The sequence below is a fragment of the Phyllobates terribilis genome, unplaced genomic scaffold, assembly GCF_046119375.1.
Source record: "Phyllobates terribilis strain yellow unplaced genomic scaffold, ASM4611937v1 Scaffold_2__4_contigs__length_985480577, whole genome shotgun sequence".
NCBI classification, from domain to species: domain Eukaryota; kingdom Metazoa; phylum Chordata; class Amphibia; order Anura; family Dendrobatidae; genus Phyllobates; species Phyllobates terribilis.
In genome coordinates this window covers 3,074,140-3,146,228 of record NW_027362762.1, presented here as the reverse complement: position 1 = coordinate 3,146,228, position 72,089 = coordinate 3,074,140, and the positions used below count along the sequence as shown (strand labels likewise).

At 47.4% G+C, this 72,089-nt stretch overlaps 1 protein-coding gene across 1 annotated transcript; it reads left to right on the top strand.

The window, feature by feature from the left end:
* The first annotated feature begins 39,097 nt into the window (after positions 1–39,097).
* LOC141242645 (olfactory receptor 4K2-like) lies at positions 39,098–40,051 on the top strand. The gene has a single exon (XM_073668854.1). It carries the CDS (start codon positions 39,098–39,100, stop codon positions 40,049–40,051), a length of 954 nt encoding a protein of 317 aa, XP_073524955.1.
* Positions 40,052–72,089: the final 32,038 nt, after the last annotated feature.

Genomic DNA, 72,089 nt, shown 5'->3' with positions numbered 1-72,089 from the left:
TCCGCGGCCGGATTATCCACCGAGGCAGAGACGGGAAACGGGATCCGAGGATGTTGACCGTAGACAATAAAAAACGGGGATTTGGAGGAAGACTCGCTCTCGTGATTATTATAGGAAAATTCGGCCCATGGTAAAAGATCCACCCAGTCGGAATGGTGGGCATTAACAAAGTGCCGGAGGTAACTGTTTAAAATTTGGTTGATCCGCTCTACTTGACCATTGGACAGTGGGTGATAAGCAGAGGAGAAGTCCAAGGTGACCCCCAGCAGTTTACATATGGCTCTCCAGAAGCGAGAGGTGAACTGAACTCCTCGGTCGGATATGATGTGGAGAGGGAGACCATGAAGACGGAAAATATGATGGATAAAGTCTTTAGCCAATTCAGATGCAGACGGAAGACCCGGCAGGGGAATGAAGTGAGCCATCTTAGAGAAGCGGTCAGCGACCACCCAAATGACCGTACAACCAGCAGAGACAGGGAGATCCGTTATAAAGTCCATGGCTATATGCTGCCACGGGGAAGCAGGTATGGGAAGAGGCAGAAGGCGGCCGGCTGGCAGATGTCTAGGAACCTTGTTGCGGGCGCAGGACTCACAGGCTGAGACAAAGTCTATTACGTCCTTGTGCAAGGTAGGCCACCAGTAATGCCGGGTAATAAGCAGGAGGGTCTTTTTCTGGTCAGCATGGCCAGCTAGCTTAGACGAATGTCCCCAGTGTAGGACTTTCTCACGATCAGGTACTGTTACGAACGTCTTACCGGATGGAAGACGATTTAGATCCACGGGAGCCACCAGCATTACCTTGGCGGGGTCGATGATGTGCTTTGGCTCCTCCTCTAGATCGGAGAATAAAAAGGATCGGGACAAGGCATCAGCTTTGATATTTTTGTCTGCCGGGCGAAAATGAAGGATGAAATCAAAGCGGGCGAAGAACAAGGACCACCGGGCTTGGCGTAGGTTAAGTCATTGGGCACTCTGGAGATAAGCCAAGTTTTTGTGATCCGTGTAGATTATTACCGGGTGAAGAGCCCCCTCGAGCAGGTAACGCCACTCCTCCAGTGCCAACTTAATGGCTAACAATTCTCGGTCTCCTATAGAATAATTGCGCTCAGATGAGGAGAAGAGTTTGGAGAAGAAGCCGCAGGTTACCATTCTTCCGGATGACAACTTTTGGGTGAGCACTGCTCTGGCTCCGGTGGAGGAAGCGTCTACTTCTAAGAAGAATTGTTTGTTGCTGTCAGGACGGTGCAGCGTAGGAGCGGAGGAGAAAGCTTGTTCCAAAGACAGGAAGGCCTCCTCTGCCTCGGCCGGCCATTCTTTGGAATTAGTGCCCTTACGGGTGAGCGCAGAGATAGGGGCAGTCCGGGAAGAGAAGTGCGGAATGAAGAGGCGGTAGTAGTTGGTGAAGCCCAGGAACCGCTGGATAGCCTTCAACCCCTCCTGTCGGGGCCACTTCTGGATGGCAGAAAGTTTCTCAGGATCCATTCGTAGACCGGTCTGAGAGATGATGTAGCCCAGAAATGGAAGCGAGGTCTGCTCAAAGAGGCACTTCTCAAATTTTGCGTAGAGGTGGTTTTGCCTGAGCCTGAGCAGGACCTGACGAACGTCCCTCCTGTGTGTGGGGAGATCCGGAGAGAAGACCAAGATGTCGTCCAGGTATACCACCACGCAGGAGTAGAGAAGGTCACGGAAGATATCATTGACCAACTCTTGAAAGACGGCGGGAGCATTACAGAGACCGAAGGGCATTACGAGGTATTCATAGTGGCCGTCCCGGGTGTTGAATGCTGTCTTCCATTCATCCCCCTGACGGATACGAACCAGGTTATAGGCCCCACGGAGATCCAGCTTGGTGAAGATTCTAGCACCCCTCAGACGGTCAAATAATTCAGGAATGAGCGGAAGGGGGTATTTATTCTTCACTGTGATCTGGTTAAGGCCTCTATAGTCTATGCAGGGATGGAGTGAGCCGTCCTTCTTTTTAACGAAGAAGAAGCCTGCTCCCGCCGGGGAGGTAGATTTCTGGATAAATCCCCGGGCCAGGTTCTCCTCAATATATTCAGACATGGACCGGGTCTCAGCAGCGGACAAAGGGTAGATACGCCATCGGGGCGGAGTAGCGCCAGGTACCAAGTCGATAGGGCAATCGTATGGTCTATGAGGAGGTAGTGTCTCTGCTTCATTTTTATTAAAGACATCAGCATAAGACCAATAGGGTACCGGCAGGCCGGGTAGATTGGCTGGGGGAGGAGAAGGACGGGCAGGACGAACGGGAACTAAACAAGTCTTATGGCAGTCCTGTCCCCAGCGAAGGACTTCTCCGGTCTGCCAATCATGCACGGGTGCATGTCTCTGGAGCCAAGGTAGGCCAAGCAAAAGGGCATGAGAGAGTCCAGGTAGAACATGAAAGAAGATGCTCTCAGAGTGCAGCATTCCCACCTGCAAAGTTATGGGTTCGGTGATAAGTTGGATGGGATGCGGTAAGAGACCCCCGTCCACGGAGGCGACAGATAAGGGTTCGACCAGAGGTTTGGTGGGAATGCGGTATTTCTCTACCAGGGACTGAGAAATAAGATTTCTGGCAGCTCCAGAATCAAGTTGAGCTAGTTCAAAGTAACGGTTCTCCCCGCAGATGATAGAGACCGACAGCATCAGAGATGGAGAGGGTTTATTCTTGTCTAGGACGACCTCTCTGAGCGATCCTAGACACAGGCGTTTCCCGACCTCTCCAGGCAGGAACGGATCCGGTGCTCTTTATTGCCACAGTAGAAGCAGCTCCCCTCGACACGGCGTGACTCTTGACGGGTTTTGACCATCTTGGTCTGGTCGACCTGCATAGGCTCGGGTGAGTGCGCCTGGAGAGTAACAGAGGAAGTGACGGGATTCTGGAAGGTAGGAGCTAGGCGAGGAAACCTCCTCTCATGGGTGACCTCTTTGGTACGCTCCTGGAACCGGATGTCAATCCGGGTGGCAAGTGTTATTAAATCGTCGAGAGTGGTAGGAATGTCCCGACCGGCAAGTTCATCCTTAATCCGGCCGGATAGACCCTCCCAGAAGACGGACACCAGGGGGTCGTTATCCCAGGCAAGCTCAGAAGCAAGGGTACGGAACCGTATGGCATATTGACCCATGGTGAGACTCCCTTGACGGAGGCGTAGCAGAGATGAGGCGGATGAGGTCTTTCATCCTGGTTCGTCGAAGACTTTCCGGAAGGCCGTGAGAAAGGCTGGCAGGTTGGACACCAGGGGGTCTACTCTCTCCCATAGAGGATTTAGCCAAGCCAGCGCCTCCCCAGTGAGATGGGACATGATGAAGGCCACTTTGGCTCGGTCGGTGGAAAACTGGTCTGCCAAAAGTTCGAAGTGCAGGGTGCACTGGTTAATGAAGCCCCGTGCCTGACCGGGATCTCCACCAAAACGAGGCGGGGCGGAAAGGCGGGGACCGGGAAGGGATGCCATGGTATTGATGGGCAGCAGCGCTGCCGGGGTAGTAGTTGTGCGAGTGGAAGCAGCTCCCGACGAGGCAGTCAGTGTGTCCAGGCGGGAGTGAACACTACGCAGGTGGCCCAAGAAGGAGTCCTGTTGGGACCTCTGACGGGAAAGTTCATGACATAGGTCCGAGAGCGAGGGAGCTTGGGTGCCCCCGGGTTCCATGGCCCGAGCAAACTGTAACGGGTCTGGGAGGTGGAACCTCTGAGCTACTATACAAAGGGGCATTCCTTGTAAGGAAGCGGGTGGCTCCCAGGGAAGGCGGGCAGGTAGACATGGCAAGTGGCAGGAACAGTCTCTGGGTAGAAGGGCAGGAGGTCACGGCAAGTGACGGGGAAAGTCTCTTGACAGACGGGTGGTCACGGCAAGTGACAGCAGGGTAAGAGTCTCTAGACAGGCAGGTGGTCACGGCAAGCGACGGCAAAGCCTCCAGGTAGGCTAGCAGGCGGGTAGCAGGTGAGCGCTCCCAGGTGAGCGGGTAAGAGTCTCTCGGCTGGCTGGCAGGTGGTCACGGCAAGTGACAGCAGAGCCTCCAGGTAGGCTAGCTGGCGGGTAGCAGGTGAGCGCTCCCAGGTGAGCGGGAAAGAGTCTCTCGGCTGGCTGGCAGGTGGTCTCAGGCAGGTAACAGGCAGGTATCAGGCAGGTATCAGGCAGGTGCTTTCTAATCCGCAGGCGGACTGGTCCATAGACAGACTGGCGGATGCTGGTAGACAGACTGTCGGACCGCAGGGAATGCAAGGAGGTAAACAGAGCTGGAAAACAGACTGGCAACGGGACCTGAGGGCTGAAGCAGAGGTGAAAGGCTTTGCAACAACTTTGCTCGGGCACCTCCATTTTGGAGGAGGTGCCTTATATATGGGAGCTCCACCGGCAATTGGCCGGGGACTCCTTAGGACGGCGCGCGCGGCCCCTTTAAGAGAGAGGGAGCGCGCGTGCGCGCCCTAAGCACAGTGCCGGGGAAGCGGCGAGCGCTGCCAGCAGCGCGGGAAGAGGACGCCGAGGACGGAGCAGGGAGGTGAGAGGAACGGCGTCTCTGCCTAGCAGGAGGCAGGGACGCCGACGCTACACTGATCCTGAGTTACATCCTGTATTATACCCCAGAGCTGCACTCACTATTCTGCTGGTGCAGTCACTGTGTACATACATTACATTACTGATCCTGAGTTACATCCTGTATTATACTCCAGAGCTGCACTCACTATTCTGCTGGTGCAGTCATTGTGTACATACATTACATTACTCATCCTGAGTTACATCCTGTATTATGCTCCAGAGCTGCACTCATTATTCTGCTGGTGCAGTCACTGTGTACATACATTACATTACTGATCCTGTACTGATCCTGAGTTACATCCTGTATTATACTCCAGAGCTGCACTCACTATTCTGCTGGTGCAGTCACTGTGTACATACATTACATTACTGATCCTGAGTTACATCCTGTATTATACTCCAGAGCTGCACTCACTGTTCTGCTGGTGCAGTCACTGTGTAAATACATTACATTACTGATCCTGTACTGATCCTAAGTTACATCCTGTATTATACTCCAGAGCTGCACTCACTATTCTGCTGGTGCAGTCACTGTGTACATACATTACATTACTGATCCTGAGTTACATCCTGTATTATACTCCAGAGCTGCAATCACTATTCTGCTGGTGCAGTCACTGTGTACATACATTACATTACTGATCCTGAGTTACATCCTGTATTATACCCCAGAGCTGCACTCACTATTCTGCTGGTGCAGTCACAGTGTACATACATTACATTACTGATCCTGAGTTACATCCTGTATTATACTCCAGAGCTGCACTCACTATTCTGCTGGTGCAGTCACTGTGTACATACATTACATTACTGATCCTGAGTTACATCCTGTATTATACTCCAGAGCTGCACTCACTATTCTGCTGGTGCAGTCACTGTGTACATACATTACATTGCTGATCCTGAGTTACATCCTGTATTATACTCCAGTGCTGCACTCACTATTCTGCTGGTGCAGTCACTGTGTACATACATTACATTACTGATCCTGAGTTACATCCTGTATTATACTCCAGAGCTGCACTCTCTATTCTGCTGGTGCAGTCACTGTGTACATACATTACATTGCTGATCCTGAGTTACATCCTGTATTATACTCCAGAGCTGCACTCTCTATTCTGCTGGTGCAGTCACTGTGTACATACATTACATTGCTGATCCTGAGTTACATCCTGCATCAGTGATGGCGAGACCGAGTGCCTAAACTGCAATCCTAAAGACTCTTATTTATCGCCAAGTGCCAACACAGCAATTTAACCTAAATATTGAGGTTTTAGTTTAGAAAAAACAACTGATACAAAGAGCAGGCGAGCGCATTATAGAGCAGCCACAGAAAGGAGTAGGAGTATGAGACTGCATAAATAAAGAATGTGCTCACCCCCATCTTGGTATATGCCCCCATCCTTTTATATATGCTGGCCTCCCCTCATCCTTGTATATATGCTGCCCTCCCCTCATCCTTGTATATATGCTGCCCTCCCCTCATCCTTGTATATATGCTGTCCTCCCCTCATCCTTGTATATATGCTGCCCTCCCCCATCTTTGTATATATGCTGGCCTCACCCATCCTAGTATATATGCTGCCCTCCCCCATCCTTGTATATATGCTGCCCTCCCCCATCTTTGTATATATGCTGGCCTCACCCATCCTAGTATATATGCTGCCCTCCCCCATCCTTGTATATATGCTGCCCTCCCCCATCCTAGTATATATGCTGCCCTCCCCCATCCTTGTATATATGCTGCCCTCCCTCATCCTTGTATATATGCTGCCCTCCCCCCATTCTTGTATATATGCTGCTCTACCCCCATCCTTGTATATATGATGCCCTCCCTCATTCTTGTATATATGCTGCCCCCATCCTTGTATATATTCTGCCCTCCCCCATTCTTGTATATATGCTGCCCCATCCTTGTATATATGCTGCCCCCATCCTTGTATATATGCTTCCCCCATCCTTGTATATATGCTGCCCTCCCCTCATCCTTGTATATATGCTGCCCTCCCCTCATCCTTGTATATATGCTGCTCCCCCATCCTAGTACATATGCTGCCTTCCCCCATCCTTGTATATATGCTGCCCCATCCTTGTATATATGCTGCCCTCCCCCCATCCTTGTATATATGCTGCCCTCCCCCCATCCTTGTATATATGCTGCCTTCCCCCCATCCTTGTATATATGCTGCTCCCCCATCCTTGTATATATGCTGCCCCCATCCTTGTATATATGCTGCTCCCCCATCCTTGCATATATGCTGCTCCCCCATCCTTGTATTTATGCTGCTCCCCCATCCTTGTATATATGCTGCCCTCCCTTCATCCTTGTATATATGCTTCCCCCATCCTTGTATATATGCTTCCCCCATCCTTGTATATATGCTGCTCCCCCATCCTTGTATATATGCTGCCCTCCCCTCATCCTTGTATATATGCTGCCTTCCCCCCATCCTTGTATATATGCTGCCCCCATCCTTGTATATATGCTGCCCCCATCCTTGTATATATGCTGCTCCCCCATCCTTGTATATATGCTGCTCCCCCATCCTTGTATTTATGCTGCTCCCCCATCCTTGTATATATGCTGCCCTCCCTTCATCCTTGTATATATGCTTCCCCCATCCTTGTATATATGCTTCCCCCATCCTTGTATATATGCTGCTCCCCCATCCTTGTATATATGCTGCCCTCCCCTCATCCTTGTATATATGCTGCCCTCCCCCATCCTCGTATATATGCTGCCCCCATCCTTATATATATGCTGCCCTCCCCCATCCTTGTATATATGCTGCCCCCATCCTTGTATATATGCTGCCCCCATCCTCGTATGTATGCTGCCCCCATTCTTGTATATATGCTGCCCTACCTCATCCTTGTATATATGTGACTCGCCCAAGGGGATATATGGGGGAGACTTGGTACCCGGGCCTTTACCTTCTTTGCAGGATGTCAAGGCAGTCGGCTCCCGGGCCCGTCCTCTGGGTCACTCTTTAAAAGGGGTTTTAGTGTTTTTGTTAACAGTTTGTCTCGTGACGCCACCTGTGGTTTCTGGTAATGGTTACCAGCGCTGCTGCAGACCTCCGGGAGGGGTGATGGGATGGCAGCTGGGATGTTTCTGCTCCCCACAGGCGGAGCGGGCACCACAGGACAGGGTTGATGGAAGGAATGCAGGTGAGAGATGGCCCGGTCGGGTCAGGGGGAATGACGGACACGCACACAGAGGAATCGCTTCAGTACCTTTACTGGTGTAATGGCAGGTAGGGTCCAGGGTACTTAATAGGAAGGGTGCACTTCGGGACTCTCCCCAGTGAGCGGGTTGTAGGCCTCCTGGTCTGTGTCTTCCTCTGTCTAAGCTTCTGGCCAGCCTGGAACTTGGCCTAGCTTCTATGTTGTGTTGCTCTCTCACCTGACCGCTTGGTAGTAGGACTTTTCTTTGGCAACCACTATCCCTGGACGCCGGGGCCTTCGTGGTTCCTAGTCCTGTATTTGATGGTAGCTTCAGGATGACCAGGGGTCTGGAAGCCTCCTGGTATGCCGGTTGTCCTTACTGGGTGTAGAGAACCCTGTAGGCGCGGACCCGGTGTCCGGCTTGTGTCTTGGGGTGAGCCTGAGATGCTCCTCTGCCCCCTTAACTCCTCTCTCTTCTCTCCTTGCCTCGGCCACACTCGGGGCCCTCAGTACAGCAGCAGACGTGCTGCGTCTTCACTGCTCTCAGTCTCTCTCTGACTGAACTCACTCTCTGACTACTCACTGACTGACTAAACTGCCTGACTCCACCCTCCATATATATATCCCTAACAGGGCTCCCTCTGGTGGTCTGAGGTGGAAGGGTGGAGGTGTCTGTTTGTAGTGAGGGCCTCTTGTGGAGAAGGTCCATCCATGTACCCTTTTGGGTCCTGTGGTACCTGTAGTAGCAAGGTGCCACATATGCTGCCCCCATCCTCGTATATATGCTGCCCCCATCCTTGTATATATGCTGCCCTCCCCCTATTCTTGTATATATGCTGCCCTCCCTCATCCTTGTATATATGCTGCCCTCCCCCATCCTTGTATATATGCTGCCCTCCCCCATCCTTGTATATATGCTGCCCTCCCCTATCCTTGTATATATGCTGCCCTCCTCCATCCTTGAATATATGCTGCCCTCCCCTCATCCTTGTATATATGCTGCCCTCATCCTTGTATATATGCTGCCGTTCCTCATCCTTGTATGTATGCTGCCCCCATCCTTGTATATATGCTGCCCTCCCCCATCCTTGTATATATGCTGCCCTCCCCCATCCTCATAGATATGCTGCCCCCATCCTTGTATATATGCTGCCCTCCCCCATCCTCATATATATGCTGCCCCCATCCTTGTATATATGCTGGCCTCCCCCCATCCTTGTATATATGCTGCCCTCCCCCATCCTTGTATATATGCTGCCCTCCCTCATCCTTGAATATATGCTGCCCTCCCCCCATCCTCGTATATATGCTACCCCCATCCTTGTATATATGCTGCCCTACCCTCATCCTTGTATATATGCTGCCCTGCCCTCATCCTTGTATATATGCCCCCCCAATCTATGTATATATGCTGCCCCATTCCTTGTATATATATGCTGCCCCCATCCTTGTATATATGCTGCCCTCCCCTCATCCTTGTATATATGCTGCCCTCCCCTCATCCTTGTATATATGCTGCCCTCCCCTCCTCTTTGTATATATGCTGTACTCCCCCATCCCTATATATGCTGCCCTCCCCTCATCCTTGCATATATGCCCCCCAATCCATGTATATATGTTGCCCTCCCCCAATCCTTATATATATGCCCCTGCAATCTATGTATATATGCTGCCTTCCCCCAATCCTTGTATATATGCTGCCCTCCCCCAATCCTTGTATATATGCCCCCCAATTCATGAATATATGCTGCCCTCCCCCAATCCATGTATATATGGTCCCCCCCAGTCTATGTATATACGCTCCCCCCCAGTCCATGTATATATGCTTCCCCCCTTAGTCCATGAATATATACTCCCCCCAGTCCATGTATATATGCTCCCCCTCTTAGTCCATGTATATATGCTCCCCCCCTGTCCATGTATATATGCTTCCCCCCAGCCTTCTAGCGCCGCTGTTCATCGCATATTAAAAAAAATTATAATAATAATAATAAACACTCCTACTCACTTTCCTTCCTCTCCCGCGCAGTGTCCTGTCCTGTAGCCGGCAGCTGACTCCAGCGTCCTAGCGACGGGGCGCATGACGTCACTGCCATGCGCCCAGTCGCTCGTACGCTGACGTCAGCTGCTAGCTGCTGGCCTCTAATTGGCCAGCAGTGTGTTTTGCGGCGCACGGGCCTGGCAAGTTTCGTGCGCTGCAATACACTTCAGCTAGATGTGCGTCCGAGAATGCACATCTAGTTGAAGTAGCAGAGGTGGCGTCGGCACTCGGCGGGCTCAGAGTTCTCACCCGCCGGGCCAGATCCAGTAGCGCTAGTGCTGCGGCGATGGCGCGCGTGCCCACCGGGAGGGCTCTACGTGCCCCTTCTGACACGCGTGCCATAGGTTCGCCAGCACTGTCCTATATCATACTCCAGAGCTGCACTCACTATTCTGCTGGTGCAGTCACTGTGTATATACATTACATTGCTGATCCTGTACTGATCCTGAGTTACCTCCTGTATTATACTCCAGAGCTGCGCTCACTATTCTGCTGGTGCAGTCACTGTGTACATACATTACATTACTTACTGATCCTGTACTAATCCTCAGTTACATCCTGTGTTATACTCCAGAGCTGCACTCACCATTCTGCTGGTGCAGTCACTGTGTACATACATTACATTACTGATCCTGTACTGATCCTGAGTTACATCGTATATTATACTTCAGAGCTGCACTCACTATTCTGCTGGTAGAGTCACTGTATACAGACAATACATTACTTATCCTGTACTGATCCTGAGTTACTGTCATGCAAGGTGTAGGAAAGACTAAGTGCAACAGGAAGGGAAGTGAGAAAAGGGGGCCGAGACTCTAGGGAAAGGGGGTAGTGGAGACCTTCTAGGCTGATCTAGTATCACCCTGTCTCCCCTAACGTCCCTATATTGGTTCTTCACCAATCGCCACACAGGAACCTCGCCCTGTCTTTCCCTGGCGTTTGGCCCTGGCTAGGAAAGGGGGGGATGGGAGCTAGTCGATCCCCACTGACAACTAAAGACAACAAGGGGGAACAAACAAGGGAAGATAGCTTAGCTTTAGTCAACTTCAGAGAGATGAACACATGTCCTGTTAGCACCAGAGAGGAAGAAGTGCAGAACTAGCTCGAAGCCTTCACAAGGGGTCATGTCAGTATCGCCGACACCTCCATCTAGCAAACAACGGGTATTTATACACCCAGGCCAGGGTGTTAATTAGCACGAGGAAGGTAGCCGCTGAGTCCTAGAGAGACAGCTTCTAAAAAGGTGTCTGTAATGCCAAACGATGAGATCTCCTGCAACCAACTGCAGGGCGACTGTCTGTCACTTCTGACACAAACAGTTACATTCTATATTATACTCCAGAGCTGCACTCACTATTCTGCTGGTGCAGTTACTGTGTACATACTTTACATTACGTATCCTGTGCTGATCCTGAGTTACATTCTGTATTATACTTCAGAGCTGCACTCACTATTCTGCTGTGCCATCAATGTGTAGATACAGGGCTGCCACCAGAAATTTAGGGACCGCATACTGGCAAAATTTTTGGTCCCCCCTGAGACTCCGCCAAGGCTCCACCACAGCTCCGCCTCTATCTCGCGAACCTTCCACAGTCCCACTGCCCACTCTTGGAAAACTCCACTTCTGCACCACGTCCTAAAAAATCACACATTAACAGTTCCCATCGAATACCAGATCACATACATAGCCAGAAGCTTTTGTTTTGGCCAAAAGATTTTTTAAGCCGCCACCAGGATAAGGTAGACTCTTCTGGCTGGGCCCTACTCTACTCTAACCTATTAAAAATTTCTTATAATACCCAATACTCTTTTTAGGTATATTTTTATTTATTTTTATTTAAGGGAATGTGTCACATATATTTTTTAAAATGACCAATAATTCCACATACAAAGGACAAATATCATCACACCATGACCAGACCACATATTACCACCACATAGTGACCGAATAATACCACATACCAAGGACAAATACCACCACTCCATGGCCAGACCACACATTACCACCACATAGTGACCGAATAATACCACATACAAGGGACAAATACCGCCACACCGTGACTAGATCACATATTACCACCACATAGTGACCGAATACTACAATATTGATGATTAATAAAAAAAAAACCACAATACTAATATACCATAATTGTCATTATACACAGGAGCTCTGTACATAGTATATACTGTATAGTGTCAGTGTACAGATAACACACTGACTCACCGGTGATGTCTCTAGTTGAAGTCCTGCATCATCGCTTTTCTTGTTCATCCAGCAGAGACCGCCATCACTTCTTGCAGCCAGGACTCGTCTCTGCATAAAATAACACACAGTTATCTAGAGCAGCTTCCAAAGCATATTCCCCAATTAGCGACATAGTTTAACCCTGCACTGTAACAGGACCCCCCCCCCGTCACTGAAAACAGTATCCTCAAAAATAAAATACATCACAGCAGTAATAATATCCTTTAATTAGCTCCTACAGTAAAAATGTACCACATCCTGCCCCCATGTCTTCATCTTGGCCCCATGACTCCATCCTGCCCCATGTCTCCTTCCTGGCCCCATGACTCCATCCTGCCCCCATGTCTCCATCCTAGCCCCATGACTCAATCCTGCCTCCAATGTCTCCATCCTGGCCCCATGTCCCCATCCTGCCTCCAATGTATCCATCCTGCCCCATTGTCTCCATCCTGCCCCAATTGTCTCCATCCTGCCCCAATTGTCTCCATCCTGCCCCCATTGTCTCCATCCTGCCCCCATATCTCCATCCTGCCCCCATGTCTCCATCCTGGCCCCATGTCTCCATCCTGCCTCCAATGTCTCCATCCTGCCCCCATTGTCTCCATCCTGCCTCCATTGTCTCCATCCTGCCCCCATGTCTCCATCCTGCCCCAATTGTCTCCATCCTGCCCCAATTGTCTCCATCCTGCCCCCATTGTCTCCATCCTGCCCCCATATCTCCATCCTGCCCCCATGTCTCCATCCTGGCCCCATGTCTCCATCCTGCCTCCAATGTCTCCATCCTGCCCCCATTGTCTCCATCCTGCCTCCATTGTCTCCATCCTGCCCCCATGTCTCCATCCTGCCCCCATGTCTCCATCCTGGCCCCATGTCTCCATCCTGGCCCCATGTCTCCATCCTGCCTCCAATGTCTCCATCCAGCCCCCATGTCTCCATCCTGCCCCCATTGTCTCCATCCTGCCTCCATTGTCTCCATCCTGCCCCATTGTCTCCATCCTGCCCTCATTGTCTCCATTCTGCCCCTAATGTCTCCATCCCGCACCCATTGTCTCCATTCTGCCCCCAATGTCTCCATCCCGCCCCCATTGTCTTAAGCTAGAAGTCTGCAGTCACTCTCTGTCACTCTATGTGACTGCAGACTTGTGAGTCCTTACATCATGCAGAGTGTGTGCTGTGAGGAATCTCCGGGAGTCTGCGGGCAAGTGACTGCAAGTATGTGATTTGCATATATGCCGTCACAAGCAGACTAGATGGGTGTTGCCTTGCTTAATACAAGTGAATTGAATGAAGCCGGACACAGTCTAGTCGGAATGTGGCTGGGAGCATGCATATCATACCAATGCAAGCAAATGACCACTGCTCCCGGCACCAAGGATTCCTCACAGTGCGCAGTGTGTGTGATGTGAGTATTCACAAGTCTGCAGGTTCATAGAGTGATTATAGACTTCTAGCTTATAAGACTGGACAACCCCTTTAATGGTGCTTTAACCCCTTTACAACCCAAGGTGGTTTGCACGTTAATGACCATGCTAATTTTTTCAATTCTGACCACTGTCACTTTATGAGGTAATTACTCTGGAACGCTTCAACAGATTCCCCTGATTCTGAGATTGTTTTTTTGTGACATATTGTACTTCATGATAGTGGTAAAATTTCTTCGATATCACTTGCGTTTATCTATGAAAAAAATGGAAATTTGGCGAAAATTTTTAAAATTTTGCAATTTTTAAAATTTTAATTTTTATGCCCTTAAATCAGAGAGCTCTGTCACACAAAAGAGTTCATAAATAACATTTCCCACATGTCTACTTTACATCAGCACAATTTTGGAACCAAATTTTTTTTTTGTTAGGGAGCTATAAGGGTTAAAAGTTGACCAGCGATTTCTCATTTTTCCAACAAAATTTACAAAACCATTTTTTTTAGGGACCACATCACATTTGAAGTCACTTTGAGGGGTCTATATGACAGAAAATACCCAAAAGTGACACCATTCTAAAAACTGCACCCCTCAAGGTGCTCAAAACCACATTCAAGAACTTTATTAACCCTTCAGGTGCTTCACAGGAATTTTTGGAATGTGGAAGAAAAAAATTAACATTTTAGAAAGAAAAAATGAACTCCAAAATTTGTTGTGCAATTTCCTCTTAGCACGCAGATACCCCATACGTAGGGAAAAACCAGTGTTTGGGCGCACGGCAGGGTTCGGAATGGAAGGAGCGCCATTTGACTTTTTGATTGTAAAATTTGCTTGAATAATTAGCAGACGCCATGTTGCGTTTGGAGAGCCCCTGATGTGACTAAACAGTGGAAACCCCCCACAAGTGACACCATTTTGGAAACTTGACCCCTGAGGGAACTTATCTAGATGTGTGGTGAGCACCCTGAACCCCAAGGTGCTTCACAGAAGTTTAGAATATTGAGCCGTAAAAATAAAATTTTCACATTTTTGCAACAAAAATGTTTTTCAGCCTCCAATTTTGCATTTTCATGAGGGTAACAGGAGAAATTGCACCATGCAATTTGTTGTGCAATTCCTCCTGAGCACGCCGATACCCCATATGTGGGGGAAAACCACTGTTTGGGCACTCGGCAGAGCTCAGAAGAGAAGGAGCGCCATTTGACTTTTTGAATATAAACTTTGCATGAATAATTAGCGGACACCATGTTGCGTTTGGAGAGCCCCTGATGTGCCTAAACAGTGGAAACCCCCCACAAGTGACACAATTTTGGAAACTAGACCCCTCAGGGAGCATATCTAGATGTGTGGTGAGCACCCTGAACCCCTAAGTGCTTTACAGAAGTTTATAACATGGAGACGTGAAAATAAAAAAATCTAACTTTTTCCACAAAAATGATGTTTTAGCCCCAATTTTTTTATTTTCACAAGGATAAGAGGAGCAAATGGACCCCAAAAACTGTTGTGCAATTTCTCCTGAGTACGCCAATACCCCATATGTATGGAAAATACAGTATTTGGGCGCATGGCAGAGTTCAGAAGGGAAGGAGCACTGTGTGACTTTTTGAACGCAAAATTGGCTGGAATTGACAGCAGACGCCATGTCGCGTTTGGGGAGACTCTGATGTGCCTAAATAGTGGAAACCCCCCACAAGTGACCCCATTTTGGAAACTACACCCCTCAAGGATTTTATCAAGGGGTCTAGTGAACATTTTGAACCCAGAGGTACGACACAGAATTTGATAACATTAGGTCATCATATTGAATAAGTTGTCATTAGTCTTGAGCGCAAGTGCTCGCTACTTGAGTTTGCATCGGGTACTCAGGCATGCACCATGTATCGCCTGTGCTCGAGTGATATGCTCGAGTCCCTGCCCGCATGTTTCACGGTTATTAGACACCCAAAAAAAAAACGTGCGGGGATCACTCGTGCATAGCAGGCAATCCCCGCTACTTTTTTTTGGGCCACGAAGCATATGGGGCGGAGACTCGATCATGTCACTTGAGCACCCGCGATACTCAGTGCATACTCGAGCACCTGATGCAAGCCCAAGTAGCGAGCACTTGCGCTCAACACTAGTCGCCATAGTGTCATCTTCTTTTTTTTACTTTTGAAAAAAATCTCAACCCTAACCCCAACCCTAATACAACCCTAACCCTAATACAACCCCAACCCTAACCCTAGCCCAACCCTAACCCCAACCCCAACCCTAACCCTAGCCCAACCCTAGCCCAACTCTAACCCTAGCCCAACGCTAACCCCAAGTCTAACCCTTGCCCATCCCTAACCCCAACCCCAACCCTAACCCTAGCCCAACCCTAGCCCAACCCTAACCCTAATAATAATTAGCATAGGGATAAAATTTAACCTTTATTAAATAATTTTTAAAAAAGGCCCAAAGTACAAGGTACAAGGTGCATGCGTAAATACAAGAAGTACCAGAAAGCACAAAAAGATGAATGAAGATAGGAAACTTATACTGATAGTATTCCTATTTATCAAAAAAATAGATCAATCATCACCTTTGAGGAAATATTTTTCAGGTAAATGGTGGATATTAACAAAATAACCTCACTAGTAAAGTCCACCAGACCACCATATCCTCTCTAGCTAATTCCCATCAGTAAATAACCAGGTCAGTAAACAATGTATTGAACAGGTATAAATCAAATCCACAACTTCTGGGAATAGTATAGGCTAGTTAAATACATGAAACCAATCAACCAGACATATAGAACCATTAAAGGAATATTATCATAATTCATTTTATATCAAAGCATATATCCACACATATATTAATTATTTTGTGGTTTTGCAAAGATTATCATACAGTCATAGAGGAAATTTTAAACTTATCTGATCCTCCATTGGTGATGGGTATGAAGTCTCATTATAGGCGGGCTCCCACCTAGGTGCATGAGGTGAGCTGAGTTCATTGGACATGACCTCGGCTCATCTGGATGTCGTCACAGAGAGACGCTGAGCAGCGCAAGCATGCCTGCGCTTCTCAGTGTCTGCGGGATGACAGGCTGGATGGCAGCGTTCTGCTGCGGTCCACCCTGTCATCTCGATGTAGCAGAGCTGAAGCTGTCCTGGGAACCATGGAAAGGTAAGGATGATGTTGGTTTAATATTTTACTTTTATTGCAGGAGATTGTTGGCTTCAGCTGGAATGGGCGTGACGGTAAGTATGGTTTAATTTAGAACAATAAAGAATTGTGTGTTTATTTCAATTAATGGACTTTATTCTGGGTGTTTGTGTTTTTTTTAAGTTTGACTATGGGGTTAGTAATGGGGGTGTCTTATAGACGCCTCTCCATTACTAACCTGGGCTTGATGTCAGCTGGCATTATAAGCTGACATCAACCCCAGCCCTATTACCCCCTGCCACCACTACAGGGCAGTGGGAAGAGCGAGGCTAAGTGCCAGAATTGGCGCATCCTATGAATGCGCCATTTCTGGGGCGGCTGACGGCTGGTGTTTCTAGCCTGGGAGGGGGCCAATATTCATGGCTCCCTTCCTGGGCTATTAATATCAGCCCCCAGCTGTCTGCCTAGCCTTTGCTAGCTATTAAAATAGGGGGGGGCCCATGTCATTTTTTTTTAGGTCCCCCATTTTAATAGCTAGTAAAGGCTATGTATTCAGCTGGGGGCTGATATTAGTAGCCTGGGAAGCTCCGTGGGTATTACCCCCTTCCCAGGCTTCAAACATCTGCCCCAGCCGTCTGCTTAACCTCCGCTAGAGACTAAAATTACGGGGAACCCCACACCAATTTTTTTTTTAATAAATCCTTTAACACTAAATGACAAGTACAGTAACCAACACTGTCACTGTACTTCTTATATATGTGACTGGTATGTTTCTATCTATCTAATCTATGTGTGATGCTTTATTCTTTCTGTTCTAAATTGTCGAGTACAGATGCTGAATTGCCGGCCGGCTTAAAACACTATTATTTTTTTTTAATAAATCCTTTAACACTAAATGACAAGTACAGTAACCAACACTGTCACTGTACTTATTATATATGTGACTGACATGTTTCTATCTATCTAAGCTATGTGTGAAGCTCTATTCTTTCTGTTATAAATTGTCGGGTACCGGTGTATGCCGCTGCTGAATTGCCGGCTTTTCATGTTTCACTGTGAGCACTGTTCCCATCGATTTGGGCAACCACTGTAATGCCACAACCACCATGGCTGTGGCATTACAGTGAGTGGCAGACAATCCCTGCATGATTGGTGGTCTAAATAGCGCCAGACATGCAGGACAGGGACCTGAGCTCCTGCCTGAGCATCTCGAAAGTATTACTGTGAAGAAATCCAGTTATGCTTTTGGTGATCGAACAGTTATCGAACATAACCTCGAACAGCAAAATTTTTTGCAAATCGTTCGAATTCGTCGAACGACTCGAACACCGCCCAAAACAGCTCGAATTTGAGATTGGCAAACAGTTCAAGTCGAACACCGCTCATCTCTAGTAATAAAGGATAGATTTTTTAATTTTTGGCATATTACTCCTGTGTTTTTATAGTTTTTTTGTATTACTGATGGAGTGCCTTTCATCTTTCTCAGTGTTCAGTGGTTTATGCAATTATAACATGCTTTTTTCTGCATGTGACAAAATTGTGGCAAAGATGATCTTTAAACACAAACCCATTCATCCATATGGAGCTCTACATGGTATTAATCCATAGATGTGATTTACTAAACATATTTTGACATAAAATATGAATCTAGTAGGCTGTGAAGTACAGAAAAGCAGAAATACCCAGCCTGCAAAAAAAACACGAATTTCCAGATTATTGATTTAAAGCTGTAAAATATTTGTTTAAGGTCTAAAATAAAAACTGTGCAAACTAAGAGGTTTGTGGTGATATGGTATACCATCGCTGTACACACAGAATTGGTGAAAAAAATACAATGGCAAATACTAATCTGTCAATTCTACTATAGGTTGGAATAACTAATGTTTGAAAGTTATGAAAGTTTTGTTTGTGGATCGTTGAAAAGCAAGTTTAAAGTTTGTTTTTGGATACAAAATCTCATTTGCATTGGGGAATTCTCCAGCTATTACTGTAAGTATTCTGAGTTTAATATAACAAACAATTCCTGTTTAAAAATAAAAGAATAAAATCTGACCGATGTATTATTCATTTCAAGGTTGTTAAACTGTTAGTTTTCAGCCTACAGGCACTATTTGCAATTGGCTTTGAACTAGTGTCTCTCATACAAAAAGTATTTTAGCTCTTTCCGAAGGTAGAACAGAGACCCGGAGGAAATTATATAGCAGTACTCAGCATTGTAGCTGTGAATCCAGCTCTGGTATAAGCTTATATACCATTGTAGCTGTGAATCCAGCTCTAGTATAAGCCTTTATACCCGCTAGAAATCTGCAGGAGAATGTTTTTGTGCTTCCTCCTGCCTGTGCTCCTCCTCTCCCTCCTGACTTGTGAAATCATTGCGCTGAGCAAGACGGATTAGAGCAGTTTATTAAGAGTAAATGAGTTTGAGACGGGGGAGGGGAAAAATTGACTCATAAAAATAGAATGAAGCTAATAAATAATAATATCTCTGATAAGATATTACAAAATTTCTTATATTCACTTATAGTATTGACTTATGCAGTTTTTTTGACAGTACTCTTCTAATGTAAGGTAATTATTTAATATCTGTTTTGCCTTTTCAGGTTGTTTTCCTGCTTAATCTTCCATACTGTTTATTTTGAGTGTTACAAGGAACATATCAAGTTGGATGTAAGTGTTTTCTTTTTTTATTTTACTCAAATGAGAAAAAAATCAAAGACTAGCTATAAAATTGTAATTGTCTCCTATTTCAGGGCAATCACTTTCTTAATGACGCCCATAATTCTAAATCAAGCGGGCTCTCCAGCACTATATATGTGCACCCCACAAGACAGACGCCCCAATTCACCCAACCAATGTATAACATTTTCCATTTCTTGCAGGATGCAGCCAGGCCCTTTATTGTTGGTTGAGTGAATTGGGGCGCCTGTCCTGTGTGGGGCAGCCTGCTCGATTTAAAATTATGGGCGTCATTAATCTGTGTGACTAGCGTCCTAAAGAAGCTGCAGTTGTGTGCATTTATAATACTACACAGCCACTCACATATTTGCCAGTTCATGGACGGGGTGGCTGTTGCATCAGTATTTTGCACCTGTGCTGCCCCCACCTTTATCATGGGGGTCTGCTGCATCCTTCTTGTGCATTGGTAATTTGACCTGGTGTTAGTAAGCCCGTTTTTGTTTTTTTTCTGTGATGTTTTTTGAATTTATGTCCTTTTCTATGAGCTAGCCAAGATATTTGTCTATAAAATGATGGGAGTCTCACGTTTGAAGCCATAGTGGATGGTGAGATATGGAGCCTGAAAGTCAAAGGGTCCTAACATTGTTACCCTTTTGCTTGTCAGTGTAACTGAACATCCTGCGAAGGCATCCGCAAGTGTGTAGGGTGCTCAGGAGTTCAGTGTTGAGCATGTTCCTTGCCAGAAATCATGGGGCCCCATAGCAGAAGTTCCAATTGGGCCAACCACAAAGAAAATACAGTATAGTTCCCCTCCCCCCCATAGCCCTACGAAAAGTTGAATGGCCCTGCCGTAGCGCTCCTTATAGTCATATAGTGTAAAGAAGACCTCACGTAGCTCTCCATATTTTTCAATTGCCCCAACATAGCCCTCCATATAATATAATGGCCTGCCCTTTCAACCTGTTGATTGATAGAGGTCCATGTGGTGGGACCATGTCCAGATTGGAAGATTTGATGGCATGCACCAGCACCAAAAGAAGCTCTATTTTGACTTTGTCTATTGAACCCATTTTTCTCTATGATTTTCATTGTTTGCATAGATATTTTATGTCTTTGAAATATTTGCACTATTAAGAGGGTTTACTCTCCCCACAGTTTGGTGTAGTCGTGCATAACAATGGAAACTGTGTCCATGCACTTCAACATCCAAGACTGTATTACATTATCTTTAATATGTTACATATATATTAGACATTGTTGTAAGGCTCATGGAAATGGAGTACCTGAGATGATTGCCCTTCTAATATTGTTACGTGATGTGGAACAGTGTATTTGGCAGCTCGTTCCTCCCCCAGATGGCCATAGCTATTTCACCATCTTTTTTGAATATCTGATCCAAGTTACTTGTAGTCAGAGCTTTGGTTCCGTAGAGATACTTTTACCGTCATGGCCAATGTTAGATACCTGGCAAGTAGTGTTGAGCATTCATAGAATCATAGAATCATAGAATCATAGAATGGTAGAGTTGGAAGGGACCTCCTGGGTCATCTGGTCCAACCCCCTGCTCAAAGCAGGATTCACTAGATCATCTCAGACAGATGTCTGTCCAGCCTCTGTTTGAAGACGTCCATTGAAGGGGAACTCACCACCTCTCGTGGCAGCCTGTTCCACTCATTAATCACCCTAACTGTCAAAAAGTTTTTTCTAATATCTAATCTGTGTCTCCTCCCATTTAGTTTCATCCCATTGCTTCTAGTCTTTCCTTGTGCAAATGAGAATAAAGATGATCCTTCTACAATGTGACAGCCCTTGACATATTTGTAGACAGCTATTAAGTCTCCTCTCAGTCTTCTTTTTTGCAAGCTAAACATTCCCAAATCCTGCAACCGTTCCTCATAGGACATGGTTTGCAGACCAGTCACCATTCTGGTCGCTCTTCTCTGAACTTGCTCCAGTTTGTCTATGTCTTTTTTAAAATGTGGTGCCCAAAACTGTACACAGTATTCCAGATGAGGTCTGACCAAAGAGGAGTAAAGACCGATAATGACTTCACGTGATCTAGACTGTATGCTTCTGTTAATACATCCCAGAATTGTATTTGCCTTTTTTGCTGCTGCATCACACTGTTGACTCATGTTCAGTCTATGATCTATTAGTATACCTAAGTCTTTTTCACATGTACTGTTGCTTAGCTCTATTCCTCCCATTCTGTATATGCTTTTTTCATTTTTATTGCCCAGATGTAGTATTTTGCATTTTTCCCTGTTAAAAACCATTCTGTTGGTTGCTGCCCACTGCTCCAGTTTATTTAGGTCTTTTTGAATCCTCTCTCTCTCTTCTCTAGTATTAGCTATCCCTCCTAGCTTTGTGTCATCAGCAAATTTAATCAGTTTACTCTCAATTCCTTCATCTAAATCATTGATAAAGATGTTGAACAATACAGGTCCCAGGACGGAGCCCTGTGGTACCCCACTTGAGACATTCATCCAGCTGGATGTGAAGCCATTTACAACCACCCTTTGAGTCCGATCACTAAGCCAGTTATGAATCCACCTAACAGTTGCCTGGTCCATTGCATACTTGGTCATTTTTTCAATAAGGATGGTGTGAGATACTTTGTCAAATGCTTTGCTGAAGTCAAGATATACTATATCTACAGCATTTCCCTGATCCACCCAGTCAGTGATTCTGTCATAGAAGGAAATTAAGTTAGTCTGACATGACTTGTTAGTTACAAACCCATGCTGACTCTGGTTAATCACTTCATTCTTATCCATGTACTTACATACATGTTGTTTAATAATTTGTTCAAAGATCTTTCCTGGTATAGAAGTCAGACTCACCGGCCTATAGTTCCCTGGGTCCACCTTCTTCCCCTTTTTGAAGATAGGAACAACATTTGCTCTTCTCCAGTCTTCTGGGACTTCTCCTGTTCTCCAAGAATTTTCAAAGATTATGGAGAGTGGTTCTAAAATTTCTTCTACGATCTCCTTCAGTACTCTGGGGTGTAATTCATCTGGACCTGGAGACTTGAACTCATTTATGTTAGCTAAATATTCCCTCACAATCTTTCTGTTTACAGATAACTTGGATTCCTCTATTCCTTTAAAAGGACAGTGGAGATCAGTTGATGTTACATTTTCTTTCTGAGAGAAAACAGATGCAAAATAAGAATTAAAACGTTCGGCCTTCTCAACATCCTCTCTTACCATTTCTCCATTTTCATCCTGTAAAAATCCTATAGCATCTTTGACTTTTCTTTTACTTTTGACATACCCCCAAAATCCTTTTTTATTGCTTTTGACATCTCTTGCAAGCCTTAATTCATTGTCAGCTTTAGCTAACCTGATACGTGCCCTACAGGATCTGCAGACTGCATTATAATCTTCTTTAGATATGCCTCCCTCTTTCCATTTAATAAACATTTCTTTCTTTCTTTTTAGCATGTGTTTAAGTTCTGTGTTCATCCATCCTGGTTTCCTTAAATGCTTCCCATTCTTCCTACTTTTCGGGATTGTTAACGATTGTGCTTTGAGAATCTCATTTTTTAAAATTTCCCATCCTTCCTGGACATTTTTGTCCTTAAGGACATCCAGCCATTGGATCCCTCCTATTCTCTTTCTGAGTCTCTTAAAATCTGCCTTTCTAAAATCTAACCTTGAAGTTTGAGTCTTCACATGTCTTCCTCCTCTAGTTATCCAAAATTCTATAATAGCATGATCGCTGCCTCCTAGGGTCCCAGCCACCTTTACCTCCTCAACCATTTCCTCCCTGTTTATAAGGATTAGATCCAAAGTAGCAGATCCCCTTGTTTTCTCACCTACCTTTTGGAAGATAAAGTTGTCAGCAAGAGAGGATAAGAATTTGCTTGACCTGTTAGTTTTACTTGAGAGAGATTCCCAACAAATGTCTGGATAGTTGAAATCTCCCATGACCACTACGTCATATTTTTTGGAGAACTTGGTCATTTGATACATAAAGAGTTCATCCATATCTTCAGCTTGCCCAGGTGGCCTGTAGTAAATGCCTACAATGGTGTCCTTTCCGTTGTTCTCTCCTTGTATTCTTACCCAAACAGTTTCCACAGAACTCCCAGTCTCTGAAGCTTCAATCTCTGTGCAGATATACGCTTTTCTAACATACAATGCAACACCTCCTCATCGTTTATCAAGTCTGTTTCTTGCAAATAAGTTGTATCCTTTTAGCCTTTTATTCCAATCATGTGTATCGTCCCACCAAGTTTCAGTGATTCCAATGACATCATATTCCTTTTCCTGCATTAGTAGTTCCAATTCTCCTTGTTTGTTGCCCATGCTTTGTGCATTTGTATAAAAACATTTTAGTTTGTGATTGGTTTCTCTTCCTCCCATATTTTTATTATTTCAATTGTTTTGTCTTTGTTCTTCTTTTCCACTTCCAGTAGCAGAGATCTCAATAGTATTTGTCAGCTGTATGGCTTTTTCTGGCCTTTTGCTTCCCTTCCCACATTGTTCTAGTTTAAAGCTCTTCTGATGAGTGTAGCAAGGCGACTTCCAAATACATGTTTTCCAGTCTTCGTAAGGTGCACCCCATCTCTAGCAAGTAGTCCATCATATAGGTAATTCATTCCGTGATCCAGAAATCCAAATCCTTGTTGACGGCACCATCGACGTAGCCAGTTGTTCACCTGTAGAATGTTATTCCACCTCATTGTTCCATGGCCATCCACTGGGATGATGGATGAGAAGACCACCTGCGCTCCCAATTCTTTCACTTTCTTGCCTAAGTCTTCAAAGTCACTGCAGATGGTTACCAGGTCCTTTCTTGCGGTGTCATTTGTCCCCACATGTATTAGCAGGAATGGGTAGTGATCTGTAGGTCTGAAGAGTCTTGATATCCTGTCATTCCGATACCGCGAATATCGGCCGATACCCGATATTTCAGTATCGGAATTCCGATACTTAATTCCGATACTTTTACAATATGGAATACCGGAATCGGAAGTTCCCATAATGCCTGCGCTCTGCAGTGTCTCTGAAGCATGACAAGTTGGATGGCAGCGCTCAGCTGAGATCCAGCCTGTCATCAGAATGCCATCCCAGCGTGGGAGAATTCTCCTGATTGTTTAAAAGCCGGCGGGCGGTAAAAAGCCGCCGGCTTTTAAACAATCACACAGCCCCATACTGCTTCCCCGCAGCCTCCGACCCCGATCCTCCGCTCCCCTCGCCACCTCCCATCCCGATCGTAAGTTAGGACCGGGCGGGGAGCACAGCACCAAGGAGCGGGGAGTGAAGAACCCGGGCGGGGAAGCCGGCAGTGAAAAGACTTCACCGCCGGCTTTCCTGTTCTGTGCTGCGCTTTCCCGCCGGTTATTTCAAATGAACAGCTGAGGTATCAGGTGATGCCGATCAGCTGTTCATTTGAAGTAGCTGCGGTGCCCTCAGAGGGTTCACGTGAGTTCATGCTTGACTGCATTGCATGAACTCACATGAACTTTCCCACGGCCGCACAGGTCAGCCTCACCTCCCAGACCCGTCATGATTGGTGTGCGCGGGTGTGTGGGGTGTCTGTGCGGTGTCTGCGGGTGTGTGCGGTGTCTGTGCGGTGTCTGCGGGTGTGTGCGGTGTCTGTGCGATGTCTGCGAGTGTGTGCGGGATCTGTGCGTGCAGGCAGACATAGGCCGATGTGACACTACTACTCCCATCGGCCTATGTCTGTCCCCCGTCCACTCGTGCCAGCAGGATCAGCTCGATGGGAGCAGTAGTTCCCATCAGCCTGATCCTGCTATTTAAATTGCCCTACTGTGTCCCCAATAAATGTTAAATACATGTCTTTGGTGGCCAGTGGTTACCTACAATAAATTAGTTCATACATTACCTGTCCCCGCCGATCGCCACCTAAAATAAAGTAAAAAATAAAAAACTACACCTATACTCACCTAGACACCTAATTCTCCGAAGCCATCGATCTCCTGTAATAAAATATAAAATAATAAACCACAACCTTATCCTTACCCCTCCGTAGTAGTCCACGAGTGTCCCACGAGTCTCCCTCCTTCTCCTCCTTTTTATGATATGACAATATGAGTAGCTTGATCCTATACTACATGGTGAACCCCCTCATTCATCCTCACGGTGCCCGAGGGACTCATTTGTTTACCCCGGGGTTTACTGATATTTTTTATTTTTAATTGGCACTTTGATCTTATGATTTTAATTTGGTTATTTTTCTAGTTCTTTTATAGATAAAGTAACAACCTTTTCACCTTGTACCGTTTTGGACCATTCCTTATTCACTCCTAATAACCGCGTGATGACGGATATTCCACATGAAGAATGAGAAAGTGAGGGGTTAAGCAAAAGGAAAAGGACTTTCTGATGGTCGATTCACAATTGATATTATGTCTTAAATGTATTTCCTTCTTCCCTTCCTTTGTTTAATCTGTGTTATATACCTGATGTTCTCTATGATGTTCCCCTCTCCTTTTTCACTTATGTGTTGCCCTGGAGCTAGCGCTGCTGTCCCGCGACGTGGTGCGCATGCGCCGGCCCTCCTGTGGTCGGGCGCGCCCCCGGTTGTCTACATGGCGTCCGCGCGCGGTCGGGCACTTCCGCATCTCTTGCGGCGTGCCCGCGCGTGCGCGGTGGCTCCTGACGACTTGGGGGCGGCGCCTGACGCAGGATTTGGAAGGCGCATGCGCCGTCATAACGTCTCGGAGACACCCGCACATGGCCCCCCCTTTACACGCGTCACCGGTCACGTGAGCGCTCACGTGATCTGCGCGAATGGTTTAAAAAGGTCCTTCATCCCCAGCAATACCGCTGCCCCTTGAGAAAGCGGCCCTAGTTGCCGCGAAACGCGCGTCGGGGAAGCACTCTCTATCCTTGTCTGACCATTTCAGCCTGCCATTACTGGTAAGTACACCAGTCCTCTCAGGGTCAACCACTCATGATGAATTTTCTTTGTCATTAAGACATTTAGTTATGAGAGGTTACCTTCCCTCATTTTTGCCTTTTGGGGTATCTTGTTTAAAATATTTTGCTATTTGCTAAAATCTGTTAACACTGGAAACATGCACATTGCACTTTATTTGATTGGTTTGGTCTTACTGCCTGTCAGTAATGCACTTTAAAGTATACTACCATATGGTCAGCCTAAGTATTACCCATTTAATCCTGACATTATTATGTACCCGATTCAATTATAATTATACAAAAGACTCTTTTACGATTTTGGTCAGGAATTTTTTGGTATAGTGCTCTTTCATGTTTTCTTATGTGCTTTCTCATATACTTGTATAATTTTCTTTTGGTTTGATGCCCCAACTATTTTCTATCTGTAAAGCTATGCAAATTTGATCAAATACCTAATATCAGGGCAGGCTTTGTTCTGGCCGGATTGGATATTCCATTGTCTACCTTGCTTTTTTTGTTTTGTTTGAGTTATATATTTTTAAATGAATGCTTCAATAAAATATGTATACTTTTTTCTAAGCCATGATGACTCTGTTGTTCTCTCTTTAACTAATAATGTCTTTTTGTGTTGCCATGTTATCATATGTTGTACAGTGGGGGTCAGTACCTGAGTCCTAACAGATCATTACTTCCCACCGGAGCAGAGTTTGTACAGCAGAGTCGATTTCAATCTCCAGAGTCACTGGGAAAGACTCTCTCTCCTGTAGAGTGTAAGCTCTTATGGTCAGTGGGGTCCTCTCTCTCTCCTGTAGAGTGTAAGCTCTTTTGGTCAGTGGGGTCCTCTCTCTCTCCTGTAGAATGTAAGCTCTTATGGTCAGTGCAGTCCTCTCTCTCTCCTGTAGAGTGTAAGCTCTTTTGGTCAGTGGGGTCCTCTCTCTCCTGTAGAGTGTAAGCTCTTATGGTTAGTGCAGTCCTCTCTCTCTCCTGTAGAGTGTAAGATTTTATGGTCAGCAGGGTCCTCTTTCTCTCCTGTAGAGTGTAAGTTCTTATGGTCAGTGAGGTCCTCTTTCTCCTGTAGAGTGTAAGCTCTTATGGTCAGTGGGGTCCTCTCTCCTGTAGAGTGTAAGCTCTTATGGTCAGTGGGGTCCTCTCTCTCCTGTAGAGTGTAAGCTTTTATGGTCAGCAGGGTCCTCTCTCTCCTGTAGAGTGTAAGCTCTTATAGTCAGTGGGGTCCTCTCTCTCTCCTGTAGAGTGTAAGTTCTTATGGTCAGTGAGCTCCTCTTTCCCCTGTAGAGTGTAAGCTCTTATGGTCAGTGGGGTCCTCTCTCTCCTGTAGAGTGTAAGCTCTTATGGTCAGCGGAGTCCTCTCTCTCCTGTAGAGTGTAAGCTTTTATGGTCAGCAGGGTCCTCTCTCTCCTGTAGAGTGTAAGCTCTTATAGTCAGTGGGGTCCTCTCTCTCTCCTGTAGAGTGCAAGCTCTTATGGTCAGCGGCGTCCTCTCTCTCCTGTAGAGTGTAAGCTCTTATGGTCAGCAGGGTCCTCTCTCTCCTTTATAGTGTAAGCTCTTATGGTCAGCGGGGTCCTCTCTCTCTCCTGTAGAGTGTAAGCTCTTATGGTCAGCGGCGTCCTCTCTCTCCTGTAGAGTGTAAGCTCTTATGGTCAGCAGGGTCCTCTCTCTCCTGTAGAGTGTAAGCTCTTATAGTCAGTGGTGTTCTCTCTCTCTCCTGTATAGTGTAAGCTCTTATGGTCAGTGGGGTCCTCTCTCTCTTCTGTAGAGTGTAAGCTCTTATGGTCAGTGGGGTCCTCTCTCTCTCCTGTATAGTGTAAGCTCTTATGGTCAGCGGTGTCCTCTCTCTCTCCTGTAGAGTGTAAGCTCTTATGGTCAGTGGGGTCCTCTCTCTCTTCTGTAGAGTGTAAGCTCTTATGGTCAGCGGTGTCCTCTCTCTCTCCTGTATAGTGTAAGCTCTTATGGTCAGCGGTGTCCTCTCTCTCTCCTGTATAATGTAAGCTCTTATGGTCAGTGGGGTCCTCGCTCTCTCTCCTGTAGAGTGTAAGCTCTTATGGCCAGTGGGGTCCTCTCTCTCTTCTGTAGAGTGTAAGCTCTTATGGTCAGCAGGGTCCTCTCTCTCTCCTGCAGAGTGTAAGCTCTTATGGTCAGTGGGGTCCTCTCTCTCCTGTAGAGTGTAAGCTCTTATGGTCAGTGGGGTCATCTCTCTCTCCTGTAGAGTGTAAGCTCTTATGGTCAGTGGAGTCCTCTCTCTCTCCTGTAGAGTGTAAGCTCTTATGATTCGTGGGGTCCTCTATCTCTCCTGTAGAGTGTAAGCTCTTATAGTCAGCGGGGTCCTCTCTCTCTCCTGTAGAGTGTAAGCTCCTATGGTCAGTGGGGTCCTCTCTTTCTCCTGTAGAGTGTAAGCTCTTATGGTCAGCAGGGTCCTCTCTCTCCTGTATAGTGTAAGCTCTTATGGTCAGCGGGGTCCTCTCTCTCTCCTGTATAGTGTAAGCTCTTATGGTCAGCGGCGTCCTCTCTCTCCTGTAGAGTGTAAGCTCTTATGGTCAGCAGGGTCCTCTCTCTCCTGTAGAGTGTAAGCTCTTATGGTCAGTGGTGTTCTCTCTCTCTCCTGTATAGTGTAAGCTCTTATGGTCAGCGGCGTCCTCTCTCTCCTGTAGAGTGTAAGCTCTTATGGTCAGCAGGGTCCTCTCTCTCCTGTAGAGTGTAAGCTCTTATGGTCAGCAGGGTCCTCTCTCTCCTGTAGAGTGTAAGCTCTTATGGTCAGTGGGGTCCTCTCTCTTTTCTTTAGAGTGTAAGCTCTTATGGTCAGTGGGGTCCTCTCTCTCCTGTAGAGTGTAAGCTCTTATGGTCAGTGGGGTCCTCTCTCTCTTCTGTAGAGTGTAAGCTCTTATGGTCAGCGGTGTCCTCTCTCTCTCCTGTATAGTGTAAGCTCTTATGGTCAGCGGTGTCCTCTCTCTCCTGTAGAGTGTAAGCTCTTATGGTCAGTGGGGTCCTCTCTCTTTTCTTTAGAGTGTAAGCTCTTATGGTCAGTGGGGTCCTCTCTCTTCTGTAGAGTGTAAGCTCTTATGGTCAGTGGGGTCCTCTCTCTCTTCTGTAGAGTGTAAGCTCTTATGGTCAGCAGGGTCCTCTCTCTCTCCTGTATAGTGTAAGCTCTTATGGTCAGCGGTGTCCTCTCTCTCTTCTGTAGAGTGTAAGCTCTTATGGTCAGCGGTGTCCTCTCTCTCTCCTGTATAGTGTAAGCTCTTATGGTCAGCGGTGTCCTCTCTCTCTCCTGTAGAGTGTAAGCTCTTATGGTCAGTGGGGTCCTCGCTCTCTCTCCTATAGAGTGTAAGCTCTTATGGTCAGTGGGGTCCTCTCTCTCTTCTGTAGAGTGTAAGCTCTTATGGTCAGCAGGGTCCTCTCTCTCTCCTGTAGAGTGTAAGCTCTTATGGTCAGTGGGGTCCTCTCTCTCTCCTGTAGAGTGTAAGCTCTTATGGTCTGCGGGGTCCTCTCTCTCTCTCCTGTAGAGTGTAAGCTCTTATGGTCAGTGGGGTCCTCTCTCTCTCCTGTAGAGTGTAAGCTCTTTTGGTCAGTGGGGTCCTCTCTCTCTCCTGTAGAGTGTAAGCTCTTATGGTCAGTGGGGTCCTCTCTCTCTCCTGTAGAGTGTAAGCTCTTATGGTCAGTGGGGTCCTCTCTCTCTCCTGTAGAGTGTAAGCTCTTTTGGTCAGCAGGGTCCTCTCTCTCTCCTGTAGAGTGTAAGCTCTTATGGTCAGTGGGGTCCTCTCTCTCTCCTGTAGAGTGTAAGCTCTTATGGTCTGTGGCTTCCTACATTGGTGATGCACATTATCACATTCTCTATTATGGGCTCATCTAATGAGGTGAATTCTCTAAACTGTAGATCAGGTTGAACACTATGGACTGGAGGTGTTAATGCAGCGCAGCAGGACTTGCCAAAAGGCACATGGAACAGCTAGGGCTAGTACAGCTGGATTTGTAGGATTGCAGATAGAAAAGCATAGCTGGATGCCTAAAATGCAGACGAGTCAAATGTGTGGACAGCACAGGACCAGCAGAGATTTGTAGGCAATCTGGTACCATGTTGCAAGAGTGTGGTTACACATAGAACAGCAGAATTGTGAGTGTGGACGGCAGCAAGAATAGCTGACGCAAGTGAGTAATCAGATAACCAGACACAGCAGAGTTGAGGGCTCGACAACACCTGGACAGCAGAGAACAGTTAGTTATTAGGTAACTTGAAACAGCAGAGTTCAGGGTGTGGACACCTTGATAACAGAATAGAAGGTGTGGACATCATCAGGAATAGCACAACTGAGGCTGGTAATATTAGCTGGTTGCTCGATAACAATTTGGAGTAGGTTAACAAATAGCGATAAGCGAAGGTGCTCGCCCCAGCATCATGGTGCTCGACAAGCTCGGTGAGTATTTCCGGGGTTGCTTGGCGGGAGCTCGGGTCCCCTCCCTGTATGTTTGGCGCTCTTTACAGAGCCAATGAACATGCAGGGATTGCCTGCCATGCACTGTAATGCCGTAGCCATGTTGGTTGTGGCATTACAGTGATTGGCTGGCTGTATAGCGTCATCAGGTGTATATCAGACCTGGCGCCGCCATGCTCGTCACAGTCACTCCGGATCAGACAGTGTGGGGAGAGCTGCTGCTGAGCTAGGGAGAGATTTGCTTTTTCATAGTTAGTATAGGCATTCCACAATGTATATATATATCCATCTGAACTAACAGTCCTTCTGAGGACTAATCCAGCTGCATATAATCAGTGGTGATAGCAGGAGGCAGGCAGTGTATGTGGCAGACTGCAGTGCATGATACAGCACAAGAGGGTCCATTGAATGTCCTGTTAGTAGAGGTATTCCACAACATATATACAGTACAGACCAAAAGTTTGGACACACCTTCTCATTTAAAGATTTTTCTGTATTTTCATGACTATGAAAATTGTACATTCACACTGAAGGCCTCAAAACTATGAATTACCACATGTGGAATTATATACTTAACAAAAAAGTGTGAAACAACTGAAAATATGTCTTATATTCTAGGTTCTTCACAGTAGCCACCTTTTGCTTTGATGACTGCTTTGCACACTCTTGGCATTCTCTTGATGAGCTTCAAGAGGTAGTCACCGGAAATGGTCTTCCAACAATCTTGAAGGAGTTCCCAGAGATGCTTAGCACTTGTTGGCCCTTTTGCCTTCACTCTGCGGTCCAGCTCACCCCAAACCATCTCGATTGGGTTCAGGTCTGGTAACTGTGGAGGCCAGGTCATCTGGCGTAGCCCCCCATCACTCTCCTTCTTGGTCAAATAGCCCTTACACAGCCTGGAGTTGTGTTTGGGGTCATTGTCCTGTTGAAAAATAAATGATGGTCCAACTAAACGCAAACCGCATGGAATAGCATGCCGCTGCAAGATGCTGTGGTAGCCATGCTGGTTCAGTATGCCTTCAATTTTGAATAAATCCACAACAGTGTCACCAGCAAAGCCCCCCACACCATCACACCTCTTCCTCCATGCTTCACGGTGGGAACCAGGCATGTAGAGTCCATCCGTTCACTTTTTCTGCGTCGCACAAAGACACGGTGGTTGGAACCAAAGATCTCAAATTTGGACTCATCAGACCAAAGCACAGATTTCCACTGGTCTAATGTCCATTCCTTGTGTTCTTTAGCCCAAACAAGTCTCTTCTGCTTGTTGCCTGTCCTTAGCAGTGGTTTCCTAGCAGCTATTTTACCATGAAGGCCTGCTGCACAAAGTCTCCTCTTAACAGTTGTTGTAGAGATGTGTCTGCTGCTAGAACTCTGTGTGGCATTGACCTGGTCTCTAATCTGAGCTGCTGTTAACCTGCGATTTCTGAGGCTGGTGACTCGGATAAACTTATCCTCAGAAGCAGAGGTGACTCTTGGTCTTCCTTTCCTGGGGCGGTCCTCATGTGAGCCATTTTCTTTGTAACGCTTGATGGTATTTGCAACTGCACTTGGGGACACTTTCAAAGTTTGCCCAATTTTTCACACTGACTGACCTTCATTTCTTAAAGTAATGATGGCCACTCGTTTTTGTTTACTAAAGCTGCTTTTTTCTTGCCATAATACAAATTCTAACAGTCTATTCAGTAGGACTATCAGCTGTGTATCCACTAGACTTCTGCACAACACAACTGATGGTCCCAACCCCATTTATAAGGCAAGAAATCCCACTTATTAAACCTGACGGGGCACACCTGTGAAGTGAAAAACATTTCCGGTGACTCCCTCTTGAAGCTCATCAAGAGAATGCCAAGAGTGTGCAAAGCAGTCATCAAAGCAAAAGGTGGCTACTTTGAAGAACCTAGAATATAAGACATATTTTCAGTTGTTTCACACTTTTTTGTTAAGTATATAATTCCACATGTGGTAATTCATAGTTTTGATGCCTTCAGTGTGAATGTACAATTTTCAAAGTCATGAAAATACAGAAAAATCTTTAAATGAGAAGGTGTGTACAAACTTTTGGTCTGTACTGTATATCCATCTGAACTAACAGTCCTTCTGAGGACTGATCCAGCTGCATATAATCAGTGCTAGGCAGGCAGGCAGTGAATGTGGCAGACTGCAGTGCATGATACAGCACAAGAGGGTCCATTGAACGTCCTGTCTGCTGCTGCTGTAATAATTACAGATCTTTGTAGACATAGCCCAGGTATCAGGGGCCAGGGAATTTTTTTTTATCTTAATCCTGATTATTTGCTTAAAAAGCAATCCAGAGTACACCATTTTTTCTGCTCTATTTGCTTGCTCTCACTGCAGAATACAGCCAGATGTGTTCCATATTTCAGCAATAAAAATCCAGAAATTTAAGCTGAACGTGGAAAATATTGGCCTCCTTTTCCATTCTGTTGCAGTGTGTCAGTCAAGTTATTCACACTAGGTGTCTGTGTAGAATAGTATTAGTAAATTACAGGCCTGCTATTTAAAATTGTGGTTCTCTGTCAGACGTATCAGATATAACTGCGTTCCAAAATAAGCCATTTATCGTGAACGTGGAAAATATTGTCCTCCATTAAAAATGGGCAAGATGCGTGGCAAAGGACGGAAAAGTGGACGTGATGGTGATGGTGCATGCAGAGGCTGAGGCTGAGGACGTGGCCTTGGGCAAGCTGAAATTGTGCCACAACAAACACCCACATCGTGTCACTCAACCTTCCTGTCCCAATTACTAGGGGACAGCAGCACACCACTATTGAACACAGAGCAGTGTGAAAAGGTTATTGGTTGGATAGCGGATAATGCTTCCAGTCACTTTGCCATCACCACCACCACCCTGTCTGCCACACGGTCAAGTCTCAGTAGCCATGAGTCTGGATCGCATATTTCTCACCCTCATCCTCCTTCCTCCCACCATGCCGAGTGCCCGGAGACAACTGATCCCACATTTGGACACTCAGTAGAGCTGTACACTTTTCCATTTGTAGATTCAGGCCTCTCGCCCGGCCAGCTTCAAGAGAGTCAAGAGGAGAACGCGTGTGGCGATGACAAAATATTTGAGCAGCCACGGTCACACGAAGGCGACGGTGGGAAAGTGCAATTACTGTCTCAAGAGGTGGATGATGATGATGATGAGACACAATTGAGAGAAAGTCAGCAGGAGGATCAAGGTGCGGAAGTGGAAGACGAAGTGGTGGATGATATAGTAACTAACCCAACCTGGCAGGGGGACATACAGAGTGAGGACGGCAGCACACAGGGGGAGGGAGGCGTAGCACCACACCGGCAGGAAGAAGCAGTGTGGTGGCCACAGACACAAGACGGGAAAGCGTTCCTCGTAATGCCAACACGACAGACGTTGCCAGTACAACTGTTAGGTCTTCCAGAGTCTGGTTATTTTTTAAAGACTCTGCAGATAACCCCAAAAAGGTCATTTACAACACCTGCCAGGCCAGCATCAGCAGGGGTAGTAAAACTAGCAGACCACCACCAGCATGATCAGGCACATGGCAGCAAAGCACCCGACTTTGTGGGCCGAAACCCAGGGTCCAGCAACAGTGTCTGCGGCTGACACCACTGCTTGTTCCGCTGATGTGCATGCAAGCCAATCCCCTGTCCATGGCGCATGCCAAGATGCCTTCCGCCCTGCCCGTGTCATTGAACACTCTCAACTAGCACCATCAGCAAGCATGTCCACGTCCTTGTCCCAGGGCAGCATTCAGTTGTCCCTACCCCAGTCCTTGGAACGCAAGCGCAAATACGCAGCCAACACCCCACAGGCCACACTATTAAATTCCCACATTTCGCGAATGTTTACGCTTGAAATGTTGCCTTTTAGGATCGTGGAGATGGAAGCTTTCCACAATCTGATGGCGGCAGCCGTCCCTCGGTACTCGGTCCCCAGCCACCACTATTTCTCCCAGTGTGTCATCCCCGGCACAAGGCGGGAACACTCTCGTTGAACACTCTCAACTAGCACCATCAGCAAGCATGTCCACGTCCTTGTCCCAGGGCAGCATTCAGTTGTCCCTACCCCAGTCCTTGGAACGCAAGCGCAAATACGCAGCCAACACCCCACAGGCCACACTACTAAATTCCCACATTTCGCGAATGTTTACGCTTGAAATGTTGCCTTTTAGGATCGTGGAGACGGAAGCTTTCCACAATCTGATGGCGGCGGCCGTCCATCGGTACTCGGTCCCCAGCCACCACTATTTCTCCCGGTGTGCCGTCCCCGCATTACACAAGCATGTGTCCCAAACCATTAGCCGTGCCCTCAACAACACAGTTACCGGGAAAGTCCACCTAACCACGGACACGTGGACAACTGCTTGTGGGCAGGGACGGTACATCTCGCTGACGACACACTGGGTTAATATAGTGGAAGCCGGGACCCAGTCGGAACTTGGGACAGAACACATCCTCCTGACACCGAGGTTTGCGGGCCCTGGGTCAATCAGGGTTGCCCCCATATTCTACAGCTCCTGCACCTCCTCCTCTTCAGCCTCCACCTCCGAAATGACCACATCAGTCGCAAGCTGGAAGCACTGCAGCACTGCCTCCGCCAAGCGGCAATAGGCTGTGCAGAAGCTAATATGCTTAGGTGACAAACTTCATAATGCTGAAGAGTTGTGGACAGCTCTGAAAGAGCAGGCAGATCTGTGGTTGACACCGCTGAACCTACAGCCTGGCATGGTCGTGTGTAACAATGGCCGGAACCTGGTGGCGGCTCTGAGGCGAGGCAAGCTCATGCACGTACCATGCCTGGCACATGTGCTTAATCTCGTGGTTCAGCGGTTTCTCAAAACCTACTCAGATCTGTCGGATCTGCTTGTCAAAGTACGCCGTCTGCGTGCCCATTTTAGAATGTCAGCTACAGCTTCCGCCGCCTTAGCTGTGAGCAGAAGAGGGCAGTTGTTGACTACCAGCAACAAGAAAAAGCCAACGGTATTCAGGTCAGACTCCACACATAAAACTTCAGGAGTGGACATGGATATCAGACATATGTAACATCCTCCAAAACTTTGTGGACTTAGCGTCACCATCCCTCTTCTCTGTCTTCTGAAACGCTCTCTGTTCACAATTAAAGAGGATGCATTGCAGGCGGAGCACGATGAGATGGAGCAAGTAACCATATAGGGTGATTACACACAGCCCAGCCTCATCTCATCTCAATGTGGATTGGGTGACAATGAGGAAGAGGAGGAGAAGGAGGAAGAACAGGAGCTAGTTTCCTGCGCTATACATGGTACTACTTGCACAACTGTCATACCGTCTGTTCAGCATGGATGGCCTGAGGACAAGGAGGAGGAGGAAGAGGAGGCGGTTGAGGAGGAGAGCATGGTCAGTCGTGCTCTGGGTGAGGACATGGAAGTCTTGCCTCTTTGCAGTCTGGCACACATGGCTGAGTTTATGTTATGCTGCCTTACCCTCGCATTGTCCAAATTTTGGGTGACAGTCATTATTGGTTAGTGACACTTCTAGACCCACGCTACAAGGAGAACTTTGTCTCTTACTCCTGCGCAGGACAGGCCTAATAAAATGGGGCAGTACTAGAAGGCCCTTGTTACGGAATTATTAAAAAAAATTCCATCTGAAAACGCTGGCGGCAGAGGTCACAGTTCATTGGACAACCAAGGAGTACAGGCGAGAGAGACACAAATGCAATCCAGCAGAGGCAGGGGAACACTGTCAAAGTACTGGGACAGTTTTCTCAGACCCTCCCATCGCACAGGCCCTGAGGAGCGGAGTACTCTCCCAAGGAGGGAAACGTTTCGGAAAATGCTGAGGAAGTACCTTGCTGACCGTACCAATGTCCTCTGTGATTCCTCTGTGCCTTATAATTATTGGGTATCCAAGCTGGACACATGGCATGAACTGGCCTCTACGCCTTGGAGGTCCTGACCTGCCCTGCCGCCAGCATTTTATCAGAGTGGGTTTTTAGTGCAACTGGTGGAATTATAACCCATAGGAGCATCTGCCTGTCAACTGAAAATGCTGACAGGCTGACTCTTATAAAAATGAACAAGGCTGGATTGGGCTAGACTTCTCAACACCACCGAATGATAACAGCGTAGCATAAACTCAAATACAGTGTCTTTTTTTGGGAGGTCTAACTCTATTCCCATGCACCTCTGTCTTCACACCCAGACATGGGTGTACACTTCCTGATTTTGTCTATTTGCTCTTGTCCTCCTCCTGCTCCGCATCCTCATCCTCCACCACCATATGTACCATATCAACATATCTACGTCTCTTGCAAGGGGCATTGGAGTTCCTCCAAATTTTTGGCAGCCATTGCTTCACTGCATAGGCAAATAGTATGGGAGACCCACTTCCTAATAATGGGAACATTGTTTTCAGGAGGCCCTCCAACCTCTACGTGTTTTGCAAGGGGCATTTGAGTGCCTCCAAATTTTTGACAGCCATTGCAGTCACTGCATAGGCAAACAGTATGGGAGACCCTTTCCTTTCTAATGGGAACATGTCATTACTGTGGCCCAGCTCTATGTGTCTTTAAATTGTTAATAGGTTTTTTCCTAAATTTTGGCAGCCGTTGCCTCACTGCATACCCTATAACTGAATAGCAGATGCTCTCCTTTCTAATGGAAACATGTCGTACTCGTTGCTGTGGTCCAGCTCTATGTGTCTTTAAATTGTTAGTGGGGTTTTTCCTAATTTTTGACAGCCGTTGGATGCACTGCATGCCCTATAACTGTATAGCAGACCCTCTCCTTTCTAATGGGAACATGTCATACCTTGTTACTGTGGCCCAGGTCTATGTGTGTTTAAATTGTTAGTGGGGCATTTCCCAAATTTTGGCAGCCCTTGCGGTCACAGCATGAGCATTACCACTATAGGAGACCTGCTCCTTTATAATGGGAACATTTTTTTTTACTGAGACCCTCCTCTATGTCTCTTCAAAGGGGTATTGGGTTGCGTCCAAATTTTTGGCAGCCCTTGCAGTCACTGCATACGCAATAACAGTATAGGAGACCCACTAGTTAATAATGGGAACAACAAAGCATAGCCGGCTGATGGCTCTCTAACAATAGCGAGGGCCGACTGCTAGCTCTTTCAGAACAGTAACGGCCGCCTGATGGCGCTATAAAAATAGGCTTTATGACTTTCAGAGTCCCTCCACCATAAATGAAACTGGATGTGTCTGATGATGTGTCACACACCACATGGCCAGAGAAGGTTGTAAAATGTTAAAATGACATTTCCCGGTGAATGCATTTGTCTTGGTTAAAAGCAATGCAAAAGTACAAAAACACATCAAAAACGCTACGTGTGAACATAGCCCAAGGTGTGGAGGAGAATTTTTGTTTTTGTATATTTATTTTGCCTTATACAGTGGGGAAAAAAGTATTTCGTCAGCCACCAATTGTGCTTGTTCTCTCACTTACAAAGATGAGGTCGGCCTGTAATTGACATCATAGGTCGACCTCAACTATGAGAGACAAAATGAAAAAACAAATCCTGAAAATCACATTGTTTGATTTGTAAAGAAATTTTTTTCAAATTTTGGTGGAAAATAAGTATTTGGTCAATTACAAAAGTTCATCTCAATGCTTTGTTAGATATACTTTGTTGGCAATGACAGAGGTCAAACGTTTTCTGTAAGTCTTCACAAGGTTGACACACACTGTTGCTGGTATGTTTTACAATGTTAACACCTACGATGCGATTCCCTAATGTGTTCCCTCTTGAACAGTCTTGGTGGGGGACATGTGTGGCCATTAGATTTCACTCCCGCTTGCAAAATCCCAGGCTCCCTTCATGACAGGAGAGAAGCCAGTCTAGATTGGCTCATGGTTTCATTTGGGTGGCAGCCCGGGTGGATGCCCGGAGCATGGTGTGGGCTTTCCCTGAGCTTCGGCAAAGCAGAGCCACCAGTTCTGACCCCTGTGGCCTTTTAATTCAGAGGGATAGGGAATGGTTTGTTGGGGGGCCTTTTTCCTTTCAGAGTGGGCTGCATTAGACCGCATCCTCGTCCACTGTTTTTTTTATGTTGCACCGTCACATTTTTCAGAGCACTCGGGTAAAGAAAGCACAATCTTGGGCTTTCAAAAAAAAAAAAGAGGTTCTGAACAATTGGCCCTTCTTTCCAGTCTGATGAAAATCTAAGTCTAAACCCATGAAAAACATTGTTTTTTTTATGCGTCAGTAAAACATAAAAAATAATTTCTGCGAATGACAGAGTAAGAATATTGCAACACTGTTAGTAACTTGTCCAAAACGACATGACCGATCATTAGTAAAGAGTTTGAAGTTACTAATAAGCTCATTAGTTGCAGTCAGCGTCTTGGGTGTTATTCCACTAGGCCGAAATCCCTGATGTCTCTCATTGCTCATCTGTCATATTTTATTCAAGAGAATTCCCTACCACCAAGACATATCTATATAAGATTCTGTGTTTTATTAAATGTTGAGTAGATCATCTCTGTGAGTCCGTTACTAACACTGCGTTGTAAATCTACATAACCTAAGCAAAGTCTTCAGCAATGGAAAATGGGTCCATGATTCACGACTATATTCTTTTAGGACTCAAGGAGATGGAGCACCTGAAATATTTCTACTCTGTGATTGCCCTTGTGCTATATCTCACCATAATCTTCTTATGTACATTAATTGTGTACGTTGTATGGGCAGAACCATCTCTTCACGAACCTATGTACATCTTCATATGTAACCTGGTGGGGAATGTTATGGTTGGCAGCTCAACATTCCTCCCAAAGCTGGCCATAGACTTGCTCTCTGGATATTCCACCATCTCTTTTTTCGGATGTCTGATCCAATCCTTCTGTATTCAGAGCTTTGCTTTTGTAGAGATACTAACTTTTACCATTATGGCCTATGATCGATACCTGGCTGTTGGTCTTCCATTGAGATACCACTCTCTGATGACCAACCAGAGGGCTTTACAGTCCTTGGCTATCGTATGGTTGGTGATCTTTATAGTCATCTTAGTAGGCGTTATCTTGGTGGTCAGGTTAACCCTATGTGGTAAGAGCATCAATAATGTGTACTGTGAAACCATGTCTCTCTCCAAGTTGGCTTGTGTTAGTACATTTGTTTATGATGTTTATGGGACTACTTGGACCTTGTTTTTGATCATAAGTTCATTAGTGATTGTGATCTACAGCTACATACGGACATTTCTTGTCTGCCTGAAGATTTCTATGGAAGCCTCTCAAAAGGCAATCCATACATTGGTGACCCACATAATCACGTTCTCTACTTTCATGGTGACTGTTTTATTTGTCAGCTTCAGGTATAGGTTAAATGGTGGCTCCCTATCGACTTTGACACATGTTCTAATTTCCATAGGAGGTCTAACTGTCTCCATCACCTTAAATCCTGTGATCTATGGGATAAGAACAGAAGCTTTAAAGACAAAGATGATTCATAATTTAAAGAAAACCTTTCAAAATCAGACGCCGAGTAAATCCAAGTAATCATTACTTCATGCCATTCATGATTTATAATTGTGTGAACTCACAAAGTGCCAAAGTTATCGCAGCCGTTAAAGAATTTCTTTACCTTGGCAATCATGTTTTATTGCTTCAATTGATTGAACTGGCCCCATATCTCACTGCAGTAATCCCGGCGGGCCAGCGGAAGGGTGAGACTGTAATTTGCTCCATCTCGTGTATTTGCTGGGACTGTTCTATATGTTATTGATTGATGGTGGTTTAATAAATTATTGCCACACTGTTTACCATCACCCTGTGTTGTCTGAGTAGTGTTCTGCCCACGGTAAAAGAGTGCGGGCATTCAGTGGTATGAGCCCTGGTCCTAGCGGTCTTTCTAAAGACAGCCGGGCCAGCAAACAAGAGCACCAACTGATCCACGTGTCTTCACAAATTTTCACATTGGCTAGTAGCACTGACAATAAACCTAGTTGTTTGACCAGGGGCATTGGACAACTGCCGTCCAGACACTCTGCCAGTGCCGCAAGTGCCAAGCATAGTGGATTGGCACTGAATCTTGGGTAAGCTGAGTATCTGATATACATAGAGCGGTAACTTTATATTTCCATTCAGTGCACAGTTATTAGTGTTGAGCCATCCCCGTAGTGTTCGAGTTCGGTTCGGTTCGTCGAACACCCGTGTGTTCGCCGAACTGTTCGTCGAACTGTTCGTCGAACACCTTCGAACACCGTTAAAACCAATGGCAGGCAAACAAAAACACATAGAAACACATAGAAAACACCTTCAAAGGTGTCCAAAAGCTGACAAACTGCTCAGAAGACATAACTAACACATGGAAAAGTGACAAGTACATATAGTCATGCGAAAATAAAAGAGGTGGAGGAGTAAAAGGAGGGGGAGACACAGATATAGGCATTTCATGCCCTTCTAAAATCCAAAAAGTGAGAAGCCGAGATGGCCAGTCCGCTCCTGCCCGTGCCACCTCCGTGTCGCCGGGTTTGTGCCAGAGCCGCGGTGAACCCTGACGGCCAGCCCCCCTCTCCCAATACTGGTGCCTGTCCGCTGGTGGGTCGAGCGAGCCCCCCTGTGGTGGAGGCAGCTCTAAGCTTTTTAATTTAAATTGTCCCTCTAATTTGAATGAATACACTTTAAATCCATTTACAAGGATCTATTGGAGGGCAAGTCTCATGCCAGCAGCCGCGTAATTCCAGCTCCAGTAGCGTCCACTAAAGCTGCTGCAGTTAAAAAGCTTTTATAAGGATCGAGCTCGGCTGTCCACCGCAAGGCATCCTAGTGCCAGTCCCAGCCCCTATGCCTTGGGGTGCCTCCTGATGCTCTTCACTAAGTATCCCGTGGTCCCGAAGCATTTCCTTTGAAAAAATTAAGTGTCCAAACTACAGGTGGTGTAGCTTGCTTAACAGCCGGGATAATCCGCTGACTAGCAGACACTGCTACTAGGCACAAAGTATTTCCTGGGCTAGATGCAGTTAAAAATTTGTAAGTAGATACTCTCGTTGGATGCTGAGAAAGCATTCCATAGAGTCTCCTGGCACGCCATATATGATTCTCTTAAAAAGCTTGGGGTAGGGGTCTAGGGGACCCTTTAATAGCCAAAATCACGGCCCTGTATCACAATACGTCACCTAGGCTGAAGATAAATGGAACTGTAGCACCGAGGGCTCGGTTGCTACAGACGTATTGCACCTCACCCAGAGGTGTGATATCTCACTCTCAGATAAGGATGGAGTGTGGATCAGGACCCGACACCTGCATGCATTACACCACATTGCCGTGGGGCAGGGCGACCAATATGCCCCTGAGATGGGCACGACAGTCCCTGTCCCTGGCTGGAGTGGGGGGAGGGAACACTGAGGAAGGGGAACCCTGCAGTGCAGGAGCAGGGAGGAAGCAGTTCCTGGGTGCATTGAGAAGGGAGTATAAAAGGTGGGCACCATCTTAGTTCAGTGCAGAGAAGTCTGAGCAGAAGTGGCAGGGAGCAGGGGCTCTGCATGAGCTCTGCTCCGGAGGCGGGCCTAGTAACAGAGGCCCAGGCCTGCAAGAGGGAGAAGGAAGGAAGAGGAGCGGAGAAGGCTCCAGGAACGAGGAATGAAGGGATCCCAGGGGTGCGGACTGGCGAGTCGCCACCGCACGCCCGAATCCACCTGCGTGGAGGGGTCAGGCCAAAGGGGGAGACCGGTCCCCGAACTAGTGGAGGCAGGAAACGACCCTCAGCTAGAAACCGGAGGCTCTGACATTTTATGTGGCGCAGCCCCTTGCTCCACCCGCTAGGAAGGCACCACATAGGGTCAGGGAAACTGGCGCCAAGTTTACCAAGAGGAGGCCCGAGGCAGCCGGACAGAAGTGTTGGTAAGAAAGGCCAGACAAAGGACACACAAAGGGGGTCCTGTGAAGCGCTCCAAAGTTATCTGGGAGTTGTCTGAGCCCCTCACCTGGTGAGCACAGTACGACGTGGGCAGCCGTTACCTGCAGACGTGGTCTGGATAATAAGAACTGTGAGTAAAGGCCCTGAACTGCATCACTGACTCCATGTCGTTACTGCTGCTGCCCTGCACCATCACCCCCATCCTCCGCATACACTGCCCTGAGGCTATACTCCTCCCGTGGGGAGTTATGCTACGCTCTGCTGCACCCACAACACCAGCCTTAGCGGTCTGCCCTGTAGCGGCGGTTAACTCTGACCGCAATCCACGGGTGGCGTAGTCGGACATTTAAACATCAAAACCACATAAATAGTTCCGCCACTGGTTTGACCGCCCTGAGCCACGGAACCGGATCGCCGCCACGAAGACTACAACCACCAGCATCCACCAAAAAGGGTCCGGCTCCGGGTGTCCCAAGGCCCAGGGGGTGCGTCAGAACATTTTCATCACCTTTCACAATCACCAATGGGACAAGGCAGGGATGCCCTCTGTCCCCTCTCTTATACATCCTAGTGACGGAGCACCTGCTCTCATCAATTCGCCATAACCCCAATATTAGGTGGATTGAGGTGGGAGGCACCGAGTACAAGTGCTCTCTATTTGCTGATGATGTCCTAGTATATATCACTCAATCACATATATCCATCCATGCTGTTATGGCTGAAATAGATCACTTTGTTACATGGTAAAATTTTAAAATCAATGCAGCGAAGTCTGAGGCCCTCGATGTCTCCCTCCCCAAATCCATATAGGATTCCATCCAGTCCAACTTTCCCTTTGCCTGGCCCTCACAGGGTATCAAATACTTAGGAATTCCTATTCATAGAGACCTCTCCCATCTATGTTATCTTAATTTTGGGCCCTTTATTGAACAATTCCATACAGACCACAGTTGGCAAGTTAGAACTGTAAGATTCACTACGTGAACCACTGGTGTTTTGTGGAAAAGCACATGTACACCGCGTTCCAAATTATTATGCAAAAAGTGTTTAGGAGTGATAAGGGAAGAATTTTTTTGTTTGTCAGTTAAACTCATTGATGGTGATGTGTGTCAGGGCTCTTTATATCACTGTAAGCAATTGCAGACACCTGTGCTAATTAGTTTGGCAGGTGTGTCCAATGAAAGGCAAGACTACTTAAGAAGGCTGTCTCACATTATTAAGCAGCCTACATTTTCTGCCAAAATGGGAAAGAAAAAGGATGTGTCGGCTGCTGAGAAGCAACAAATTGTGGAGTGTTTAGGTCAAGGCATGACTACAATCAACATTGTGCGATGATCAGGATGAAGTGTCCTGGCAATCAAGAAGTATGTAGCTGATTCACAGTACACACGTGTGCGTGCTGATAAGGGCAAATTGAGGACTCTTTCCTACAGGCAATTACGTCAGGTTGAAAGAACAGCGGCAAAAAAGCCTTGTCATAGCAGCAGACAAGTTTTTGAAGCTGCTTGTGCCTCCAACGTCCCCCGAACAACAAGATGCAGGGTCCTTCAGAGGTTTGCAGCTGTGCATACGCCATCCTGTCGACCTCCTCTATCCACTTCACACAAGCAGAAACGGCTCCAGTGGGCCAAACATTACATGAAGACTGATTTCAAAACTGTTTTGTTCACGGATGAGTGCCGTGCAGCGCTCGATGGTCCAGATGAATGGAGTGGAGGATGGCTGGTTGATGGACACCCCACGCAAACACGGCTACAGCGCCAACAAGGAGGAGGTGGAGTAATGTTTTGGGCTGGAATCATGGGGAGAGAGATTGTCGGCCCCTTTAGGATCCCTGAAGGCGCTAAAGATGAACTCCATAATGTATGTGGATTTTCTCAAACAGCACTTCCTGCCATGGTTCAAGAAGAAGAACCGTGTATTTCACAGCAAGATCATTTTTCTGCATGATAATGCACCATCTCATGCTGCACATAAAACATCTGCATCTCTGGCTGATATGGGCATAAAAGGGGACAAACTTATGGTGTGACCCCCATGCTCCCCTGACCTCTACCCCATTCAGAACCTTTGGAGCATCATTAAAAGGAGTGTCTATGATGGCGGGAGGCAGTTCACATCTAAGCAACAGCTCTGGGAGGGTATTCTGTCCTCATGCAAAACAATTGAAGCAGAAACCATCCAAAACCTGACAAATTCAATGGACGAGAGAGTTCAGAAGCTCCTTTCGAACAAGGGGTCCTATGTGAAAATGTAACATCACCTAGAATAAAGTTTTGAGTTGAAAACTGTTTGATTTCAGTTTCTAATAACCTGCTAATGCTTATAATTTCAAAAATGACCATTTTTTTGGTCTTTATTAAAATGAAAAGGTTGATCGAAAAGTTTGGGGGATCTAAGAGTGAGGCAACCCAGTAGTCATGATTACTTCGAATTCTGACAATATGAGGGTCATGCTGCAGGTAGTGCAGCAAGAAGGCACTTATGTGTCTTGCGCATCTCGGAGCCCCAAAATTATTTTCCGGGCTAGATGCAGCTAAAAATTATTTTTAATTTTAAATCTGGTGAAGCTTATTATAGATGGCCTAATAGGATCAGTGCTGCACACTGCTACAAAGCCCAAATTATTTTCCAGTCAAGATACAGATAAACATGATTAGTAATTTGAAAGCTTAAAACGGTTGGTAGGGTGATTTTAACCAATCATCAAGCTTTTACTCTCCCCAGGATGACACAGGGGTAGAAAAGTCGTTTCGGATCCATGATTTGTTCATCTTTATGAACGTGAGTCTGTCTACATTATCAGTGGAGAGCCGCGTGCGCTTATCTGTCAGCACACCACCAGCAGCGCTGAACACACGTTCAGACAGAACGCTGGCTGCGGGGCATGACAAGATCTCCAAGGCGTAAGTGGCTAGCTCCGGCCATTTATCCAGATTGGAAGCCCAAAAAGAGCAAGGGTCCAGTGACACAGTCGTGGCTTCAATGTTTACTTGGAGATACTCCTGTACCATCGTCTCTAGGCGTTGACTATGTGTCAGACTTCTTGTCTCCTGTGGCCTTGCAAAGGATGGGCTAAAAAAGTGGTGAAATGATTCCGCAAAATTGATGTTACCAGCAGATACTGTGGTTCTGTTACGGTTTGAGTGCTGAACACTTGACGGTCCCACGGTTGGCAAGTTGGAACTGTGAGATTCACTACGTGCACCACTGGTGTTTTGTGGAAAAGCACATGTAAGATTCTGCAACAGTCTCTGCTGATACTCCTGCATGCGTGCATCCCTTTCTATGGCAGGAATAATTTCTGCAAATTTACTTTTGTACCGGGGATCTAACAGTGTGGCAACCCAGTAGTCAGGATTATTTCTAATTCTCACAATTCGAGGGTCATGTTGCAGGTAGTGCAGCAAGAAGGCACTCATGTGTGTTGCGCATCCAGGAGCACCAAGTCCCTGTTGTGTTGGTGGCGAGGTAACAATCATGCTTCCTTCCTCTGTCCTCTTCCCCCAACCTCGCACAACAGAAATGTGATCAAGGTCTCCCTCATCTGATGAGTCTTCCATCAGTTCGTCCTCCACTTCTTCCTGGGCTCCTGCACCTTCCTCACTAGTTTGGCTGCTACCATGCGCCCTGGTAAAATCATCTCCCCCACCCTCACATGCCTGCCGCCCTGGTGCTGCCGACCGTCTGGACCTTGCAGATGTTAGCCCTTCCGCATACAACTCCTCCTCCTCTACTTCCTCCACCTCCTCTTGTGCCACCACCTGACTCCGAATTCTGTTTAACATGTGCTCCAGCATGTAAATCACCGGAATAGTCATGCTGATAATGGCATCGTCAGCACTAAACATCTTCGTCGCCATTTCAAAACTGTGCAGAAGGGTGCATAGGTCCCTGATCTGAGACCACTCCTCCAGCGTGATTTGCCCCACCTCTGAATCTCGTTGGCCCAGGCTATACGTCAGAACGTATTGCACCAGGGCTTGTCGGTGCTGCCACAGTCGCTGCAACATGTGCAGAGTTGAATTCCACCGGGTAGGCACATCGCATTTTAGCCGGTGAAGTGGCAGGCCCAACGACTTCTGTAGAGATGTAAGTCGCTGAGCTGCGGGATGCGAACGGCGGAAGTGAGCACACAGCGACCGTGCCCTCTGCAGAAGGCCATCTAGTCTGGGATAGTGGGCTAAAAATTGCTGGACAACCAGGTTCAACACGTGAGCCATACAAGGCACGTGTGTGACATTGCCCCGGCGAAGGGCCGCACCCAGGTTTGCAGCATTGTCGCACACGGCCTTCCCTGGTTTCAGGTCCAGTGGAGACAACCATTCATGAAATTGGTTCTCCAGAGCTGACCACAACTCCTCAGCTGTGTGACTCACATTTCCCAGACATTTCAATGTAAAAACCGCCTGATGACGTTGAGCCCTACTGCCAGCATAGTAAGGAGGTGTGCAGGATCCCTTCTGCGCAGTTAGAAAGCTTGTGGCATGACCAGACAGCCTTTGGGTGCAGGTGGAAGACCGAGAGGAGGTTGAGGAGGCAGAAGCAGTGGAGGAAAAATGACATAAAGAGGATTGACGCACAACTCGTGGGGACGGCAAGACTTGGACAGCAGCCCCTTGTCCTGCTGTCACCATAGTTACCCAGTGCCCAGTCAGCGACATGTAACGCCCCTGTCCATGCCTACTCGTCCAAGTGTCTGTGGTGAAATGCACCCTGTCACACACAGAGTTTCTCAAAGAAGCGGTGATGTTGTGTGCGACATGCTGGTGGAGCGCAGGCACACCTTTCTTTGAGAAGTAGTGCCGACTGGGCATCTGGTACTGGGGCACTGCGACGGACATAAGGTCTCGAAAATCCTCTGTGTCCACCAGGCGGAAAGGCAGCATTTCTGTAGCCAAGAGCTTGCAGATGGTGAAATTCAACCTCTTAGCTTTCTCATGGCTAGGAGGAAATGGTCTTTTACTTGTCCACATCTGAGGGACCGAGGGCTGGCTATTGTGCTTAGACGGGGTTGATAAGGGTGTCCCCCGCAAACTGCCGGTCTGTGAGGAAGATGCAGGCGGACATGTTAGGTTGCCTTGATCCAAAGGTGGTGCTATCGATGTCGGACAGCGCTCAAGACCAGCTGGTGTTACCACCTCCAAAGAAAATGATGACCTGCCAATCACGCTGGCTGTTGCGGGTAAAGAGGTGGCAGGTCTGCGCCCCAAAACAGGTGTGACTGCTGTCCCCCCAGTCACAGAGGATGAAGAGGCCGCGGATGCACAAGATATGGCAGACGGTGGTTGGCGCGGCCGGCTAGACCGCATTGTAGCACACTGAGCTTCCCACTGCAACTTATGCTTCATGTCCATGTGCCGGTTCATGCATGAAGTACTCAAACTATGTATTTTTTGGCCTCTACTTAGCTTTTGCTGACAAATGTTACAGATAACACGAGTTGGGTCATCTTTATCGATCTGAAAAAATGCCCAGGCTATGCAAGGCTTAGCACCCATGCGACCTGAAGAGCCACCACGACTTGTGGTGAGAGGCAGAGTTGTGTTTGAGGATGCAGTTGTTGACGTGCTTCCAGTACTACGTCTCTGTCCAGGAAGGCGCAACCTGACCTCGTCGTCACTAGCATCTTCCTCCACCTCCTCTGCTGACCTCATCTCTTGGCTGACTGTGGGTTGACAGTAAGTGGGATATCCGACCTCATCATCATCACCCTGTGCGTTATCACACCCGTCGTCCTCAGAGCCAACCTGTTCCTGCCCTGACAAAAAACTAAAGTTGTCGCTCCAATCAGGTATTTGAGTCTTATCATCGTCTTCCTCATTGTCTCCACCAACAGGAGTTACAGTTTGGGAATGAGGGTCTACATTATGGTCAGAACCTTCTGCGTCTGGTCCTGTATCCGACTCATAAAGATTCTGGGCATCAGTGTAGATCATCTCCTCGTCTGGATTCACAGAAGAGCTGGAGTCGACCTCTGATTCCCAGGCTATAGTATGAGTAAACAGCTCTGCAGACTCAACCATCTGTTCTACCTCATACTCAGACGGGCAGCTGGAGATTTGGGAGCTGTGAGGAAGCAAGTGCGATTTGGGTGACACCTTTGAGGACTGGAGTATTTGTGATGTTGAAGTTGATGTGGAGGAGAGCCCACTTAAAGGAGCACTTGATATCCGTTGAAGCACCTGCTGTTTTTGTGCCTCATCTGGAATTTGTAGCGATTGTCGTGGCCGTAAGAAAGGGATCTTATCACATTGTCCGCTAAAAGAAGTAGACATTTTAGTTTGGCTGGAAGATGGTCTTTCTTCTGCACCTACCCCACGGACACAACCTTTTTTCCCCTTCCCAACACGCCTATTCCCCTTTCCACCAGCAGCAGGCCTTTTTCCACTCATTTTGGTGGTTAACTAATTCACAACTCTGGAGTTGTTTGCACAAAAAAACAATGGATGGTAACCGAGCAGAGCTGAGTGGCCAAACTGTGGTATTAGGCCAAAACTATTGGCTGGGTTAGATGCAGAAATAAATTATTTTTGATTTGCAACCTGATGGAGGTCAGTATAGATGGACTAATAGACCAAGTCCCACACACCGCTAGAAGCCCAAATATTTTTTCAGAGCTAGATGCAGAAAATTTTTTTATTTAATTTGCAACCTGATGGAGGTCAGTATAGATGGACTAATAGACCAAGTCCCACACACTGCTAGAAGCCCAAATATTTTTTCAGAGCTAGATGCAGAAAAAAATTATTTTTAATTTGCAACCTGATGGAGGTCAGTATAGATGGACTAATAGACCAAGTCCCACACACTGCTAGAAGCCCAAATATTTTTTCAGAGCTAGATGCAGAAAAAAAATATTTTTAATTTGCAACCTGATGGAGGTCAGTATAGATGGACTAATAGACCAAGTCCCACACACCGCTAGAAGCCCAAATATTTTTTCAGAGCTAGATGCAGAAAAAAATTATATTCAATTTGCAACCTGCTGGATGTCAGTATAGAAGGACTAATAGAACAAGTCCCACACACCGCTAGAAGCCCAAATATTTTTTCAGAGCTAAATGAAGAAAAAAATTATTTTTAATTTGCAACCTGATGGAGGTCAGTATAGATGGACTAATAGACCAAGTCCCACACACTGCTAGAAGCCCAAATATTTTTTCAGAGCTAGATGCAGAAAAAAATTATTTTTAATTTGCAACCTGATGGAGGTCAGTATAGATGGACTAATAGAACAAGTCCCACACGCTGCTAGAAGCCCAAATATTTTTTCAGAGCTAAATGAAGAAAAAAAATATTTTTAATTTGCAACCTGATGGAGGTCAGTATAGATGGACTAATAGACCAAGTCCCACACACTGCTAGAAGCCCAAATATTTTTTCAGAGCTAGATGCAGAAAAAAATTATATTCAGTTTGCAACCTGATGGAGGTCAGTATAGATGGACTAATAGAATGATGCTATGCCCAAAAGATTTTACTTCACTAGGTGCAGTAAAAAAATTGGTATTCTATACACAGGTGGTATATCTTGCAACACAGATAGGCTACTCCACTGACTAACACACTCTGCAATAGGCCAAAAAGGATTAGCTTTGCTAGATTCAGCCAAATGCTGTGAAAAAAACTTGCACAGCACTGGCACAGACCTGCCTGGCAAAAACTGATAGGAACTGATGTAACCTAGTCCTGAAAAGGACTCCAATTACAATTAGTCTTTACTCCCACAATCTATCTATTTAAGAGCACAGACCTGCCTGATAAAAGTCGTAGGAAATGCTGTAACCTAGTCCTTAAAAGGACTGCAATCACAACTATTCCCTACTCCCAAGCTATCTGTATATTTGTGCGAAAATTGGCTTGAAATTAACAAGGTATTGCGCACACAGCAACAGCGGTGCCGTCTAACACGCAGCTGCAGCAGTGAGAAAATGGTGGCGACGGGGAAAATGGCTTGGTCTTATAGGGCAAGGACATGTGACATACACTGCCAATGACACATGCCCTTGCTTGTGTGAAAAAAAGCACTTCGCTCCGTGTGTGCGCTGCTGATAGGCTGACAGATTGCACCTCCCCACTGCAAATGCGGGAAAGAGAAAAAAAAATGGAGATCTTCATTGTTCCTGCAGAGATCCATCCCCTGCCCCTCCCCCCACCCCGCTGTACACTCAAACTGCGGATTAACATTAATTTTCAGCATTACTGAGAAAAAATCCAGTTATGATTTTGGTGCACGAACAGTTATCGAACATAACCTCGAACAGCCGAATTTTTCTCAAATTGTTCGTGTTCGCCGACCGGCTCGAACACCGCCCAAAACAGCTCGAATTTGAGATTGGCGAACAGTTCGAGTAGAACAACGCTCATCTCTAACAGTTATCTAACCAGTTGGCATTGGCTACATAAAATTACCGGGTCTTTTTACAGACCATTTCTAAGACTATATCCCAAATGCTAGATATAATTTGGGATTCGCATTCTAAAAAAAAAATAAGAAAGCTGGAGAGATCTCAAAGTTCATCAACTAGATTACTAAAGTAAATGGGAGGGCTGTTACAATGCGAGTTTGGGAAAAATCAATGCTTTCAAAGTTTGGAAAATATGACATCTAGAAGTATGTTCCCATATCACAAAAATTCAGCACTTTCTCGCTATATATATTAGTTTGTAAAAAAAAAAAACATTGCGTTTTACAAGAAATCTACACACACAATGTCAAAAAACATCTGCACCGTAAAGTGACAAGAGCTGTGGGTTTGCATTATGGCAGGAAAAATGTCATCCTTTGCACTGATAAAATTATTTTTTGTTACTGTGTCAGCCAGAAAAACACCGCAAAGAGTGATTTGATCCATTCCCTTCGCATTTTTGGCAATGATATCCTAAGTGTTAACTCATTGTTTAGTCAGTGCAAAGAACTGGTATGTGATTAATTATTTCCAAGAAACTTACAAAGGACCAGGAGACATTAATGACATAGGGAGAAATTGAGATTTAAGGATCTATATAGGAAAGGGTTTATTACTGTCGGAGTAGTCAAGCTATTAAATGTCTAATAAAGGCAGATACTATTCATCAGTTCATGTTAAGGAATTATTTTGTTCAGTTGCAGTGGTACAGTATGGGTTGCCAGCACTTGAGGCCAGGCAGATATTTTGGCACGGATTAGTAGACATAACATTTTGAAAATAAAGTTATAGATTGTATCTGTTTTTCCTTGTATTTCTAGCACATTTGTGTGCGTTTTTATGTAACTTTACTATTAATATACCCCTAAACCTAACCTTATATTATTTAACGCTAGTGCTAACTTTACCTCTTGTCCAAACTTGAGATGATCAAATCTTTTGAAATCCAAATTCTCCACTTTCAGAAAAGTTCTCCACCAAAATTTTTCATTACGTCCTTTTTAACAAGGGTTTAATAATTGGGGTTGAAAAACTTGTCAAAAATTAATTGTAGCGTACAAAATATACGGTAAAATAAAAAGTGTCAATGGCAATGAACAAGGAAGTGTTAAAGGTAAAAAAAAAAATTATCACTGCTACGAATGTGGGAGCCGCTAGCAGCAGCACCAAAAGCACCACTACCACCATTTGCACCAGCCATTCGAGCAGTAATACTACCAAACGCAGGCGACAGTTGGCCTTCTTTGTCTCCAGCAAAAGTATTAGTGAGGAGGAAGTGTAAGGCAATATGAAACATATGGCAGACTACTTGCCTCAATCACAGTAGGATGATGTTACCTCTGACAGTGACACCTAAGTTCGAGTGGAGGCAGGCAGCTCAGTTGGAGTTTCAGTTGTTGTTCAGCCAGAGTCAGAGTGGGACAGAGCTCAGAGTTGAGCAGAAAGTGTGCTGACGCTCAGAGAGCAGCGAAGAGGCAGCGCGCTGGCTGCTGTGCTTAGGCGAGCCAAGGCCTACAGCACAAGTGAAAGCCTAGTGAGGGCCTTGAGTGGGCCGAAGGCGAGAGGAGAAGGAAGAAGTAGCGAGGGGGCAGAGGAGCATACCAGGCTCACCCCGATATATATACCGGACACCGGGTCCGCGTCTACAGAGACCCTTTATACCCAGTAGGAACCACTGGAACCCCTGGAGGACTACAGGTCCCAGGTTCACCAAACGCTAATTACAGTACCAGGGCTAGGAGTCACGGAGGTCCCAGCATCCAGGGAGAGTGATCTCCAAAGAGAAGGCCCTAACACCAGGTCAGCAGGTGCAAGGAGAGGCAGTAACCAAGCTAGGCCTAGCTCCAGGCAGGTCAGAAGCTTAGAGAATAAAGTAACGGATCAGGAGGCCCTATACCCGCTCACTGGGGAGAGTCCAAAAGTGTGCCCTTCGCCTGCAGTACCCTTGACCGTACTGAAGCTTACCCCCGTGTGACTGTCCTTCTTTCCTCCGGGACCGTCCTGCCATTCCTCCCCTGCACCACCATCCATTACACCCCACGCTACCCTGGAGCTAGCTCTACCTGTGGAGAGACACACCATCCCTGCTGCCGTACACCAGCTCCAGAGGACCTGCTCCGCAGCGGCGGTACCCCTTAGCCGCATTCCACAGGTGGCGTCACGAACACTTTAAGTCCCCTATAAACTATTCCCCCTTTTACTGACCGCCCTGTGTCACGGACCGGGCCAGCTACCGTGATATCCCCCAGCAACCAGAGGCCCGGCTCCCGGGTACCCCATGGCCCAGGGGGCGCATCAATTGGAGTATCAGCAATTTGCACCAAATGTATTTGTCACAAATCAAATTTTGACAAAAAATTGTACCAAATTGGTGAATTTGAATTTCAAAGAATTTGATCATCTCTAGTGTTCACCTGTTTTGTCATTGTGGGTATGTTTTTTTTTTTTCTCCAGGTGTTTGCAGATGATTCCTCAATTGCTACTTTTGAAAACTTGCAGAGCTTTTGCACAAATGTATTTAATTCCCCTCCATGCCGCTAAATGATTTTTACTGTACTACAGATTGTTTAGTGCAAATGTTAGAGTCACCTGCAACATTTTTTTTAAGGCTCATGCAACTTTTTGAGCAAAAAAAGGTAAGAGACAAAAATAAAGAGCATTTTTTAATTTGTTCAGAATTCATGAAACAGGATGCGCTGTTTTAAAGAATTTAGCTTAAAAAAACTGCAACAAACTCCACAAGACAAAAGAAGAAAAAAAAACGCAATAATGTCTCAGCTCATAAAGTTTATTATGTTAGGGTTTATTTTTGTTTGTTTTTTGTTTGTGTTTTATTTTTACAGGGGACCTATTATTAAATTTGGGACAGCTACCCCAGGAGGTATTTGTATCTCCTCTCATGAATTTATAGGTGAGAGAATAGACAGCTAGCTGAGGAAGAACATAATGCAGCCTTTGTCATCTCAGTTGATCAACACAAAATTTGAGATTACTTTGCTATCGGTGTCCGCACTCTGCATAGGCAGCAACTAGTGATGAGTGAGCGTGCTTGCCACTGCTCGGTATTCGCCCGAACATCACCCTGCTCGACATGCTCTAAACTCAGCAAGTATTTCCGGGTTACTCGGGCGGGAACTTTCGTCCCTTCCGTGCATGTTTGGCGCTCTTTAGAGAGCCAATGAACATGCAGGGATTGCCTGCCACTCACTGTAATGCTGTAGCCGTGTTGGTTGTGGCATTACAGTGATTGGCTGGCCACATAGTGTCATCGGGTCTATATAACACCTGGTGACGCTAGGCTCGTCACAGTCTATCCCGAAAACAGGCAGAGTAGGGAGAGGTGTTGCTGTGCGAGGGACAGAATTGGCGGTGTAATAGTTACATATAGGTAGTGGTACTCCAAGAGTATATATATATACATATATATATATATCCATCTGAACTAACAGTCCTTCTGAGGACTAATCCAGCTGCATACAGTATATTAATCCTGATAGCAGGAGTTAGGCAGGCAGTCAGGGTTTGTGGCAGTGTATATGTGGCACCCCAGGGGTCTGGTTTCCACAGTAATAGCAATATTACGTCTGAGAGCAGGTGGGAGGTCTCCTGGTCAGGAATCCTATGCATGCCACACCTCCTGCCCAGTCCTGGGAGGGGAAGAACTTCCCCTATATAAAGCTGGGGCTGAGGCAGGGTTAGTGCGTAGAGAAGAAGAGGAGTCCCAGACAGAGACACAGTCTAGTCTGGAGAGGAGCAGCTATAGGAAAGAAAGATCAGGAGCTCAGTGGGAGCAGTGCTAAAAGGAGTCAGGGGCTGGAAGCTGTAGAGCTCGCCCTGATTGAAGAGTTCTTACCGGACCCGGAGTCCGAGGCTGTGGGGACTAATCCTTACCCAGCAGCAGAAACCGCCCGGCAGGGGATTTCAGGTCCTCTGGCCAAGAAACCCGAAGGCACGGTCACACGCAAGGGACCAGCACCGCCGTCGTGGAGCGGAAGCTACCAGAAGGCCCCGAGTCACCGGCCATACGGGTGAGCACCACACGGTACACTCAGGGACGTGGGCTACTTTTATCAGCCTCTAGCAGGGTAGCCAGAAGAGTACGATTAGTTGGGGAGGCCTACAACTCCACCTGGCCAGGGGAGATTCCATCTGCTCACGGACTGACCAGGCCCCGATCGCTAGCCAGTACTCCGGGAGGGTCTACCTTTGCCACCAGTAAAGACCCTGAACTACACCGCACCGTCTCTGAGTGTTTCATCATCCACGTCCGCTGCCCTGAGGCCATACCCCTCCCGTTGGGGGTTATACCATCCCCGCTGCACAACCGTATCACCGGCCTCAGCGGTCTGTCCTGCAGCGGCGGTCTCATGACCGCATTCAACGGGTGGCGTAGTCGAACATTCTAACATCTACTGCTAAATACTGCCGCTCAGTTTGACTCCCTGGGCACGGACCGGGTCACCGCCACGAAACTACTACCCCTCTCAGATCTGGCTCCGGGTAGGCCCCCGCGTGCGCAACGCTACTCAGCACAGGCCCAGGGGCGCGTCAACTTTGGCGTAGTCAGCAGGATTTCGTGCCCGCAACCACCGGGTACTGCGTGCCTGAAAAAGAGACTTTTCAACTTACCTGTGGTGTAGATTCCCGCCATCCGACGCCATCTTCTACCTTCTTCCCGCCATCCGTGGAGTTTTCCCGCCGTTGGACGCCATCTTCTGCCTTCTTCCCGCCATCCGTGGAGTTTTCCCGCCGTTGGACGCCATCTTGAAGACGCCGCACGGGAAGAAGAGGGGCGTGGACTCCGAAAAGCCCGCGAGAACTGAAGCCCCGCCTCACGTCCGGACGTTGCGTAAGGTCCTGGAAGGAGCCCAGCAGACGCCGACGTCATAGGAGCGCGACGGAAGGTCCTCGACCCTGACGATCCACTGCGGAGCCGCGGCCTACGGAAGAGGATCATCGCAAGGTAGGCCACGGTCCACTAGGGGGGAGGAAGATGTCGGATACGGAGGAGAGCTTCACTGCCGCAGCCACCGCCAGCACCACCGCTGCTGCGGTCATGCCTTTCACTATGCCCTATATCCCGGGGGCAGCCTGGCTACCCCAGTACTCAGGGGAGTCACATACCCTGAATGACTTTAGAGAAAAGCTGGATAGCCTCTTCCAGGTCTACCCCCTCACAGAAGAGCAAAAAGTGAGAATCCTGGTGGTCCAACTAACCGGGGCAGCCCAAAGGGAGGTAAAGTCCTGGCCACCTGGGAGGAGGACTGTAGCAGGGATATTAACCCGGCTGAAGGACACCTTTGATACCCGCACCTCAGCTGAGATTAAGCTTAGATTCTACGGGTGCAAACAGCGAGCACATGAGAATATAAGGGACTATGCACTAAACCTACAAGAGGCCCTGAGAGCCATTAAGCAGACCGACCCTGACGGCGTGGGAAACGAGGACAGGCTGTTGACCGAACAATTTATAGAGGGACTATATTGCAATGCCCACCGAACCCAGTTGCGGGCAATGGCCTTACAGGATCCTCATCTGGACTTTGCACAGTTCAAGGACAGAGCCATTCGGGTGCTCCGAGAACCGGCACCGGGTGGCGTTGTGGCCCACAGGCGCCCTACTACCGCTTACCACCAGGAGGCGGCGCCCTTGTTGGCAGGGCCTGTGGGAGCTGATGCGCAGGCTTTGAACAATGACCCGGCTCCAGACCTGCACCATCAGGTCCAAGAGCTAGCTAAAAGCGTAGCTGCGCTAACCCGAACTGTGCAGTCGTTACAGGTTTCTGCTCCAGGGAAGATCCAGCTGGCATCCGGACCGGAGGACATCCCGTGGCGTCGACCAAGGAGGACCCCACCGGCCAGAGGAAGACCCAGCAACCGATACAACGAGGACGGACAACCCATCTGCCGCCGCTGTAATCAACCCGGACATATGGCAAGGTACTGTCCTTTAAACTGGCACAACCTGGGGTAGAGGGCCAACCCCCAGGAATAAGATCACCAGGCCCATCGAACTGGCGTGACAAATATGTGGGAGGACGTCCAGTCTTGCCTGTGGTACTGGATGGCATTCCTATGAGTGCCCTACTTGACACCGGGTCACAGGTCACCACCATCCCGTACGTGCTCTTTAAGCAGTACTGGAATGACTCGGATATAACCCGCTACCCTGACGACGACTTGAGTATCATCGCCAGCAATGGTCAACCCGTGCCACAGATCGGATTCAAAGAGATGACCATTAAAGTCGGTAGAGTCGAACTGGCAGCACAGGGACTGATCATTGTAGACATTGACAAGCGCGAGAGTCACCCAAAGATAACGCTAGGAACTAATGTGATTGAAAATTGTCTTGCAGAGGTGATTTTCATTTTACAGCAGGTTGCCAAGAACGCCAGCTCCGGCCAGCAGCGAGTGCTCCAAAAAGAGATCCGGGCACTGATGCGGCGGCAACAGGTGGAACTCTCCGGTGGTGAGATTGGAAGCGTGAGAATGTGTGACCCTTTCCCAATTGCCATGCCCCCAAAAAGTGAAATGATGATTTGGTGCCGGGCAGCTATTGGTCTAAGAGGTAGAGACTACCAAGCAATGGTAGAACCCGTCTACTCAGACAGTAGGCCCACCATTTTGACAGCACGGGGGTTGGTTGATGTACGCCATGGGAGGGTGCCCGTTCGCATAATAAATATCGGGAAGAGAGAAGTGCACCTGCCCCGGTATGCCACGCTAGCTAAATTGTTCACCATAAACCAGAATTCTGTACAGGCCGTGGAACCCTTGCCTCCATCTCAACCAGAGGAAGGTAACGGCTCTAAGAAAACAATAGAGGACTGGTGTCAGCAACTACATTTGGGTACTGACTCCACTCCCTCACACCAGAAACAGGGAGTCTATCGGGTGGTTCAAGAGTACGAGAGAGTGTTTAGTAAACACCCGTTAGACTTTGGGCGAGTAAAGGGGGTAGAACACCACATCCCCACGGGAGACCATCCTCCCATAAAGGAGAGATACCGACCCGTACCCCCTGCACACTACCAACACGCCAAGGGGATGCTTAGAGACATGAAGGAGGCTGGGGTAATCAGGGATAGCTGTAGCCCCTGGGCAGCTCCACTAGTCTTGGTTAAAAAGAAAGACAACACCATGAGAATGTGTGTAGATTACCGGAAAATCAACCGTATCACACACAAAGATGCGTACCCCTTACCAAGGATAGAGGAGTCTTTGGCTGCTTTAAAATCTGCTAACTTCTTCTCTACTTTGGATCTCACTAGCGGGTACTGGCAGGTTCCTGTAGCAGAGGCGGACCGGGAGAAGACCGCATTCACCACCCCGATGGGACTTAGCGAGTTTACCTGCATGCCGTTCGGACTCTGCAACGCACCAGGAACCTTCCAACGGAGGATGGAATGCTGTCTGGGACACCGAAACTTCGAGACGGTCCTGTTATACCTGGACGATGTCATCGTCTACTCCAAGACCTACGAGGACCACCTGAAACACCTGGCAGAAGTGTTCGAAGCCCTGGCAAACTACGGCCTAAAGGTGAAACCCTCCAAGTGTCACCTCCTGAAACCAAGGGTGCAGTACCTGGGACACGTGGTGAGTGCTGACGGAGTGGCTCCCGACCCTGATAAGATCACCGCAATTAAGGAATGGCCAAGCCCCTCCAGCGTAAAGGAAGTGCGGCAGTTCCTCGGGTTGGTAGGCTACTACCGAAGATTCATTCCCGGTTTCACCAAAAAGGCAGCTCCTATGCAGGACCTCCTGATAGGCCAGTCCAGGAAGGCCAAGAACCAGAAGCCGCCCTTCAGATGGGAGAAGCTGGAAGAAGAGTCCTTCCGCCAGCTGAAGATGGCCCTCACGGGGGATGAAATCCTCGCGTACCCGGATTACAGACAGCCCTTTATCCTCCACACCGATGCAAGTAACATCGGGCTAGGAGCCGTACTGTCCCAGATCCAGCAGGGGAAGGAACGGGTAATTGCTTACGCCAGCCGAAAACTGCGACCCACCGAAAGAAACCCTGAGAATTACAGCTCATTCAAGCTAGAGTTCCTGGCAGTGGTGTGGGCAGTCACCGAACGCTTTAAGCACTACCTCGCCTCTTCCCGGTTCACCGTGTACACGGATAACAACCCGTTGACACACCTGGATACGGCAAGACTCGGTGCCCTGGAGCAGAGATGGATGGCCCGCCTGTCCAACTATGAGTTCACGATCAAATACCGGGCAGGACGCTCCAATACCAACGCGGATGCCCTGTCCAGAATGCCAAACCTACCGGACGTAGGGGAAGATCCAGAGGAATTGGAAGAAGTTGAACTCCCCGCGTTCCACCGTCATGGGACTATCCAGTATTCCCACCGTGTAAGGAGTAAGCAATCCGCTACGTTCAATCCCTTACCTCATTACAACTGGGCGGAAAAGCAAGACAGTGACCCCGCCGTCCGACTGGTGAAGGAGATGCTGACTCAGCCAGATGCCCGCCTTGACCCAGACGCTCCGGAGGAGGCCAAGCAACTGTGGATTGAGAAGAGTTGACTGTTCCTTTACAAGGGGAAGTTGTGCCGCAGAATGGTTAACTCCCGGACGCATGAACTGATCTGGCAAGTAGTGGTGCCAAGAAGAGACGCGGCTATGGTACTGGAGGCATACCACGACGGAGCTGGGCACTTCGGGTGGAAGAAGCTGGAGTTCCTGCTGCGCGGGCGGTTCCACTGGGTAGGCATGAGAGGAACCATCGAGAGGTGGTGCAGAGACTGTGGCCCATGCAGCCTAAGAAGGAAGGACCGTGCCAGCCAGAAGACTCCCCTGCAGTCCATCGTCACCAGGCAGCCGTTGGAACTGGTAGCCTTGGATCATGTAAAACTGACCCCCAGAAGAAGTGGCTACGTCTATGCGTTAACTATCGTGGATCACTACTCCCGGTTCTTGGTTGTAGTCCCCGTCAAGGACTTAACGGCTCAAACAGCAGCTAGAGCCTTCCAGCAGCACTTCTGCCGTCCACACGGATACCCAGAGCAGGTGCTGACGGACCAGGGACCTGCCTTTGAAGCGGAAGTCTTCCAGGAGTTCTGCACTCTGTATGGCTGCCGGAAGATAAGAACAACACCCTATCATCCGCAAACCAATGGACTCTGCGAGAAGATGAACCAGGTGGTGATAGACCTTCTGAAAACATTGCCCCTGGAAGAACGCAGTCTGTGGCCTGAGAAACTGCCTGATCTGGTGGACCTATACAACCACATCCCTGTAGGTTCCACCAACTGTACCCCGGCTTACCTAATGAGAGCAAGACCTGGTAAGCTGCCTGTTGATCTGGATATGGGAGTCCTGACACCCGAGGACACTTCACCAGAAGCAGACTGGGACACAGAGAGGCAGCAGCAGTACCGGAAAGTACAGGAGAGCGTTGAGCGAAGTCTCTGTCAAGCAAGAGAAAGACAGGAGAAGACTTACAACCAGTATGCTCCCGCTGTTCCCCTGGTACCTGGAGAGCAGGTCTTGAAAAGGAAGAGACGGCTCCACAAGTTGGACGACCAGTGGGAGAAGGACCCGTACACCGTACTACCCTCAAGCCATGAGAACCCGAAAGTCTGCACAATCAGTAAGGACGGAGGAGAAACCACAGCCATTGTATCCCGAGATCACCTGAAGAAGTGTCCCGAACAGCTACGGGACCCTGAAGAAGAACAAGAAGACCCTCGACCCGCAGAGGAAAGGGAGGAGATGGTTAGTACTGTACTCGGAGACTTCCCTCAGTCTTGGACTCAAGTAAATGGCGCTGTTGTGGTACCCGTCCTCACCTTCCTCCAACCAGCATCCCAAGTGCCTACGGAGAAACAGGTAGAGCTGGAAGAGCAGCCGGTCCAGGAGGCAGAAGACCCCACACAAGCAGACCAGGATGATCAACCCTCTGCTTATAGTGAGCCTGCCGTACCCCTAGTGAGCCAAAGAGCCCGTAGACAGCTGCCCAGTTTATCTTTGACAGCTCCTACACCCCGTAGCTCAGGACCAGTCAGTCAGCTCCGTAGGTCCACTAGAGCCACTAGAGGCCAGTTGCCAGTACGTTGGAGGATCTAAGTGTTTAGACTGCTTTATTTGTATTTACCTGTTTATTGTTGCCTGTAAATAATTGTGTATTTTTAGTTATTTTATAGGTGTCGTTTAGGGATTATCCGGAATCCTTTGTACATATGTTTGGAGCGTAACCCAGGAATGGACTAAAGACTGTTAAAGACTCGGGGTAGGACAGACCCCTACCTGGTTACGGCTCCCTGTTCCTTGGTGAAATGGACACCCTTGTTTTCTTCAAAAACTGCACCCGGTTGCGGACACGCCGTGACCATCATAATGTGTTTTTCTTTATTGTACTGTTTTTGTTTATAACTTGTTTTGTTTACAAAAATATGTTTAGTCCCGGAGTACTAAATTTCACTAGGGGGGAATGTGGCACCCCAGGGGTTTGGTTTCCACAGTAATAGCAATATTACGTCTGAGAGCAGGTGGGAGGTCTCCTGGTCAGGAATCCTATGCATGCCACACCTCCTGCCCAGTCCTGGGAGGGGAAGAACTTCCCCTATATAAAGCTGGGGCTGAGGCAGGGTTAGTGCGTAGAGAAGAAGAGGAGTCCCAGACAGAGACACAGTCTGGTCTGGAGAGGAGCAGCTATAGGAAAGAAAGATCAGGAGCTCAGTGGGAGCAGTGCTAAAAGGAGTCAGGGGCTGGAAGCTGTAGAGCTCGCCCTGATTGAAGAGTTCTTACCGGACCCGGAGTCCGAGGCTGTGGGGACTAATCCTTACCCAGCAGCAGAAACCGCCCGGCAGGGGATTTCAGGTCCTCTGGCCAAGAAACCCGAAGGCACGGTCACACGCAAGGGACCAGCACCGCCGTCGTGGAGCGGAAGCTACCAGAAGGCCCCGAGTCACCGGCCATACGGGTGAGCACCACACGGTACACTCAGGGACGTGGGCTACTTTTATCAGCCTCTAGCAGGGTAGCCAGAAGAGTACGATTAGTTGGGGAGGCCTACAACTCCACCTGGCCAGGGGAGATTCCATCTGCTCACGGACTGACCAGGCCCCGATCGCTAGCCAGTACTCCGGGAGGGTCTACCTTTGCCACCAGTAAAGACCCTGAACTACACCGCACCGTCTCTGAGTGTTTCATCATCCACGTCCGCTGCCCTGAGGCCATACCCCTCCCGTTGGGGGTTATACCATCCCCGCTGCACAACCGTATCACCGGCCTCAGCGGTCTGTCCTGCAGCGGCGGTCTCATGACCGCATTCAACGGGTGGCATAGTCGAACATTCTAACATCTACTGCTAAATACTGCCGCTCAGTTTGACTCCCTGGGCACGGACCGGGTCACCGCCACGAAACTACTACCCCTCTCAGATCCGGCTCCGGGTAGGCCCCCGCGTGCGCAACGCTACTCAGCACAGGCCCAGGGGCGCGTCATATACAGCACAAGAGGGTCCATTGCCCGTTCTGTCTGCTCCTGCGGTTACAAATATCTGTGGACATAGCCCCAGATATCAGGGGCCAGTGATAATTTTTTTTCTATCTTAATCCTGATTATTTGCTTAAAAAGCAATCCAGAGTACACCATTTTACTGCTCCATTTGCTTGTTAGCACTGCAGAATACAGCCAGATCTTTTCCATCAGCAGACGTGATCCCATATTACAGCGATAAAAATCCAGAAATTTGTAGCGACCATGGAAAATATTGTCCTCCATTTACAGTTTGTAGCAGTGTGTCAGTGAAGCTATTCACACATGGTCACTGTGAATAATAGGATACTACAAGCCCGCTATTTAAAACCATTGGCGTCCGTCAGATGTATCACATATAACTGCGGTACAGATCCAGCCATTTGTAGCGAGCGTGGAAAATATTATCTTCCATTTAAAATAGGTAAAGCGCATGGCAAGAGACGGTGAAGTGGACGTGATGTATCGATGCCCCAATATTTGAGCAGACACAGTCACACGAAGGCATCGGTGGGAAAGTGCAATTACTGTCTCTAGAGGTGGATGATGATGATGAGACACAATTGCCAGAAAGTCAGTAGAAGGACAATGGTGCAAAATGTGGAAGACGAGGTGGTGAACAATGAAGTCACTGACCCAACCTGGCAAGATGACATAAAGAGTGAGGACAGCAGCACTCAGGGGGGAGGCATAGCACCACAACAGGCAGGAAGAAGCAGTTTGGTGGCCAAAGACACAAGGCGGGCAACCGCTCCCCGGAACATCAACACGACGGAAGTTGCCAGTATGACTGTTAGGTCTTCCCGAGTCTGGTTCTTTTTAAAAACTCTGCAGATAACCCCAAAAAGGCCATTTGAACCATCTGCCAGGCCAGCACCAGCAGGGGTAGCAAAACGAGCAGCCTGACTACCACCAGCATGATCGGGAAAATGACAGCAAAGCACCCGACTAAGTGGGCCGAACGCCAGGGACCAGAACAGTGTCTGTGTGTGACACCACAGCTTGTTACGCTGTTGTGCGTGCACGCCAATCCCCTGTCCATGGCGCATGCGAAGGTGCCTCCTACCCTGGACCTGTCGTTGCACACTCTCAACTAGCACCATCAGCAACCACGTTCACGTACTTGTCCCAGCGCAGTGTTCAGTTGTCCCTACCCCAGTCCTTGGAATGCAAGCGCAAATATGCAGCCAACGCTCCACAGGTCACACTACTAAATTCACACATGACCGGGTACAGCCAGTACGGCTTTCTTACCGTATTTAACTGGTTCCACCTTCTCCAACGCTACACCTTACCCCCCCATGAATAAAAACACTTCAATACAGGATTCTTTGGATAAATTTGGCCACAGCGGCCATTTTATTAGCAAACAAACATTAACATATTAACCATAATAATAATACCAGATAAATTAAGAGGGGAGGGTTCTTGGAGCTAATAGGTCTGGCTTTTATAACACGAAATAAATCCAACCGCCATCTTACCCTCAGCCACCAGCTCGAGGGCACCATACTTCCACAATACGTGAAAGATTAATCACCTAAGAGCTCCCAGGGTAAAAACCCCGTCCAGAGCCCTGACCAAAAATTGCCAGACCACCCCCCCATGTAACTTCAAATTACCCGGAATTCTCGCAAATTCCTTGTATCAACAAATCCGTACCAACTCCAAGAACCCCACCCCCCACCAATCCAGCCACTGAGACAGTCACTAAAACTCACCACCCATCGAAAAAACTGGCATATACCAACTAGCCCTATTCCCTGCATTACAGAACTTATAAATAACACAGTAAAAAAGAGGGTGGGTGGGCGGGACTTTTCTGTCCGAGTCCTACAGAAGAATGGCCCTTCCCACACTATTCCCCATAGCCACACCTCAATCCTTATGGTGCCCGCCCCTATACTTCAATACCCAATCCTAAACCCCAGCATCTTCCGAACTCAAATCCTCCTGGCCAATCCCAGTCATGGCGGGCTTCCCTCTAGCTACGCCCGACTCCAGCCCCCTCCTTTTCGCGAATGCTTGCGCTTGAAATGTTGCCTTTTAGGCTCGTGGAGACGGAAGCTTTCTGAAACCTGATGGCGGCGGCTGTCCCTCGGTATTCGGACCCCAGCCACCACTATTTCTCCCAGTGTGCTGTCCCCGCATTTTACACAATCACGTGTCCCAGAACATTAGCTGTGTCCTCAACAATGCAGTTACTGGGAAGGTCCATCTAACCACAGACACGTGGACAAGTGCTTGTGGGCAGGGATGGTACATCTTGCTGACGGCACACTGAGTTAATATAGTGGAAGCTGGTACCCAGTCAGAACTTGAACTTGGGCCCTGGGTCAATCAGGGTTGCCCCCACATTCTACACCTCCTGCACCTCCTCCTTTTCAGCTTCCATCTTCAAAATGCCCACATCAATCAGAAGATGGAAGTACTGCAGCACTGCCTCGGCCAAACGGCAACAGGCTGAGCTGAAGCTAATATGCTTAGGTGACAAACCGCACACCGCTGAAGAGTTGTGGACAGCTCTGAAAGAGCAGGCAGATCTGTGTCTGTCACTGCTGAACCTACAGCCAGGCATGGTCGTGTGTGACAATGGCCGTAACTTGGTGGCAGCTCTGAAGTGAGGCGGGCTCATACACGTACCATGCCTGGCCCATGCGCTTAACCTCGTGGTTCAGCGGTTTCTCAAAACCTACCTAAATCTGCCGGATCTGCTTGTCAAAGTACACCGCGTATGTGCCCATTTTGTGCCAAGTCAGCTCCAGCTTCCGCCGCCCTTGCTGTGATTCAGCAGCGTTTGCATCTTCCAGCTCACCGACTGGTGTGCAATGTCCCCACGCATTGGAATCTTGCAGATGTTGGAAAGGATTTGTGAGCAGCACAGAGCAGTTGTTCAGTACCAGCTTCAAAACGTCCGTCGGTATTCAGGTCAGCCTCCAAACATAAGAGCTGAGGAGTGGGCATGGATGTCAGACATCTGTGCCGTCCTCCAAAACTTTGAGGACCCCACCAATATGGTGAGTGGCGAAGATGCCATAATCAGCGTCACCATCCCGCTTCTCTGTCTTCTGAAACGAACGCTGCTCACAATTAAAGAGGAGGCATTGCAGGCGGAGCACAATGAGATGGAGCAATGAACTATACAGGGTGATTCCACACAGCCCAGTCTCATCTCATCCCAATGTGGATTGGGTAACAATGAGGAAGAACAGGAGCTATAGATGGTACTACCCGCACAACTGTCATACCGTCTGTTCAGCGTGGATGGCCTGAGGAGAGGGAGGAGGAGGATGAGGCAGAGAGGCATGCGCCTATCAACTGATAATACTGACAGTCTGACTGTTATCAAAATCAACAAGGACTGAATTGGGCCAGACTTCTCAACACCACTGAATGATAGCAGCATAACATAAACTCAAATACAGTGGGGTTTTTTTGGAGGTCTATTCCCATGCACCTCTTCACACCCAGACATGGGTATACGCTTCCTGATGTTGTATATTTGCTGTTGTCCTCCTCCTTCTCCTCATCCTCATCCTCCACCACCATATCACCACCATATCTACTATATCACCATATCTTTGTCTTTTGCAAGGGGCATTGGAGTGCCTCCAAATTTTTGGCAGCCCTTGCATTCACTTAATAGGTAATAACAGTATAGTAGACCCACTTCCTAATAATGGGAACATTTTTTTCATGAGGACTTCCTCTACATCTCTTGCAAGGGGAATTGGAGTGCCTCCAAATTTTTGGCAGCCGTTGCAGTCACTGCGTACACAATAACTGTATAGCAGAACCGCTCCTTTCTAATGGGAACATGTTGTTACAGAGATCCACCTCTATGTGTCTTCAAATTGGTATTGGGGTATTTCACAAATTTAGGCATCTGTTGTACTCACTGCACACGCAATAACTGTATAGCAGAACTGCTCCTTTCTAATGGAAAGATGTTGTTACGGAGGCCCTTCTCTATGTGTCTTTAAATTGGTATTGGGGTTTTTCCCAAATTTAGGCAGTCACTGCATGGGCATTACCACTATAGGAGACCCACTGCTTTATAATGGTAACATTTTTTTTTACTGAGGCCCTCATCTATGTTTTTTCAAAGGGGTATTGGGGTGGGTACAAATTTTTGGCAGCCCTTGCAGTCACTGCATACACAATAACAGTATAGGAGACCCACTCTTTAATAATGGTAACAATAAAGCATAGCAGGCTCTCTAATAGAGATGAGCGTTGTTCTACTCGAACTGTTCGCCAATCTCAAATTCGAGCTGTTTTGGGTGGTGTTCGAGACGTTCGGCGAGCACGAACAATTTGAGAAAAATTCGGCTGTTCGAGGTTATGTTCGATAACTGTTCGTGCACCAAAATAATAACTGGATTTTTTCTCAGTAATGATGAAAATTAATGTTAATACGCAGTTTGAGTGTACAGCGGGGCGGGGGGAGGGGCAGGGGATGGATCTCTGCAGGAACAATGAAGATCTCCATATTTTTTTCTCTTTCCCGCATTTACAGTGGGGAGGTGCAATCTGTCAGCCTATCAGCAGCGCACACACGGAGCGAAGTGCTTTTTTTCACACAAGCAAGGGCATGTGTCATTGGCAGTGTATGTCACATGTCCTTGCCCTATAAGACCCAGCCATTTTCCCCGTCGCCACCATTTTCTCACTGCTGCAGCTGCGTGTTAGACGGCACCGCTGTTGCTGTGTGCGCTATACCTTGTTAATTTCAAGCCAATTTTCACACAAATATACAGATAGCTTGGGAGTAGGGAATAGTTGTGATTGCAGTCCTTTTAAGGACTAGGTTACAGCATTTCCTACGACTTTTATCAGGCAGGTCTGTGCTCTTAAATAGATCGGTTGTGGGAGTAAAGACTAATTGTAATTGGAGTCCTTTTCAGGACTAGGTTACATGAGTTCCTATCAGTTTTTGCCAGGCAGGTCTGTGCCAGTGCTGTGCAAGTTTTTTTCACAGCATTTGGCTGAATCTAGCAAAGCTAATCCTTTTTGGCCTATTGCAGAGTGTGTTAGTCAGTGGAGTAGCCTATCTGTGTTGCAAGATATACCACCTGTGTATAGAATACCAATTTTTTTACTGCACCTAGTGAAGTAAAATCTTTTGGGCATAGCATCATTCTATTAGTCCATCTATACTGACCTCCATCAGGTTGCAAATTAAAACTAATTTTTATCTGCATCTACAGTACCTCTGAAAAAATATTTGGGCTTCTAGCAGTGTGTGGGACTTGTTCTATTAGTCCATCTATACTGACCTCCATCAGGTTGCAAATTGAATATAATTTTTTTCTGCATCTAGCTCTGAAAAAATATTGGGCTTCTAGCAGTGTGTGGGACTTGTTCTATTAGTCCATCTATACTGACCTCCATCAGGTTGCAAACTGAATATATTTTTTCTGCATCTACCTCTGAAAAAATATTGGGCTTCTAGCTGTGTGTGGGTCTTGTTCTATTAATCCATCTATACTGACCTCCATCAGGTTGCAAACTGAATATAATTTTTTTCTGCATCTAGCTCTGAAAAAATATTTGGCCTTCCAGTAGTGTGTCGGACTTTCTCTATTAGTCCATCTATACTGACCTCCATCAGGTTGCAAATTAAAACTAATTTTTATCTGCATCTACAGTACCTCTGAAAAAATATTTGGGCTTCTAGCTGTGTGTGGGACTTGTTGTATTAGTCCATCTATACTGACCTCCATCAGGTTGCAAACTGAATATATTTTTTTCTGCATCTACCTCTGAAAAAATATTTGGCCTTCTAGTAGTGTGTCGGACTTTCTCTATTAGTCCATCTATACTGACCTCCATCAGGTTGCAAATTAAAAATAATTTTTATCTGCATCTACAGTACCTCTGAAAAAATATTTGGGCTTCTAGCAGTGTGTGGGACTTGTTCTATTAGTCCATCTATACTGACCTCCATCAGGTTGCAAACTGAATATATTTTTTTCTGCATCTACCTCTGAAAAAATATTGGGCTTCTAGCTGTGTGTGGGTCTTGTTCTATTAATCCATCTATACTGACCTCCATCAGGTTGCAAACTGAATATATTTTTTTCTGCATCTACCTCTGAAAAAATATTTGGCCTTCTAGTAGTGTGTCGGACTTTCTCTATTAGTCCATCTATACTGACCTCCATCAGGTTGCAAACTGAATATAATTTTTTTCTGCATCTAGCTCTGAAAAAATATTTGGCCTTCTAGTAGTGTGTCGGACTTTCTCTATTAGTCCATCTATACTGACCTCCATCAGGTTGCAAATTAAAACTAATTTTTATCTGCATCTACAGTACCTCTGAAAAAATATTTGGGCTTCTAGCAGTGTGTGGGACTTGTTCTATTAGTCCATCTATACTGACCTCCATCAGGTTGCAAACTGAATATATTTTTTTCTGCATCTACCTCTGAAAAAATATTGGGCTTCTAGCTGTGTGTGGGTCTTGTTCTATTAATCCATCTATACTGACCTCCATCAGGTTGCAAACTGAATATATTTTTTTCTGCATCTACCTCTGAAAAAATATTTGGCCTTCTAGTAGTGTGTCGGACTTTCTCTATTAGTCCATCTATACTGACCTCCATCAGGTTGCAAATTGAATAAAAAAATTTTCTGCATCTAGCTCTGAAAAAATATTTGGGCTTCTAGCGGTGTGTGGGACTTGGTCTATTAGTCCATCTATACTGACCTCCATCAGGTTGCAAATTCAAAATAATTTTTTTCTGCATCTAACCCAGCCAATAGTTTTGGCCTAATACCACAGTTTGGCCACTCAGCTCTGCTCGGTTACCATCCATTGTTTTTTTGTGCAAACAACTCCAGAGTTGTGAATTAGTTAACCACCAAAATGAGTGGAAAAAGGCCTGCTGCTGGTGGAAAGGGGAATAGGCGTGTTGGGAAGGGGAAAAAAGGTTGTGTCCGTGGGGTAGGTGTTAAAGCAACAGTAACATCTGCAGAAGAAAGACCATCTTCCAGCCAAACTAAAATGTCTACTTCTTTTAGCGGACAATGTGATAAGATCCCTTTCTTACGGCCACGCCAATCGCTACAAATTCCAGATGAGGCACAAAAACAGCAGGTGCTTCAACGGATACCAAGTGCTCCTTTAAGTGGGCTCTCCTCCACATCAACTTCAACATCACAAATACTCCAGTCCTCAAAGGTGTCACCCAAATCGCACTTGCTTCCTCACAGCTCCCAAATCTCCAGCTGCCCGTCTGAGTATGAGGTAGAACAGATGGTTGAGTCTGCAGAGCTGTTTACTCATACTATAGCCTGGGAATCAGAGGTCGACTCCAGCGCTTCTGTGAATCCAGACGAGGAAATGATCTGCACTGATGCCCAGAATCTTTATGAGTCGGATCCAGGACCAGACGCAGAAGGTTCTGACCATAATGTAGACCCTCATTCCCAAACTGTAACTCCTGTTGGTGGAGACAATGAGGAAGACGATGATAAGACTCAAATACCTGATTGGAGCGACAACTTTAGTTTTTTGTCAGGGCAGGAACAGGTTGGCTCTGAGGACGACGGGTGTGATAACGCACAGGGTGATGATGATGAGGTCGGAGATCCCACTTACTGTCAACCCACAGTCAGCCAAGAGATGAGGTCAGCAGAGGAGGTGGAGGAAGATGCTAGTGACGACGAGGTCAGGTTGCGCCTTCCTGGACAGAGACGTAGTACTGGAAGCACGTCAACAACTGCATCCTCAAACACAACTCTGCCTCTCACCACAAGTCGTGGTGGCTCTTCAGGTCGCATGGGTGCTAAGCCTTGCATAGCCTGGGCATTTTTTCAGATCGATAAAGATGACCCAACTCGTGTTATCTGTAACATTTGTCAGCTAAAGCTAAGTAGAGGCCAAAAAATACATAGTTTGAGTACTTCATGCATGAACCGGCACATGGACATGAAGCATAAGTTGCAGTGGGAAGCTCAGTGTGCTACAATGCGGCCTAGCCGGCCGGGCCAACCACCGTCTGCCATATCTTGTGCATCCGCGGCCTCTTCATCCTCTGTGACTGGGGGGACAGCAGTCACACCTGTTTTGGGGCGCAGACCTGCCACCTCTTTACCCGCAACAGCCAGCGTGATTGGCAGGTCATCATTTTCTTTGGAGGTGGTAACACCAGCTGGTGTTGAGCGCTGTCCGACATCGATAGCACCACCTTTGGATCAAGGCAACCTAACATGTCCGCCTGCATCTTCCTCACAGACCGGCAGTTTGCCGGGGACACCCTTATCAACCCCGTCTAAGCACAATAGCCAGCCCTCGGTCCCTCAGATGTGAACAAGTAAAAGACCATTTCCTCCTAGCCATGAGAAAGCTAAGAGGTTGAATTTCACCATCTGCAAGCTCTTGGCTACAGAAATGCTGCCTTTCCGCCTGGTGGACACAGAGGATTTTCGAGACCTTATGTCCGTCGCAGTGCCCCAGTACCAGATGCCCAGTCGGCACTACTTCTCAAAGAAAGGTGTGCCTGCGCTCCACCAGCATGTCGCACACAACATCACCGCTTCTTTGAGAAACTCTGTGTGTGACAGGGTGCATTTCACCACAGACACTTGGACGAGTAGGCATGGACAGGGGCGTTACATGTCGCTGACTGGGCACTGGGTAACTATGGTGACAGCAGGACAAGGGGCTGCTGTCCAAGTCTTGCCGTCCCCACGAGTTGTGCGTCAATCCTCTTTATGTCATTTTTCCTCCACTGCTTCTGCCTCCTCAACCTCCTCTCGGTCTTCCACCTGCACCCAAAGCCTGTCTGGTCATGCCACAAGCTTTCTAACTGCGCAGAAGGGATCCTGCACACCTCCTTACTATGCTGGCAGTAGGGCTCAACGTCATCAGGCGGTTTTTACATTGAAATGTCTGGGAAATGTGAGTCACACAGCTGAGGAGTTGTGGTCAGCTCTGGAGAACCAATTTCATGAATGGTTGTCTCCACTGGACCTGAAACCAGGGAAGGCCGTGTGCGACAATGCTGCAAACCTGGGTGCGGCCCTTCGCCGGGGCAATGTCACACACGTGCCTTGTATGGCTCACGTGTTGAACCTGGTTGTCCAGCAATTTTTAGCCCACTATCCCAGACTAGATGGCCTTCTGCAGAGGGCACGGTCGCTGTGTGCTCACTTCCGCCGTTCGCATCCCGCAGCTCAGCGACTTACATCTCTACAGAAGTCGTTGGGCCTGCCACTTCACCGGCTAAAATGCGATGTGCCTACCCGGTGGAATTCAACTCTGCACATATTGCAGCGACTGTGGCAGCACCGACAAGCCCTGGTGCAATACGTTCTGACGTATAGCCTGGGCCAACGAGATTCAGAGGTGGGGCAAATCACGCTGGAGGAGTGGTCTCAGATCAGGGACCTATGCACCCTTCTGCACAGTTTTGAAATGGCGACGAAGATGTTTAGTGCTGACGATGCCATTATCAGCATGACTATTCCGGTGATTTACATGCTGGAGCACATGTTAAACAGAATTCGGAGTCAGGTGGTGGCACAAGAGGAGGTGGAGGAAGTAGAGGAGGAGGAGTTGTATGCGGAAGGGCTAACATCTGCAAGGTCCAGAAGGTCGGCAGCACCAAGGCGGCAGGCATGTGAGGGTGGGGGAGATGGTTTTACCAGGGCGCATGGTAGCAGCCAAACTAGTGAGGAAGGTGCAGGAGCCCAGGAAGAAGTGGAGGACGAACTGATGGAAGACTCATCAGATGAGGGAGACCTTGATCACATTTCTGTT

Bases quoted from the DNA above. Each gene is read 5' to 3' on its own strand.
- LOC141242645 (XM_073668854.1), top strand. From the start codon at position 39,098: ATGGAAAATGGGTCCATGATTCACGACTATATTCTTTTAGGACTCAAG.